Source organism: Arachis ipaensis, chromosome B10 (genome assembly GCF_059453495.1).
Source record: "Arachis ipaensis isolate K30076 ecotype BB chromosome B10, ASM5945349v1, whole genome shotgun sequence".
Classification (NCBI taxonomy): Eukaryota; Viridiplantae; Streptophyta; class Magnoliopsida; order Fabales; family Fabaceae; genus Arachis; species Arachis ipaensis.
The window spans coordinates 34,319,300-34,391,388 of NC_142435.1; the positions used below are offsets into that span (position 1 = coordinate 34,319,300).

General features: G+C 35.0%; 2 protein-coding genes, 1 long non-coding RNA gene, 1 other non-coding gene and 2 pseudogenes across 5 annotated transcripts; 2 read left to right on the forward strand and 4 right to left on the reverse strand.

The window, feature by feature from the left end:
• Positions 1 to 7,461: 7,461 nt before the first annotated feature.
• LOC148579654 (small nucleolar RNA R71) lies at positions 7,462 to 7,569 on the reverse strand. Its single transcript, XR_015899492.1, has one exon. It is a non-coding gene; the product is annotated as a small nucleolar RNA R71 (small nucleolar RNA).
• A 13,490-nt stretch (positions 7,570 to 21,059) lies between these two features.
• LOC110267630 (uncharacterized) lies at positions 21,060 to 26,450 on the reverse strand. Its single transcript, XR_002355463.2, has 2 exons — positions 25,168 to 26,450; positions 21,060 to 25,032 (listed from the first exon to the last, which is right to left on the reverse strand). It is a non-coding gene; the product is annotated as an uncharacterized LOC110267630 (long non-coding RNA).
• Positions 26,451 to 40,057: 13,607 nt separating this feature from the next.
• LOC107623420 (phosphoinositide phospholipase C 6) lies at positions 40,058 to 47,655 on the reverse strand. Its single transcript, XM_016325668.3, has 9 exons — positions 47,079 to 47,655; positions 44,895 to 45,091; positions 44,622 to 44,757; positions 44,185 to 44,409; positions 43,709 to 43,911; positions 42,894 to 43,011; positions 42,133 to 42,285; positions 41,942 to 42,028; positions 40,058 to 40,563 (listed from the first exon to the last, which is right to left on the reverse strand). Exons 1-9 carry the CDS (start codon positions 47,391 to 47,393, stop codon positions 40,270 to 40,272), a joined length of 1,728 nt encoding a protein of 575 aa, XP_016181154.1. The 5' UTR covers positions 47,394 to 47,655; the 3' UTR covers positions 40,058 to 40,269.
• A 1,466-nt stretch (positions 47,656 to 49,121) lies between these two features.
• On the reverse strand, positions 49,122 to 53,235 carry LOC107624328 (phosphoinositide phospholipase C 6). 2 transcript variants are annotated; one of them, XM_016326829.3, is made up of 9 exons: positions 52,708 to 53,235; positions 51,579 to 51,775; positions 51,344 to 51,479; positions 50,923 to 51,186; positions 50,619 to 50,830; positions 50,408 to 50,525; positions 49,927 to 50,079; positions 49,755 to 49,841; positions 49,122 to 49,553 (listed from the first exon to the last, which is right to left on the reverse strand). In XM_016326829.3, exons 1-9 carry the CDS (start codon positions 53,044 to 53,046, stop codon positions 49,257 to 49,259), a joined length of 1,803 nt encoding a protein of 600 aa, XP_016182315.1. In that variant the 5' UTR covers positions 53,047 to 53,235; the 3' UTR covers positions 49,122 to 49,256. The 2 variants fall into 2 exon arrangements, with proteins under 2 accessions (XP_016182315.1, XP_020969428.1); XM_021113769.2 differs by lacking the exon at positions 51,344 to 51,479 and having other exon boundaries at positions 50,923 to 51,049.
• Positions 53,236 to 58,235: 5,000 nt separating this feature from the next.
• LOC110267451 (uncharacterized) lies at positions 58,236 to 58,745 on the forward strand (annotated as a pseudogene).
• An 11,390-nt stretch (positions 58,746 to 70,135) lies between these two features.
• LOC110267442 (uncharacterized) lies at positions 70,136 to 70,645 on the forward strand (annotated as a pseudogene).
• Positions 70,646 to 72,089: the final 1,444 nt, after the last annotated feature.

Genomic DNA, 72,089 nt, shown 5'->3' on the forward strand with positions numbered 1-72,089 from the left:
TCATGTCACGCGTATGCGTCACCATGCGACTTTATATTCACGCGTGTGCGTCGTTCCACGCGTGCACGTCGATGAATGCACTCCAAATCCTTGATTTTCCATGATCTCTCCACTTTGCATGCTTTTCTCTTCATTCCTTTGATTCATTTCTAGCCTTTTCAACTTGAATTCACTAACAAACACATCAAGGCATCTAGTAGAATCAAAGGTGAATTAAAATTAGTAAATTAAGGCCTAAAAAGCATGTTTTCACTCTTAAGAACAAATTAGGAGAAATTCATGAAACCATGCTATTTTATGGAATAAATGTGAGAAAATGTGATAAAATCCCCTCAATTCATCATAAAATGCACCACGAAATAGTGGTGCATCAAATCTCCCCACACTTAAACTAAGCATGTCCTCATGCTAAACCAAGAAAGAGACAAAGGGGGTATCATCATTTATTAAAATGTAAACTAACTAAATGCAATCTACCTACATGCAACTATCTAAATGAATGCAATTACTTGGTCTAAATAAATCAACTTCCAAGAAAGCATATATGCACATGAGGGCTAAAGGTATTAACAACCAAGCCAAACTCACAATTGAATTGAGTTATTAAAAGATTTTACAAACTTGCAAGAAAAGAGATGATCATGGTGAAAACATATAATTGAGCAATCGAACCCTCACCGGATGTGTATCCGCTCTAATCACTCAAGTGTATAGGGTTGATTCACTCAATTCTCCCCTAATCATGCTTTTCAAGATTTATTTTTCATCTAACAATCAACAATTATTTCATGCATGCATACAAATATCATGAGGACTTATTCATAAGTTGTAATGGAGTTAGGGTCAAGGTAGGATTGTATATGGTTAAGTGGACTAGAAATTTGAATCTTTGATTAACTTAAACTTCCCACCTAACCTATATAGCAACCTATACAAATTCAAAGCTAACCTAACTACCCATTCTTCACTTTTTCACACACTCATGCATTCTCTTTGATCACAACTCATATGCATTGATTATTATTGAGCTTCACTTTGGGGCATTTTGTCCCCTTTTTATTGCTTTTCTTTTTCTTCCTTTTTCCAATTTTTTTCTTTTGATATATATATTTTTCCTTATTTTGTATATATATATATATTTTTTTTTTCTTTTTGCAATAAAGTATACAAAAGTATCAATGCATATGGTTTTACATTTAGTTAACACATGAATATGTACCCAATTCCCAATGTTTTCAACGAGACTACCAAATACACTTTTACCCCAACCAATGTCCCAAATTTTCCCACACTTGAATGATACACACTCACTAGCCTAAACTAATCAAAGATCCAAATAAAGGACATTTATTATTTTTTGCTTTAAGGCTTGTAATGTGCTAAGAACAAGTGGGTTTATCATAGGCTCAAAGTTGGCTAACAATGGAAGATAAAAGGTAAGGCTATTTGGGTAAGTGAGCTAATTGAACAATGACCTCAATCATATAAGTGCATGTATACACAAAATAATGGACATAAAGAATCAAACAAATCAAAAATCACAATCATAGAAAGAGAATAATACACACAAGAAGGAAGATAGTGGTTACAAGATGTAACTACACAATTAGGCTCAAATCTCACATGCTTGTGTTCTTAGCTCAAAAATATGATCCACAATATATAATTGAAGCAAGTCCAATGAAAAATTTTTTACTCAAATCAATTGGGGTGCCCTATAGATAAATTTCTTGAAAAAGTTCATTATTTTGACTAAGCTTATTATGTATATATATGCAAAACAAGAAAATTCAACTAAAAATTCTAGAAGACCTAAAAATGAAATACAAAAGTGTTAGGATTAGAAAGTTGTCACCTAAAAATGCCGACTGGTCGGACGACCTCCCTACACTTAAAAGTTTGCACCGTCCTCGGTGCATTCAAAAATGAGTAAGGGGGTATGGCGACTTGCCGAGTTGTCACCTTCAGCTGGTGGATCAACCAGTTACTGTATGTTCTTTCTTCCGCTTCCGTTTCAGCTTATGGTACGTCATTGATGAGTGATTTTATGCCGGTATAGAATTTATCAATAAATCCAATCGTAGTATAGTCTAAACCAACACGCAATTCCGCATCAAACAATCTAAAATCAATAACCGAGAGTATGAGTCCCGAGTCGTTCTCCCTAGGAGTACTCCAAAATGCACATTTTTGGTTAGAGAGTATATTGGTGTTTGAAGTTTCATATAAGAAAAGAACAAGCTAGTAATGTGAATGAAAATCAAATGATATAAAAGCCATGGCTAGAAGTGAGAATCGGACTTCCTATCATCATTGTTTCTATCAATTGTAATCACATCACAATTAGTTATTACTTCACTTAGTTAACCTATAGCGTAAAGGAAAGTCAAGTGAAAGTAATCAATTTAGATTCACAAGTCCTAGCCTAACCTTAGGGAAGTCTAGCTTTAGTGACTTGCAAATCAATTAGCAAGTTCCAATTGATGATCAACAAAAGACATTAATAATTCAAGTGTCTCCAATGTCTCAACCTCTAAGCCAAGTAAGAAAAGTCTACTCCATAGTTAAAGTTAGCATTTTCTCAAACACTTGGAGAGAAATGATGAGAGGGATTGTAAAATTAAAAGTAAAATTGAATTCAAAGATATCCACTACAAAAGATTAACAACAATCAAATAATTGAAGGCTAAGAACTTGAATTACCTCAATGTATCAATGGAAATAGAAGTAACAACATCCAAAAGCTAAGATCCACAAGTAACTTGAACAACAAGAACTAATTTGAGAGTATGAGAATCTAGATCTACAATTGAAAGTAAAGTAGAAGAGAATTGACAATAGATCTCACCAAATTCAACAAGAGAACTCCAAATTTGAGAAGTTAAACCCTAGAGAGAAGCTAGAGAGAAGTTAGAGTTTCTCTCTCTACAAAATGTAACTTCCAACTAAAAATATCTTAAAATGAGTTAATAGGTGTGGATCCCTTCAATCTTTGGTCTTCTTATGCCTTTTCCCGCTAGAATTCTGCTCCAAACAGGGTCTGTAACTGCCCTGAAATTGCTAATCACATTTTCTCTTTAAAAGTCACGTGCGGCATCGACACGTACGCGCACTGAACGCGTACGCATCCCTAGAGCTTTTACAATCCATGCGCACGCCTCACGCGTGCGTGCGCGTCCCTGGGGATCTGGCCTAGCCATGAAAATGCGCCAGCTCTGGCTTTGGCTTCCTCGCGCCGACCTTGGTGGCGCGCATCCACGCGTACGCACAAGGCACGTGATGAGCGGATAATTTATACGCTTTTTGGCATTGTTTTTAGTATGTTTTTAGTAGGATCTAGTTACTTTTAGGGATGTTTTTATTAGTTTTTATGTTAAATTCATATTTCTGGATTTTACTATGAGTTTGTGTGTTTTTCTGTGATTTCAGGTATTTTTTGGCTGAAATTGAGGGACTTGAGCAAAATCAGATTAAGAGGTTGAAGAAGGACTGCTGATGTTGTTGGATTCTGACCTCCCTGCACTCAAAGTGGATTTTCTGGAGCTACAGAACTTAAAATGGCGCGCTTCCAATTGCGTTGGAAAGTAGACATCCAGGGCTTTCCAGCAATATATAATAATCCATACTTTGTCCAAGTTTAAACGACGCAAAAGGGCGTTGAACGCCAATTCTACGCTGTAGTCTGAAGTTAAACGCCAGAAACACGTCATGAACCAGAGTTGAACGCCAGAAACACGTTACAAACTGGTGTTCAACTCCAAAAATGACCTTTCCACGTGTAAACTTCAAGCTCAGCCCAAGCACACACCAAGTGGGCTCCGGAAGTGGATTTCTACATCATTTACTTACTTCTGTAAACCCTAGTAACTAGTTTAGTATAAATAGGACTTTTTACTATCATCTTGGGAACATCTTTGATCAGTTTTATGCTATCTTAGACTTTCATGGGGGCTGGCCATTCAGCCATGCCTGGACCATTATCACTTATGAATTTTCAAACGGTAGAGTTTCTGCACTCCATAGATTAAGGTGTGGAGCTCTGCTGTTCCTCATGATTTAATGCAAAGTACCACTATTTTTCTATTCAATTCAACTTATTCCGCCTCTAAGATATCCATTCGTTCCCAAGAACATGATGAATGTGATGATTATGTGACGCTCATCATTATTCTCACTCATGAACGCGTGCCTGACAAACACTTCCGTTCTACATGCAAACAAGCTTGAATGAATATCTCTTAGATATATAATACAGGGGACCGAGTCCGAGTTATTAGTATCTTCGTGGTATAAGTTAGAACCCATGGATGGCCATTCCTGAGATCCGGAAAGTCTAAACCTTGTCTGTGGTATTCCGAGTAGGATCTGGGAAGGAATGGCTGTGACAAACTTCAAACTCGCGAGTGCTGGGCATAGTGACAGATGCAAAAGGATAGTAAATCCTATTCCAGTATGATCAAGAACCTCCAGATGATTAGCCATGCCGTGACAGAGCATTTGGACCATTTTTACAGAGAGGATGGGATGTAGCCATTGACAACGGTGATGCCCTTACAGAAAGCTTGCCATGGAGAGGAGTAAGACTGATTGGATGAAAACAGTAGGAAAGCAGAGATTTAGAGGAACGAAAGCATCTCTATACGCTTATCTGAAATTCTCACCAATGAATTACATAAGTATTTCTATCTTTATTTTCTGTTTATTTATTATTATTATTCGAAAATACTATAACCACTTGATATCCGCCTGACTGAGATTTACAAGGTGACCATAGCTTGCTTCATACCAACAATCTCCGTGGGATCGACCCTTACTCACGTAAGGTTTTGTTACTTGGACGACCCAGTGCACTTGCTGGTTAGTTGTGCGAAGTTGTGAAGTTATGTTTGGACCATGGTATTGTGCACCAGTTATTGGCGCCATTGCCAGGGAGAGAACGAACAACAAATTTTACAACCTCAGAGTAACAATTTCGCATACCAAGTTTTTGGCGCCGTTGCGGGGATTGTTCGAGTTTGGACAACTGACAGTTCATCGTGTTGCTCAGATTGAGTAATTTTCTTCTTATTTTATTTTCAAAAAGTTTTCAAAAAATTTTTCAAAAATCTTTTAAAAAATTTTCCCTTTGTTTTTGAAAATTATTTCATAATTTTTAAGAATGAATTCTAGTGTTTCATGAAGCATGTTGAAGCCTGGCTGGATGTAAAGCCATGTCTAAATTCTTTTGGACTGAGGCTTCCAAACCATCATCACAAGAGCAAGCTAGCTGTTCCTAATCCACCTGCTGTTGTATGACTGATTTGTATCTTCTAAAGCTTGGCTGGCTATTAAGCCATATCTAACCCTTGGATTGGAGCTTTAGGCTAACATTGAAAGATTCCTGGAATTCTTATTAAAAATTTTTGAATTTCTTATTTTCTTTTTCCTATATGTTTTTCGAAAAAAAAATATACAAAAATAAAAAAATTTTAATAAAATCATAAAATCAAAAATATTATGTGTTTCTTGTTTGAGTCTTGAGTCAATTTTAAGTTTGGTATCAATTGCATTTTTTTAAAAATTTTTTATGCATTTTTCGAAAATTCATGCATTCATAGTGTTCTTCATGATCTTCAAGTTGTTCTTGGCCAGTCTTCTTGTTTGATCTTCATATTTTCTTTTTTTGTGTCTTTTCTTGTTTTTCATATGCATTCTTGCATTCATAGTGTCTATACATGAAAAATTTCTAAGTTTGGTGTCTTGCATGTTTTCTTTTCTTGAAAATTTTTCAAAAAAATAAGTTCTTGATGTTCATCTTGACATTCAAAGTGTTCTTGGTGTTCATCTTGACATTCATGGTGTTCTTGCATGCATCACATGTTTAGATCCAAAATTTTCATGCATTGCATCATTTTCATGTTTTTCTCTTTCATCATTAAAAATTCAAAATTCAAAAAAATATCTTTCCCTTTTTCACTCATAAATTTCGAAAATTTGGATTGACTTTTTCAAAAAATTTTAAAATCTAGTTGTTTTTATGAGTCAAATCAAATTTTCAATTTAAAAATCATATCTTTTTCAAATTCTTTTTCAAAAATCAAATCTTTTTCATTTTTCTTATTTATTTTTGAAAATTTTAAAAATATTTTTCAAAAATATTTTTCTTAATTTTATCTCATAATTTTCGAAAATATTATCAATTAATGTTTTGATTCAAAAATTTCAAGTTTGTTACTTACTTGTTAAGAAAGATTCAAACTTTAAGTTCTAGAATCATATCTTGTGATTTCTTGTGAATCAAGTCATTAATTGTGAATTTAAAAATCAAATCTTTTTCAAAACTAATTTCAATCATATCTTTTCAAAAATATCTTTTTATCTTATCTTTTCCAAAATCATATCTTTCTATCATATCTTTTTAAATCATATCTTTTTCAAATATATATATATATATATATATATATATATATATATATTTTTTTTTTTTTCTAACTTCTTATCTTCTTATCTTTTCAAAATTGATTTTCAAATTTGTTTCAACTAACTAATTAACTTTTTGTTTGTTTCTTATCTCCTTCAAAACTACCTAACTAACTATCCCTCTCTAATTTTTGAAAATACCTCACTCTTTTTCAAAAATTCTTTTTAATTAATTAATTGTTTAAATTTTAATTTTAATTTAATTCTCCTTCAATTTTCGAAAATCACTAACTCTTTTTCAAAAAATTATTTTCGAAAACTTCTCTCTCTCATCTTCTTCTATTTATTTATTTACTTACTTACACTTCTCTTCATCCCATATCTCTGCTTTCCTCACCCTTGTGTTTGGATTCTCCTCCCTTCTCTTTCCTTACATTACATTCTTTTCTTCTTCTACTCACACAAAGGAATCTCTATACTGTGACATAGAGGATTCCATATTTTCTTTGTTATTCCCTTCTTTGTCATATGAGCAGGAGCAAGGACAAGAACATTCTTATTGAAGCAGACCCTGAACCTGAAAGGACTCTAAAAAGGAAACTAAGAGAAGCTAAAATACAACAATCTAGAGATAACCTTACAGGAATTTTCGAACAGGAAGAGGAGATGGCAGCCGAAAATAATAATAATGCAAGGAGGATGCTTGGTGACTTTACTGCACCTAATTCCAATTAACATGGAAGAAGCATCTCAATTCCTACCATTGGAGCAAACAATTTTGAGCTTAAACCTCAATTAGTTTCTCTGATGCAGCAGAACTGCAAGTTCCATGGACTTTCATCTGAAGATCCCTTTCAATTCTTAACTGAATTCTTGTAGATCTGTGACACTGTTAAGACTAATGGAGTAGATCCTGAAGTCTACAGGCTCATGCTTTTTCCATTTGCTGTAAGAGACAGAGCTAGAATATGGTTGGACTCTCAACCTAAGGATAGCCTGAACTCTTGGGATAAGCTGGTCAAGGCTTTCTTAGCCAAGTTCTTTCCTCCTCAAAAGCTGAGTAAGCTTAGAGTGGATGTTCAAACCTTCAGACAGAAAGAAGGTGAATCCCTCTATGAAGCTTGGGAGAGATACAAGGAACTGACTAAAAAGTGTCCTTCTGACATGCTTTCAGAATGGACCATTATGGATATATTCTATGATGGTCTGTCTGAATTAGCTAAGATGTCATTGGATACTTCTGCAGGTGGATCCATTCACCTAAAGAAAATGCCTGCAGAAGCTCAAGAACTTATTGACATGGTTGCTAACAACCAGTTTATGTACACTTCTGAGAGGAATCCTGTAAGTAATGGGACGCCTCAGAAGAAGGGAGTTCTTGAAATTGATACTCTGAATGCCATATTGGCTCAGAATAAAATATTGACTCCGCAAGTCAATATGATTTCTCAGAGTCTGAATCGAATGCAAGCTGCATCCAACAGTACTCAAGAGGCATCTTCTGAAGAAGAAGCTTGTGATCCTGAAAACCCTGCAATAGCAGAGGTGAATTACATGGGTGAACCATATGGAAACACCTATAATCCCTCATGGAGAAATCACCCAAATCTCTCATGGAAGGATCAACAAAAGCCTCAACAAGGCTTTAATAATGGTGGAAGAAACAGGTTTAGCAATAGCAAGCCGTTTCCATCATCCACTCAGCAACAGACAGAGAACTCTGAACAAAATACCTCTAATTTAGCAAACTTAGTCTCTGATCTATTTAAGGCCACTGTGAGTTTTATGAATGAAACAAGGTCCTTCATTAGAGATTTGGAGGCACAAGTGGGCCAGCTGAGTAAGAAGATCACTGAAACCCCTCCTAATGCTCTCCCAAGTAGTACAGAAGAAAATCCAAAAGGAGAGTGCAAGGCCATTGAATTGACCATCATGGCTGAATCCAAGGAGAAAGGGGAAGACGTGAATCCTAAGGAGGAAGACCTCCTGGGACGTCCAGTGATCAATAAGGAGTTTCCCTCTGAGGAACCAAAGGACTCTGAGGCTCATCTAGAGACCATAGAGATTCCATTAAACCTCCTTACGCCCTTCATGAGCTCTGATGAGTATTCCTCTTCAGAAGAGAATGAGGATGTCACTGAAGAGCAAGTCACCAAGTTCCTTGGTGCAATCATGAAGCTGAATGCCAATCTATTTGGTAATGAGACTTGGGGAGATGAACCTCCCCTGTTCACCAATGAACTAAATGCATTGGATCAACTGAGATTGCCTCAGAAGAAACAGGATCCTGGAAAGTTCCTAATACCTTGTACCATAGGCACCATGACCTTTGAGAAGGCTCTATGTGACCTTGGATCAGGAATAAACCTTCCACTCTCTGTAATGGAGAAACTGGGAATCTTTGAGGTACAAGCTGCTAAAATCTCATTAGAGATGGCAGACAATTCCAGAAAATAGGCTTATGGACAAGTAGAGGACATATTAGTAAAGGTTGAAGGCCTTTACATCCCTGCTGATTTCATAATCCTAGATACTGGGAAGGATGAGGATGAATCCATCATCCTTGGAAGACCCTTCCTAGCCACAGCAAGAGCTATGATTGATGTTGACAGAGGTGAACTAGTCCTTCAATTGAATGAGGACTCCCTTGTGTTTAAAACTCAAGGACATCCTTCTGTAAACATGGAAAAGAGGCACAGTAAGCTTCTCTCAGTACAGAGTCAACTAAAGCCCCCACAGTCAAACTCTAAGTTTGGTGTTGGGAGGCCTCAGCCAAACTCTAAGTTTGGTGTTGTACTCCCATATCCAAACTCTAAGTTTAGTGTTGGGAGTCTATAAATTGACCTGATCACCTGTGTGGCTCCATGAGAGCCCACTGTCAAGCTATTAACATTAAAGAAGCGCTTGTTGGGAGGCAACCCAATTTTTTATTTATCTAATTTTATTTTTATTTTATTGTTCTTTCATGTTTTATTAGGTTCATGATCATGTGGAGTCACAAAATAAATAGAAAAATTAAAAACAAAATAAAAAACAACAGAAAAAAATCACACCCTAGAGGAAGGACTTACTGGCGTTTAAACGCCAGTAAGGAGCATCTGGCTGGCGTTCAACGCCAGAATAGAGCATGGATCTGGTGTTGAATGCCCAAAACAAGCAGCATCCTGGTGTTCAGACGCCAGGAATGCACACTGAGGAAAGCTGGCGCTGAACGCCAGAAACAAGCATAGAACTGGCGTTCAACGCCAGAAACATGCTGCATCTGGGCACTGAACGCCCAGAACAAGCACCAATTCGGCGTTTAAACGCCAGAATTGCATGCAAAGGCATTTTACATGCCTAATTGGTGCAGGGATGCAAATCCTTGACACCTTGGGATCTGTGGACCCCATAGGATCATCTCAGCATCTGTGGACCCACAGGATCCCCACCTACCTCCACTCATACTCTTCCCTCTTCTTAATGTTCATCCTCTCCTCCCAATAAATACCTTTCCCCAAAACCCTTCACTAATCACATCAAGCTCTCTTCCCTACTACCCCTTCACCACTCACATCCATCCACTCTTCACCATAAACCTACCTCATAAACCCCACCTACCTTCAAAATTCAAAATCACTTTCCCACCCAAACCCTCCCCATATGGCCGAACCTTAACCCCCCTCCCTTCCCTATATAAAGCCCTCCATTCTTCTTCAATTTCACACAACACAACCCTCTCCTCCCCTTCTTGGCCGAAACACATCTCTCTCCCTCTCCTCTATTTCTTCTTCTTCTTCATCTATTCTTTCTTTTCTTGCTCGAGGGCGAGCAATATTCTAAGTTTGGTGTGATAAAAGCATAGCTTTTTGTTTTTCCATTACCATTGATGGCACCTAAGACCGGAGAATCCTCTAAAAAAGGGAAAGGGAAGACAAAAGCTTCCACCTCCGAGTCATGGGAGATGGAAAGATTCATCTCCAAAGCTCATCAAGACCACTTCTATGATGTTGTGGCCAAGAAGAAGGTGATCCCCGAGGTCCCTTTCAAACTCAAGAGAAATGAGTATCCGGAAATCCGACATGAAATCCAAAGAAGAGGTTGGAAAGTTCTAACAAAACCCATCCAACAAGTCAGAATTCTAATGGTTCAAGAGTTCTATGCTAATGCATGGATCACTAGGAACCATGATCAAAGTAAGAACCCGAACCCAAAGAATTATATTACAACGGTTCGGGGGAAATACTTAGATTTTAGTCCGGAGAATGTGAGGTTGGCGTTTGACTTGCCTATGATGCAAGGAGATGCACGCCCTTACACTAGAAGGGTCAACTTTGATCAAAGGTTGGACCAAGTCCTCATGGAAATATGTGTGGAAGGGCTCAATGGAAAATTGACTCAAAAGGCAAACTGGTTCAACTTAGAAGACTGGACCTCAAGCCTGTGGCTAGAGGATGGTTGGAGTTCATCCAACGCTCCATCATTCCCACTAGCAACCGATCTGAAGTTACTGCGGATCGAGCCATCATGATTCATAGCATCATGATTGGAGAGGAAGTAGAAGTTCATGAAGTCATCTCCCTTGAACTCTACAAAATAGCCGAAAAGCCTTCCCCCTTAGCAAGGCTAGCTTTCCCTCATCTTATTTACCATCTCTGTTACTCAGCTGGAGCTTTCATAGAAGGAGACATTCCCATTGAGGAAGAGAAGCCCATCACTAAGAAAAGGATGGAGCAAACAAGAGAGCCCACTCATGGAGCTCAAGAAACACGTGAGGAAGCTCATCATCAAGAAATTCCTGAGATACCTCAAGGGATGCACTTTCCTCCACAAAATTTTTGGGAGCAAATCAACACCTCCCTAGGAAAATTAAGTTCCAACATGGGAAAATTAAGGGTGGAACATCAAGAGCACTCCATCATCCTTCATGAAATTAGAGAAGATCAAAGAGCAATGAGGGAGGAGCAACAAAGACAAGGAAGAGACATAGAAGAGCTCAAGGACATCATTGGTTCCTCAAGAAGGAAACGCCACCATCACTAAGGTGGACTCATTCCTTATTCTTATATTCTCTATTTTTTGTTTTTTTTTTTATGTTAAGTGCTTATCTATGTTAGTGTCTTATTACATGATCATTAGTATTTAGTAACTTTGTCTTAAAGTTATGAATGTCCTATGAATCCATCACATCTCTTAAATAAATAAAAAATTGTTTTTAATTCAAAAGAACAAGAAGTACATGAGTTTCGAATTTATCCTTGAACTTAGTTTAATTATATTGATGTGGTGACAATACTTTTTGTTTTCTGAATGAATGCTTGAACAGTGCATATGTCTTTTGAAGTTGTTGTTTATGAATGTTAAATATGTTGGCTCTTGAAAGAATGATGAACAGGAGACATGTTATTTGATAATCTGAAAAATCAAAAAAATTATTCTTGAAGCAAGAAAAAGCAGTGAATACAAAAGCTTGCAGAAAAAAAAAAGAAAAAAAATGGCGAAAAAAAAAATAAAAAAAGAAAAAGCAAGTAGAAAAAGCCAAAAGCTCTTAAAACCAAAAGGCAAGAGCAAAAAGCCAATAACCCTTAAAACCAAAAGGCAAGAGTAAATAAAAAGGATCCCAAGGCTTTGAGTATCAGTGGATAGGAGGTCCTAAAGGAATAAAATCCCGGCCTAAGCGGCTAAACCAAGCTGTCCCTAACCATGTGCTTGTGGCTTGAAGGTGTCAAGTGAAAACTTGAGACTGAGCGGTTAAAGTCAAGGTCCAAAGCAAAAGAAGAGTGTGCTTAAGAACCCTGGACACCTCTAATTGGGGACTTTAGCAAAGCTGAGTCACAATCTGAAAAGGTTCACCCAATTATGTGTCTGTGGCATTTATGTATCCGGTGGTAATACTGGAAAACAAAGTGCTTAGGGCCACGGCCAAGACTCATAAAGTAGCTGTGTTCAAGAATCAACATACTGAACTAGGAGAATCAATAACACTATCTAAACTCTGAGTTCCTATAGATGCCAATCATTCTGAACCTCAATGGATAAAGTGAGATGCCAAAACTATTCAAGAGGCAAAAAGTTACAAGTTTCGCTCATCTGATTGGAGCTATGTTTCATTGATAGTTTGGAATTTATAGTATATTCTCTTCTTTTTATCCTATTTGATTTTCAGTTGCTTGGGGACAAGCAACAATTTAAGTTTGGTGTTGTGATGAGCGGATAATTTATACGCTTTTTGGCATTATTTTTAGTATGTTTTTAGTAGGATCTAGTTACTTTTAGGGATGTTTTTATTAGTTTTTATGTTAAATTCACATTTCTCGACTTTACTATTAGTTTGTGTGTTTTTCTATGATTTCAGGTATTTTCTGGCTGAAATTGAGGGACTTGAGCAAAAATCAGATTCAGAGGTTGAAGAAGGACTGCTGATGCTGTTGGATTCTGACCTCCCTGCACTCAAAGTGGATTTTCTGGAGCTACAAAATTCAAAATGGCGTGATTCCAATTGCGTTGGAAAGTAGACATCCAGGGCTTTCTAGCAATATATAATAGTCCATACTTTGCCCAAGTTTAGATGACACAAAAGGGCGTTGAACGCAAGTTCTACGCTGCAGTCTGGAGTTAAACGCCAGAAACACGTCACGAACCAGAGTTGAACGCCAGAAACACGTTACAAACTGGCGTTCAACTCCAAGAATTACCTCTCCACGTGTAAACTTCAAGCTCAGCCCAAGCACACACCAAGTGGGCCCCGGAAGTGGATTTCTACATCATTTACTTACTTCTGTAAATCCTAGTAACTAGTTTAGTATAAATAGGACTTTTTACTATCATCTTGGGAACATCTTTGATCAGTTTTATGCTATCTTAGACTTTCATGGGGGCTGGCCATTCGGCCATGCCTGGACCATTATCACTTTTGTATTTTCAAACGGTAGAGTTTCTGCACTCCATAGATTAAGGTGTGGAGCTCTGCTGTTCCTCATGATTTAATGCAAAGTACTACTATTTTTCTATTCAATTCAACTTATTCCGCCTCTAAGATATCCATTCGTTCCCAAGAAAATGATGAATGTGATGATTATATGACGCTCATCATCATTCTCACTCATGAACGCGTGCCTGACAAATACTTCCGTTCTACATGCAAACAAGCTTGAATGAATATCTCTTAGATATCTAATACAGGGGACCGAGTCCAAGTTATTAGTATCTTCATGGTATAAGTTAGAACCCATGGATGGCCATTCTTGAGATCCGGAAAGTCTAAACCTTGTCTGTGGTATTCCGAGTAGGATCTGGGAAGGAATGGCTGTGACGAACTTCAAACTCGCGAGTGCTGGACGTAGTGACAGATGCAAAAGGATAGTAAATCCTATTCCAGTATGATCGAGAACCTCCAGATGATTAGCCATGCCATGACAGAGCATTTTGACCATTTTCACAGAGAGGATGGGATGTAGCCATTGACAACGGTGATGCCCTTACAGAAAGCTTGCCATGGAGAGGAGTAAGACTGATTGGATGAAGACAGTGGGAAAGTAGAGATTTAGAGGAACGAAAGCATCTCTATACGCTTATCTGAAATTCTCACCAATGAATTACATAAGTATTTCTATCTTTATTTTTTGTTTATTTATTATTATTATTCGAAAATACTATAACCACTTGATATCCGCCTGACTGAGATTTACAAGGTGACCATAGCTTGCTTCATACCAACAATCTCCGTGGGATCAACCCTTACTCACGTAAGGTTTTATTACTTGGACGACCTAGTGCACTTGCTGGTTAGTTGTGTGAAGTTGTGAAGTTATGTTTGGAACATGGTATTGTGCACCAGTTATTGGCGCCATTGCCAGGGAGAGAACGAACAACAAATTTTACAACCTCAGAGTAACAATTTCGCATACCAGCACGCGTACGCGTCGTTGCCCAAAACTCCAAAGCTCCATTTTTTATGTTCCTTCCATTTATGCATGCTTCCTTTCTCCCTTCTAAGCCATCCTTACCCTATAACTTCTGAAATCACTCAACAGACAAATCACGGTATCGAATGGTAATAGAGGAGGATTCAAATATATCTAATTTAATGCAAAAGAGGCATGCTTTCATTTATGAAGCAAAGTTGGGAAAGGAACACAAAACCATGCATTTTTATATGAATAAGTGTGAAAGATCACTGATAAAACCCTCTAAATCCATACAAGATAAACCCTAAAAATGGGGTTTATCAGTCATTCATGAAAAATAGAAAATAACACCGTAAGATGCGAAAATGTAAAGCAAGGAAGCATACATTGTTGGAATAAGGTAAATCACAAGAATGGAGTGAGTGAATTAGTGTGACATTAATGAATTAAGTGTGTGAGTTCTAAGATGCATGCGGTCTAGAACACACACTAGCATAAAAGCTATGTCACAATTACACGAAAGTGAACATGCACTTCACTCATCCTAATGTGCTTGAGATACTTTAAACTTGTAGGTTAAGACAACTAAACAAGCAATAAAGAAGCATGAAAGCATTCATGCCAAAAACATACGGATGCATATGATCAAGAAACACAATGCATTAAGATAAATGCATAACATCCATCAAGAAATTACCTAACCAAAGAAAAGGGTTCAAATCACATGGTGGCCAAATCATGCAATTCAAAAAGATTTAACTTCGTTAAAGGCAATTCTCATGTACTTGGTATTCACAGTTGTTCAACAAAGAAACTCAAAACCAAGTATCAAAATATAACCTCAACAATAAAATCCAACAATGATAATTAACAACAATGATGTTAAATTAACATCGCATCAATAATCAGCAGCAAGAGATAGTAAACAAGATTAACAATCCAACACTTATGATAAAAAACAGAAAATTGATGAAAATTAAACTAACTAAACAACTAATTAACTAACTAAAAGAGATGGTGTTAGAAGGTGCTTGGTATTGTTGGATGCTGGGTGAAGAAGGAAAAGAAAAGAGAAGAAGAGAGAAGAAGGAAAAGAATGGAAAGAAGAGAAGAAAAGAAGAGTGGTGAAACAGGCAATCCACGCATACGTGTAGTGCGACGCGTGGGTGTGGAGTGGCAAAATGGGAGTGACGCGTACGCGTGGGTCACGCGTACGGGTGATGGGTTATTTAGAGAGGCGACGCGTACGTGTGAGGTGACGCGTACACGTGGGTGGATTTTGTGCCAAAGGCACAATTCCAGCCCAAAACTGGCACAACTCTCTGAAATTTGTATGGAGGTAGAAATTTTGAATCCATGCGTATGCGTAGGTTACGCGTGTGCGTGGATGGTGGAAAACTTAGGGTCACGCGTACGCGTGGGTTGGTGCTCTATTTTTCAAAATTTTTGCAAGTTCTTGCACCAAACCAAGCATTCCAAACCACCAAACAGCTACCAAAATACCATAAAACCTTATTTAACATAGTAGACTACCAACTAAACTCAACAATCCAATCAAAACATGAAATTAAACTAATTCTACCAAAATTTACAAAAGAGAAAAATGAAAGATGTTACCATGGTGGTGTGTCTCCCACCTAACACTTTTATTTATTGTCCTTAATTTGGACTTATGGGGAGCTCCTCATCAAGGTGGCTTGTGCTTGAATCATCCTTGAACATCCACCAATGCTTGAGTCTCCAATAAGCTCCATTCTTCAAATTTAATACCTTCAAGCCTTGATGGAGTTCTTCACAAACCATGAACTCCCAAAATTGATTCTCCTTGTGCGATCCGGGATCCCATCATCATTAGTCCATCCGGGTGGTAAGCAAGATAAATTCTCAATAAAGTGACCAAACATCCTTCTAGACCCACCTAATTGAGAACTAGTCCAACCTTTGTGTCTCATCTTTGATGTATCAACCAAAATGAGCCTTGATTTACAACGCCAACCACGGAGCATCCTTCTCTTACGCTTTATCCCACAAAATTCCCTAAGTTGACCATCCGTTTCAAGCAAGCCATATTCGAGTGGGACAATAAAGCTAATAGAAATGACTTTTACCCACTCAAATGTAGGAGTAGATGACAACCTAGGCAAAGAAGCTTCCAAGGATATTGACAAAGCGTATTCAACTCCCATTCTTTTTTTTCTAAGGACCTCCACCTCTTCACAAGATTTCTCAAATTCAATCCTTTGTTCATCAATTTCATCTAACTCTTCTCCATCATTCAAATCATAAATGGGAGGATGAGAGAAATCTACCCCCAGAACACTTTCAAATTCATCGGGAGAAGGTACTTCAAGTTCAAAGGATTCACCACTAAGATTTGATGCATGATTTTCATTACCATGGGAACTAAATTCTTGCTCTATCCCTTCCAATTCTTCATATGGAATATGCTTTGGAGGATGTGCACTTTCCTCCTCAACACCAACTTTAATCTTCTTGGAGGGATTTTTTATGACTTTAGATTCCCATGGAGGTTCCGCATCTCCTAAATATTCAACCACTTCTTCCTCTTCTTCAACAATCATAGGTTTCTCCAATTGTTCTAACACAAAGCAACATTCCTCATTTTCTACCAGAGTTCCCAATCTCTCCTTCATGCTATGCTCTTCAATTGATTCTCCACATGTGGCCATGGAAGTGCTTTGAGTGTTCAAGCATTGGAAGGCTAATCGATTTGCTACCTTGTCCAAGGCGACCGTGAATTCTAGTACCTCCCTTTTCATCTCTTCTTGCCCTTGAAGAATAAGACCAAGGGTTTCATCTATTGGAGATTGGGGTGGATAGGAGGATTCATTATTTTGGAGAAAGGGTTTATAATAGGAAGGTGGTTCTTCATGGTAAAAATATGGAGGTGGTGTGTATGAAATTTGTGGCCCTTGGGAGTATTGATGTTGGAATTGTGGTGGTTCTATGGGTTTTCTCTCATAATGGTTACAAGGATGAGGTAAGGGTGATTGGCTATATGATGGGTGAGGGTCATAGGAAGGTATTTGGTAAAAAGGGGCTTGTGAGTATGGTTGAGGACTATGTTGAGGATGAGGCTCATAGGCATGTGGTGGTGGTTGTTGACAAGAACAATGAAGATTACCACATCCATTAGATTGATATGCATAAGGAGTGGAATTATACCTATACGAAACCGGAGGAGGTTGTTGCCAAGAAGGTTGTCCGTAGGCTTGAGGCTCCTCCCACCTTTGATTCCGATATCCTTGATGCATACCCTCATTGAAGCTTCCATTTCCTAAAACATAATTTGAACCAAACTCATAGTCAAAAGGGTGAGAATTCATAGTAACAAGACAAAATAAAATCAAAAGCTAATAAGAAATAATGAAAGCAAACTACTACTAAAACTAGCAACAACTAACAAGTAACCCAAAAATCAAGCTATTCACAATATTAACATATATACAATAACCAATAACAAGGCACACATATGCAACTTCCCAGCAACGGCGCTATTTTGATGAACGAAAATTGTGTGTCGGTAAAGAATTTTTCAAATGAAATCTCATTGCGAGTATAGTTCTAAACCAACAAACAATTCCTCAATCAAAAACTTGTTTGTCACAAGTACAAACCCCAATAAAAATAAAAACCGAAGTATTTAAACCTTGGGTCGTCTCTCAAGGAATTGCAGGGAAGTATTCTTGTTATTGGTTATGGGATAGTATATTTTGGGATTTTGAATAAGGGACAAAAAATATAAATGACAAGAAAGTAAAAGAAACTCAAATGATAAAAGGTCTTGGCAAGGGTTGATGGTTAAGGATCTTTATCCTTGTTACTAACCACAACATGATAATTGCAAGGATCAATCCCATTAAGTCATCCTCTAACAAGTGAAGGAAAGTCAAATGAGCTACATCAATCCTAATCCATAAGTCCTAGCCACCTCACTAATTAACTTAGTGGAAGCTAGTGTCAACGGATACCAATTATCAAGCACTTGGACATTAGCAACTCAATTTCACCTAAGTTACCATCCCAAGCCAAGAACACAAAAATCTACTCTAACATCCTTCCAAGCATTTAATCAAACACTTGGAAGACACAAAAGGAAAGCAAAATAAGATTGCAAGAAATATAAATTTACAACTACCAATTGCAAGAAATTAACAACAACAACTCAAATCAACAATAAAGGAACATGAAACATAAATTGCATTAAAGGAAAATAAAAGGAACAAGAGTGCATCAACAACAAAGTAAGCAATTACAAGGATTAAAATACTAAACTAGGAAAGTAAAGGTAGAGGAACAAGAAATTATAAAAGAAAAGTAAATCAAGACATGAATTAAACCTAAATCTAAGAAATCCTAATCTACATCTAACCTAATTCTAGAGAGAAGAGAGAGCTTCTCTCTCTAGAAACTAACTAAAGCACGATGATAACTCTACTATGTGCTTCCCCATTGACTCTTCTTGAATTCTGCATGTAATAGGCTCATAAATGAGTTGGATTTGGGTCTGGGAAACTCAAAAATCGCCCCAGCGTTTTACCTTTAATGAGGTGACGTGCGAGCTGCGACGCGTACGCGTGGGTCACGCGTACGCATCGATTGACATTTTTACTTCCCACGCGTACGCGTCGTTCCACGCGTGCGTATCGATGAATGCACTCCAAATCCTTGATTTTCTATGATCTCTTCACTTTGCCTGCTTTTCTCTTCATTTCTTTGATCCATTTCTAGCCTTTTCAATTTGAATTCACTAACAAACACATCAAGGCATCTAGTAGAATCAAATGTGAATTAAAATTAGCAAATTAAGGTCTAAAAAGTATGTTTTCACTCTTAAGCACAAATTATGAGAAATTCATGAAACCATACTATTTCATGGAATAAATATAAAAAAAATGATAAAATCTCTTAATTCAGCATAAAATACACCACAAAATAGTGATGCATCTTATAACATAAATAAGAAGAAGATACAAACACTTTAATCAATTCAAATTTTTGACAAAAATTACAAATATCAAAAAACGAAGCTTGAAGGTAACGGTTCCATCAGGTTTCTAGGCTTCTCTCACTCACGGTCTCTTTCTCCCTTTTTCCTTATGGTTTCACGGGTTCAATGAAGAGAAAAGAATATTAGTTGTTAATGATGATGACGAGGTGGAAAGAGTGAGGTGTCAAGTTACGAGACTATTGAGTCAGCAATTCAAATTATAAATATTTTAAACAGATAATTATAAAAATTAAAACTATATATATATGATTAAATATATATGAGTTATTAATATAAATGATATTAGTAACTTAATGATAAAAGATATATGATGGAGCATTAGCAACTTTAAGCTTATCAAAAAATACTAATATTTACTTATATTAGCAGATATAGAATTCGATAAGAATAATAATAATATTATTATCTAAACTTTATTATAACTATGGCATATAAATAAATAAATAACATAATAATAAAGGTATATATTATTATTTATTTTATTTACACGACTTCGAAACGACTAAATAAAATTAATCACTGAAAAAATCAAAATCTCGTTTAGTAAAATATCACACTTTAACAATTATATTTGTGAATTAAATTTATTTATATACTATATCTATTATATTATTTTATGTAAAATTAAAATCTACTCTCTTAATTTAATATCATATATATATTTGCTCCCGACATTTCTAAAATTAAATTGAGATTATGTCTAAAGTCTTAAGTCTTAACACTGTAAACAGGATATAATTAATATATAATATTTTAACAACTAAATACCTAAAATAAGTTAATTAAATAACAATAATTAATACCTAAAATATTAAAAAAAATTTTTTAATAAATATGAGAAATAAAAATAAAAAAATTGATAAATAATAATAAATATTATTATTATATAAAAAATAATTTTATTTGAAAAAAAAATTCATAAAAAATTAACGCCTCATTTTATTAGTTGAAAAAAAAATTTAATTTTAATATATTAAATAAAAATAAATAATTGCTAAAACCACAACTTGCACATAACAGGCCCAAGATAAGCGACTATGGTTCCCGTAAGTAATATAAGCGGCTAATTGTTTGAACTTTGAACGTGCAAAGTCTATAATTTCTGAACCAGAAATTGGCGACCTATTCCCTCCACATAGAGAAGTTTGCACGTGTCAACACTGCATATAAATTGAGGGAATATCTGTATGCTTTTTGCTCTGTACACTATAATTCATCATATATAATATATGTAAAATAATTAGTAAAATAATTAATAATATTGTATCATATTTAAATTTTTATTTTAATTTGATTTAATTATTTTGCTGGTCCTTATAGTTTCGCAAAATTTTTAATTAGGTCTTTATATTTTTTTCTTTTTAATTGGGTCCTTGTACCAATTTTTCTTTTTCAATTAAGTCCCTCTTAACAGTAATTGGTTTAATTTGTATAGGAACCAATTAAAAAAAATTAGTGCAGGGATCCAAATAAAAAGAAAAAAAAATATAAAGACCTAATTAAAAATAAAATTTGGTACAAAGACTCAATTAAAAGGAAAAGAATATAGGGACCTAATTAAAAATTTTATGAAATTATAGAGACTAGCAGAGTAATTAGACCTTTTAATTTATGTTATGTATATAATGATAGTTATATATGAGAAAAATCTGTGTTCTGAAGCCATTTGGTGAGCTTAGCAATGAATCAAGTAAGAGATGACGAAGAACGTAACAGAGAAAAAGAGAGAAGAAAAAAAGAGCTTTCTGGAATAGTGATGACTCAATTAAAACTAATTATAATTGTAGTATCTATTAAGCTTATGTACAATTTTTGTCTAACTAACTAACTATTGCCAACTCAACTAATTGCCTACCTAACATAGCATATAAATAATACAGATTCTCCAACTTAGCAAATAAATACTATAAACATAGTCCCTCAAGTTGGTGATGATACACTCATGCCAACTTGCTATGGAACCAAAGCAACCCAATAAAATTCACCATCCAAAGTTCTTTCTTCCTAACCTCATTAATACACTACATTAGTCAAGGAAAGATTGACCAAAGTAATTTACTCATCAAACTCTATTGTATGGGTTTTAGGAAGTAAAGAACTTGGGATCTTCTTCCTCCCGATCCCCTTGATTGAAAATATTGAATTTGTGCAAAGAAAAAAAAAACTACTTTGATAAACTCAGTGTTCTTATCAATCTCTATTGTATGTGTTCAAAAGAAGAAGAAAGAAGGACTAAGAACATGGCCCCTGCATAAGGGACTTATTGTTGCAGATGTCTAGCAAACCTACTGGTTGAAACACTTGGAGAACAAAGTTGGAGAGAGGGATTTTGTAAGAAATTCAACATACTGCTCACCGGTAGAGACTTGTAGCAATTTCACCAAGCAAGATTGAACCCGTTCTCTTATTACATGACAATCAATTTCAATGTGTTTTGTTCTCGTAAAATACGGGGTTGGCAGTAATGTACATGGCAGAACGACTGTCACAATACAAAGGAAAGGGCTTGGAATGTGAAAAACCAAAATTCTTGAGAATGAAGGAAAACCATTGAGCTTCACAAACTGCTAGTGTAAGAGCCTGATATTCAGTCTCCGAAAAAGAACGAACAACGGTGGGTTGTTTCTTGCCCTTCCAGGAGACGAGTGAAGTGCCAAGATAAAAGCAATAACTAGAGATTGATCGGCGAGTATATATCTGGACATGAAGCCCAAGCAGCGTCCGAGTAGCCAAATAATGACAAATCAAAAGTGGCTGAAAAGAACAAACCTGTGGCAGGTGAGAATTTGAGGTATTTAAACATCCTCATGCCAGTTTGATGATGTGCTAGTGTTGGGCAATATAATCCAAGTACTGACTGAGTTTTTCAATGGTAAAGAAAATGTTCGGTCTAGTACTAGTGAGATAGACCAATCTATCAATGAGTCTGTGATAAGCTGAGAGATCCTTATAAGCTAGACCCGAGTCTTTTCCAAGCTTGATCGAATAGTCCATGGGAGTGGTAACTGACTTGGCATTAAGATCTAAGACATATTTTCTCTGATTAACAGCAATGCCCTTGTGGCTTTGAGCAATTTCAAAACCTAAGAAGTACTTAAGTTCCCCTATATCTTTGATCTTGAAGGCATCATCCAGTTGTTGCTTGAAAGAATCGATTTTTCGTATACAATTTTTTGTCAAAATCAAATCATCAATGTAGACTAGAACCATAGTAACTTCAGCCCTGTAGAACTTAGTGAAGAGTGAGTAATCATACTTGGATTGAGTGTAACCAAGCTGAATGAGCACAACTGTGAGTCGGGCATTCCATTGTTTGCTCGCTTGCTTGAGACCATAAAGTGACTTTTGCAATTTACAGATCAGACCAGCAGTGGAAACATCTAAACCTGGTGGCAGCTACATGTAAACACCCTCATCAAGCTCACCGTGAAGGAAAGGCGGTGTAAACGTCCAATTGGTGGAGGTACCATCGCTAGGTTGCAGCCAAACACAAAAGAATACGCAGTGTCACCATATTTGCCACAAGTCTCTATATATCAAAGAAATCAAATCCTGAAATCTGGGTATAACCCTTAGCAACGAGTTTGGATTTATGTCACTCAATACTCCCATCCGAGTTGTATTTAATTTTGAATACCCACTTACACCCAATAGCCTTCTTGCCAGCGGGTATAATAGTGAGTTTCCAAGTCTTATTCACATCCAAGGCATGCAATTCGGTAGAGATGGCATCTCTCTAGCAAGCATGTGCAATTGCCTCATCATAGTGTGTCAGTTCAGTCATTGATGATACAACTAATGCAAATTCTTGATATGCATAAGACAAGTTGTCATATGAGATATAATGTGATATTGGATACCTTAAAGAAGAGTTAGAAGTAGCAGAAACATGAGAAGATTGCATACAATAGTAATCTCGTAAATGTGGCAGTCGCCTCCGAAGTCTTTTAGATCTTTGAAAGGGTGTGCTGAGTGTTTATGTGAGAAAAGGTGTGATTCAAAGGAGATAAGTAATTTTCTGGTATAATACTAGAAGATTGTGCCTGAGATTATGATGAATTTAGTGACGTTCCAAGAGTAGATGTATGAGAAAAATACAGCTCATCATATTTGCAAGTGTTGTAATGAGGATGAAATGAAGTAAGGATTTGTGAAGGTGCAACAAGCTGAAAATTAGTGTCTTTTGAGAAAGGAAAAATATTTTCATAGAAAATAGCATTTCTAGATACACTCAACTGCTTGCTCTGTAAATCCAAAACAACAAAACCTTTTGTTCCTGGTATATAACCTCGGAAAACTCCTTTCTTAGCGCATTTATCAAGCTTTTTTTGATGCGCAATTAAAGTGGAAATATAGACCAAACAATCAAAGACTATAATGTTTTGAAAATGTGGTAGAGAATTATGCAATTTTTCAAATGAACTTTTGTTGTGTAAAGCGGGTGTGGGCAGCCTATTGATAATGTAGACTGCATAGGATGCTGCAAAATTCCAATAACACAATGGAATTGAGGAATGAAAGAGTATAGCCTGAGTCACTTCTAAAAGATGTTGGCGCTTCCTTTCTACAATTCCATTTTGTTGTGGAGTTTCTACGCATGAAGTTTGATGCAATATGCCTTTAGAAGTATAAAATTGAGTTAGTTGGAACTCTTTTCTGTTGTTGGATCTAATGCACTTAACTGTTTTATTAAACTGAGTTTAAACCAATTGTATGAAGTTTTATATAAGTGCACTAGAGTCTGACTTTGCTTTCATGCAAAAAATCCAAGTGAATTGACTATAGTCATCCACAATAGTGAGAAAATACTTATAGCCACTAACTGAGGGAACAACAATCGGTCCCCTAATATCCATATGCAACAAATCAAAATATGCATGTGTATGTGAAGTGTTGTTTGGAATCATTGTTGTTTAGCATAATGACATGAATCACAAGTTTCTTTAACTCGAACTTTATTCAAATCTTGAAAATCTGTGTACAATTGTTGCATGCTTTCTAGCTTATCATAAGGAACATGACCTAATCTATAATGTCATAACTTGGCTGAGGTATCCCCTATCACAGTTCTATGCATACTACATGAGTTTATATCTAAATCATGACTAGAGTCTACATTTAGAGCTATATTATTCATGCCTAAAGTGCGTATGTAGGGAAGCTGTTTAGATTCCATTGTATATAATCCGAGATTCTTACTAGCTGCTCCAATTATCTTCAAAGTAGTCGGATCCTATATCTTGCAACCAAGTTTATTAAAAATAAATTTACAATCTAGAGAATCAATAAGTTGTGACACAGACATGAGATTATACAGAAAATCTGGTATGTACAAGACATTAATAATATGTAATGTTGAAGAAAAAATGACTATTCCCGAGATGTATGATATGGCAACTTGTTTATTTGGGAGTTTAACTCTTACTGATTTTATATTTTTATAGCATTGAAATGCATTGATGCAATATGTGACATGAGTCGTAGCCCCTGAATTGATAATCTATTGAGTACCACCTTTCGAGGAAATCATGCATGCTCTTTTACCTTGATCTGTAACCGCTTAGTTCACACTATGAATTGGTTGAATTTTTGCTTCATGTTGCTGCAACAGAGCCAGCAGTGCCTCCTTTTGCTCAGGAGTGAAGTTTGTACTTGGTCCCTCAGCATTTTCTTTGTACAAGCTAACAGTACTGCTGTCTTCATCATTCTCAACAGCTGCAGTGACATTGTTGATAATATTAAAATTAAATTGCTACTTCATATGTGATGGATAACCATGCTTATAACAAACATCCACTAAGTGGCCAGTTTTGCCACAATAAGAACAGAGCTTGGATGAATTTTCTCTACCTCTTCTGCCATTGCCTCTGCCTATATTGCCTCTGCCTCGACCCCTTCCTCTTTGAGCTTGGCCATCGGCAAAATTGGCACGGTTCAGTCGGTTCTCTCGTTGATCAAATGCACTAAACAGTGCTTTGGAGTCCACAATATCCATGTTAAGTAGTTGTCTCTCTTGCTGTTATAATTTAGCAAACAGATCTTCAATATTAGGCAAGGGATCCATAAGCATTATCTATGAGACTATGACTTGACGATGCTATATTGATCATTCAGTCTTCTGAAAAATCTTACAACATACGTATTATGCCTATAGTCTCTGATTATTCTCAAACAAGAGCATTCGATAGCACACTAACAATTTGGAATAGGTCGAAAATTCTCCATTTCCTCCCAAACCGCCTTCAATTTCGTAAAATAAGAGATGACGTTGAGCTCTCCTTGCTTCATAGAAAAGAGTTCTTCATCTAATTCTGTAATTCGATATTTATCTCCTTGATGAAACCTAATCTTCAAATCTTGCCACAAATTAGATACAACACTAATCCACATGACACTTTGAGCAATTTCAGCATTCAATGACAAATTCAACCAAGAAAGCACAAAGGTACTTATCCCATGCATTAAAGTTAGGATCCCTTTGGTTTAAGAAGTGAACCATCAATAAAACTGATTTTGTTCTTTCCTTTAATAGCTCTCAATATTGCTCTAGACCATGAATCATAGTTGTGATGATCTAACAAACTAGTAATTAGAGGAGTACATGAACTCTCTCCTGGATGATGGTAGAACTCACTTGAAGGATCTAGATTCGGATTCACAGGAACCTTCAATGCAGAGGCTTGAATCACGTTGATTTGAGCTATCAATTGAGCCAATGTTTGAAGATCTAATTCTTCAACTATTGCATTTGAACTCGCTCCACTTGATTTGCCATCAATTTTAGCAAGAATAAAATATTACGTCGATTCATTGAGCGAGAAATGAAAAACCTAGCGAATGAAGCTCGATCTCTACACCATGACTCCACGCTCACCACACCATTAGAAAAACCTGTGTTCCGAATTCATTTGGTGAGCTTAACAATGAATCAAGTAAGAGATGGTGAAGAACGTAACAGAAAGGGTGAGAGAAAGTGAAAAGAGAAAAAGAGCTTTCTGAAATAGTAATGGCTCAATTAAAACTAAGTAACTAACTACAATTACATCATCTACTAAGCTTATGTACAATTCTTGTCTAACCAATTATCTACTACAAACTCAGCTAATTTCCTAACAAACATAGCATATAAATAATACAGTTTCTCTAACTTAGCAAATGAATACTATTTGGTTTGAAGAAATAATAACAATTAATTGATGATGACCAAACATTAACTATTAGGTTAAAAGCTCAAGTGTGTAGGATTAATTTGTTAATTATGGAGCTTTGTTACAGATCAATGAACAAGAAAGAAACTTATAGCCAAAGCACAAATAAATGGTTTAGATCCTTGAAAATATTTGAAAAAGGATGAAAGAGAAGATAACAGGTATGGATGCATGTATGGTTTAATCACTGTTGTTACTCTATCTCTCTTCTGTGCCACTGCTGTTGAATTGGGGAAGAAGAATTTAAAATTGCTGAAACTAAATTTCAAACTTTAGAAGTTTTACTCCTTTATTAAAGGGTTAAACGGCCTGAGATTGATTCAAGGAGTGAGAGAACAAAGTTAGGGTTTCCATAGCTTACAAAGCTATTCCTTCTTCTCCTTCATGGTTCTCTATTCAATATTCTGCTTTCTCAATTTTATCTTTTTTGTTTTAATGAAAAAAGGCATTAATTTGAGGAATTAAGAAAAAGCCATTGAAAAAAAAAAAGACAAAAAGAATTAGACTTGGAGAAAAGCCAAATAATTATTTCAGAAATTCTTTATATGTTTTTCTGTTTTGTTTTCATTATCCTGAAGGGATTCCCTTGCTAAGTTGGGTAGGCACTTAGTGTTTGAAAATCTAGGGAGTGAACCTAGTCAAATCTAGTTTGGGTAGAAGTTGGGTTTGTCCCAGATAGGATTGGGTTGAATCCTAAGAAAATTGGTGTTTGTAATCTTTGAAAGATAGTGAAAATTTTACCACTGTTGTGGGGGAGACTAGATGTAGGTTACATTGCACGTGGTGGTTGAACTAGGATATATAACTATGTCACTTTTCTTTCTCTATGTTGATTCTGATTTTATTTTCTAAGAGAAAAAATAAAATTGTCTCCTACTCATTCTAACCAGCAAAACGTCACAACAACTTTGCTCTCATACAATTTTGTTTTGACTCCTCTATCGACAAGAGACAAAATAAAATTGTCTCCTATTTATTCTAACCGGCAAGACGTTACAACAACTTTGCTCTCATAAAATTTTGTTTTGGCTCCTCTATCGACAAGAGAGAAAATAAAAGTGTCTCCTGAGCTTTCAACAAAAGCAGACTTAGCAGATTCTCTAAAGTTTCATCTAGTCTGAAGTAAAAACAAGAAAAAGTAAAAAAGAGGCCTAGATTCAACCTCCCCTCCTCTAAGCCACTGATATCCATCAAATACTATCAACAATATAAATTTTAAAATTTAGTTTTATTTGTTGAATTTTAATAATTATACGAACGGAACGGATACCCGCAGAGACGAGAATGAGTTAGAGTTCAACTTTTCACTACTTACGAATAAGAGCGAGACAGATTTTATGCAAATTATAGTAAAAGATATGAGGAGTGTCATTGGTACGTGCTAAAAATATAGTAGAAGAGACCCAAAATGTTTTTGTTATTTCTGATTAGTATTTGGTTATAGATAGAATTTAGAAATTGTTCCTATCTCGTGTTCGGTGAGAATGAACAAAATACATAGACATATGAAAATGACAAAAGAAAAAAAATAAAAAATGAAGAGTAAAGACTCAACCTTGTATATCCATTTTTACGAAGGATAAGACGTCCCTTGTCCCAAAAAAAAGGAACTCTTCGATCTTCAATCTTTTTATTTTAGAACAATACGAATTCTCTGTTAAAAAATATGTTAAATAGTAACGAAAATTAGATTTATGGGAGTTTTATTGTAATTTGTGCAGGTTTTAAACCCTCACAAAGTTCTTTTCAACAATATAACCAACTATGACCATTACAATCACTACCTTCTTCATCCTTGTTGAGTTTGAAAAACTGAAATGATGATCAAACATTATTAAAATATAAATTAGAAATTATTAAAATTATTATTAAGTGTTCATTTGATTATTTACAATAGGTTGTTTGATGATTTTAGTTAAGTGTGCAGGGAAGCAACTTAGTTTTCAATAATGGGCCAAAAGCTAAACAAGCCGAATTTGATCAATGAACAAAATCAGCCTTGTACCAAATTAATTCAAAAATAGTGGCTGAACATTAAAAGGAAGAAAATCAAATTGGCCCAAAGCTTCCTAAAGCCCATATGGTGATCTCAAAATCAATGGGTCTCACTTTGTAAAGTCTTCACTCTTCGGTTACCTAATCCCCTAGTTAAAGTGACACATTTTTCAAGTACCAACTCACATTGCAAAGTCTTCATTTCTTGGTTACTGGGACTTGGAATTCAATTGAGTTTAATTTCCCTGATAGCTTTCACCGAAAGCTTTCTCTCTTCTCTTTCTCCTCTCTCTTGCTTCGGTCAAATCCTAAAACTCATCCAAGAAAAAGAAAGAAAGAAATGGAAACTTCAGAGGTTAAATTTGAAGAAAGGCAAAAGGATTTTTGCCAAATCAAAGTAAAGAAAATGCTATGGTCTAGTTACTAAACTGCCTTGGTCAAAGCTCAACAAAAGTTTGTTTATTCATTTATGCATTACTGAGGATCAAGAAGAAAAGCTCCAAGCTCTCATACATAGAAAAGGAAAACATGGAAAACGTGAAGCCACATTGGATCAGATGCTCATCAATGCTCAGAATCAATTCTTGGGGCCAAAGTCAAGATCAATGGCCAAGATTGAAGAAAATGAATGAAAAAGATTGAGAGAGGTACATGCAAACAAATTCGGTTTCTCTTTCTCTCTCTTCTCTGTTCGAACCGCTGCTACTCTAAGGTTGGAGAAGAAGTTGTTGGGTTGGTTAAACCGGTTTCAACCTTGGAAGCTTCCCCTTTTATGTTAAGGGTGAATGGCCAAGGGTTGAGATCAACGAGAGTAAGTGAAAAAGCACAGAGTTCTCATAGCTACCCAAAAGCTGCCTGAGTTCTTCTCATTCAATGATGTTCATTTAGTTTTTTTTTTCTTAGTTTTGTCTGTCCAAGTCTCATGGTAAAAGGAAAATATGGTGAGGTTTGTAAGAAAAAGCCATTGAGAGGAAAAAAGCAGTGAGCAAAATTAGAGAAAAAGCCATAGATGTCTCAAAGTTTCTTTGTACATCTTTCTGTTGTGAGTCATGATCCTGTGAGAATTTTCTTGCAAGTTGGGTTAGCACTTTGCAATTGAAAGCTTGGTTTGAGTCCAAGTCAAATTCAGATTAGGGTTAGAATCTGGATTTGTCCCAAATAGGATTGGGTAGATCTTAGGGAAGAATTGGCGTTTGTAATATTGAAAAAGATAGTGAAATTCCATCATTGTTGTGATAAAGACTGGATGTAGGCTACATTGCACCTAATAGCTAAACCAGAATATATCTGGTGCCATTTCTTCTTCTCTGCCTCGTTTCTATTTCTGTTACTCAGGAGACAAAATAAAAAATGTCTCTCAACTTGTTACGAGACAAAAGTGAAAATATCTCCTGAAGTTTGTTGAAAAGGTAAAAGTAATATTCTATAAAAAAGGAAGCTAAGATTCAACCCCCATTCTCTTAGCCACTGATTACCATCAATTGGTATCAGAGCTTGGTCTCAAAGAGATCAAGCTTTGCAGCTTGGAGAAAAGATCCTGATGGAGAAAAGATCCTGATGGAGAATAACAGTGGTTCTAATGTGGTAGCCTATACTCTAACAGAAGGACAATCAAGCAAAAGACCTCCGTTCTTCAATGGAAAGAACTATAGCTACTGGAAGGAGAGAATGAAGATTTTTGTTCAATCTGTGGATTACAGAGTCTGGAAGATAATTTTGGAAGGCCCACAAGTCCTAACCACAACAGGAGCTGATGGTGTGATTGTTTCTAAGGCTGAGGCTGATTGGAATGATGATGACAGGAAGAAAATAGAGCTCAACGCCAAAGCTGTCAACCTGCTTAATTGTGCTATCAGCTTCGAGGAATACTGACGGGTATCAAGATGCACAACAGCAAAGAAAATCTGGGACGAGTTTTAAGTTACTCATGAAGGCACAACCAAGTCAAAAGAACCAGAATAGACATGCTAAACAGAGAGTATGAATTGTTCTCAATGAAGAAAGGAAAAACAATTGATGAAATGTTTGAAAGATTCAACGTTATCATCACTGGCTTAGATGCTATGGGAACCAAACATTCAGAATCTGTGCTTGTGAGAAAAATATTGAGATGTCTCACTAAAGAGTGAAAAACCAAGGCTATAGTAATAGCTGAGAGTAGTGGCATTGATGAAATGACCTATGATGATCTGAGAGAAAATTTACTTGCTTTTGAAAATACTTATTTAAAAAGGGATACAAAAAAGAAAGGAGTTGCTCTCAAATTTGTCACTGAACCTTTGGATGATGAATCCAGTGATAATTTATCTGACAATAATTTTGTTTTGCTTGCTAAGAAATTCAGGAGAATGATGAAGTAAAAGGAACGAAACAAAGGAGGTAATTCAAGGAAACAAAAAAAGGATTTAAGCAAGGTCATTTGCCACAACTGCAGAGAAGTTGGGCACTACAAGTTTGACTGTCCAAAACTGAAGAAAGAGGACAAGCCAAAAAGGAAAAAAAAAGAAAAGACTCATGGCATCTTGGGAAGACTTGGAGAATGACTCTGAAGATGAGGATGAATCTAAGACTAAACCCCAAACCTGCCTCATGGCCGATCAAACTGAAGAGGTACGTTTCATTGAACCTACTACTGAAAACCTTCATCTTAAATAAAAAATATGAACTTGAATCTCAAAATACCATTCTAAAGGTAGAAAATAGTTTTCTCAAAGATAAATTAAGGGAAACTGAAATCGCTGTTGATCTTGTTGAAGAAAACAGGCAGTTAAAGGCTGAAATTAAAGGCTGTGAGAAACAACATTCTGGGATTACATATCTAAATTGTTTTAAGGAAAATGAAAGGTTGCATAAAGAGCTAAAAAGCCTAAACGAGGACCTAGCTAACTTTGCTCAAAGTTTTAAAAATTTGAATCAACTTTTGGCTAGTCAAAAACCTCTCTGTGATAAAGCTAGTTTGGATTTTCACAAGAAATCTGACAAGTTTATTGAAAAATCCCCTTTTTCCAATATGGCTTCTACCTCGAATGACATACGATTTCAAAATCCAACAAGTTTAAAAAATCAGCAACCTAAAAGATTTTGTAGACTATGCAATCAGAATGGGCATTTTTCAATTCAATGTTTCATGAGTGAGAGAATGATTTGAGACAAAGTGTACAAGGTAGTAGGCAACTACAATGGTCTTGACCAAAGAAGATGGTTTAACATTAAAGAATCCAAAAAGATTTGGATACCTAAGGTCACTTGAGTATTTTTTGTAGGTTTGCCTAGCATCCAAGAGTAGAAAAGACAACATGTGGTATATGGATAGCAGATGCTCTAGGCATATGACCGGAAAGGCTACATTCTTCATCAAGCTTGATGAGTATGATGGAGGATTTATAACTTTCGGTGATAACAGTAAAGAAAAAATAGTGGCCATAGGTAAAGTTGGTAAGAACTTCTCTTCCTTCATAAATGATGTTTTACTTGTTAATGGATTGAAACACAACCTACTGAGCATTAGCCAATTGTGTGATCTTGGATATTTGGTTATTTTTAGAAAATTGGATTGCTTGGTTGTTTGTGAAAAATCGGGTGATATTTTATTTGAGGTAAAAAGATGCAACAATGTGTATGGACTTACTCTAGAGGACTTAAAAGATCAAAAAATAACATGTTTTACCTTTATTGAATAAAAAAATAGCTTTGGCATAAGAAATTGGGACATGCTAGCATGTACCAAATTTCTAAGCTTGTTAAGAAAAATCTGGTTAGAGGAATTCTAAATATTAAATTTGACAAAAATATTACTTGTGAAGCTTGTCAATTAGGCAAACAAGTAAAATCTTTTTTAAAACCAAAGATGGAATTTCTACTAAAAGACCATTAGAAATGTTGCATATTGATCTTTTTGGTCCCACTAGAACTCAAAGTTTGGGAGAAAAATACTATGGTTTGGTAGTGGTTGATGATTATTCAAGATATGGATGGGTTCTTTTCTTGACTCATAAAAATGATGCTTTCTATGCCTTTTTTTCTCTTTGTAAAAAGATTCAAAATGAAAAGAATTTAAAAATTGCCCACATAAGAAGCGATCATGAAAATGAATTTGAAAATCAAGATTTTGAAAGATTTTGTGATGAATTTAGAATTGCTCACAACCTTTTATGTCCTAGAACACCTCAACAAAATGGGGTTGTTGAAAGAAGAAATAGAAGTCTTCAAGAAATGACTAAGGTAATACCTTGTGAAAATGATGTTCCAAAATTTTTGTGGGTTGAAGCTGTAAATACAGCTTGTTAAATTCTAAATAAAACCATAATTAGAAAGGTTTAAAGAAAACCTCCTATGAGCTATGGAAAGGAACTCCCCCTAATCTTAAGTACTTTCATATTTTTGGATGCAAATATTTTGTGCTTCACAACAAAGAAAACCTTGGAAAATTTGATCCAAAATCATATGAAAGTATGTTTGTTGGGTATTCAACCACTAGCAAAACTTATAGAGTTTACCTTAAAGAACATAGAACTATTGAATAGTCCATACATGTATCTTTTTGTGATGCTAACTCCATACTCAGTGCAATTTTAGATGATGATGCAGGAAGTGAAGCAGAAGCAAGTCCTCAAGTAAATCAAGCAAATCCCAAATCTGTTCCAACTGTGAAAAATGACAGTCCATAAATGGCTCGTCAAATTGGAGGAGACATTTTTATTTTGTCTCCTGACTGAGTAGGAGAATCTAGAACAGTGAACTCATCAGAAACTACTCAAGACAAAGTCTCTTCTCAAAAGCCACGTGAATGAAAGTTTTTGAAGGATTACCCTCATAAATTCATCATTGGTGATCCTTCACAAGGAATAACCACTAGATCCTCAAGCAAGAAGCAAGTGGAAACAGGCAACGTAGCCTTCTTGTCCCATTGGAACCTCTCAATGTAAAGCAAGCTCTTAAAGATCCCTCATGGGTAAAAGCCATGGAAGAAGAGCTAATCCAATTTGAGAAAAATGAGGTTTGGACACTTGTACCATACACAAATGATAAAAAGATAACCGGTACTAAGTGAATTTTTAAAAATAAATTGGGTGAGGATGGGTGTGTTGTTCGTAACAAGGCTAGACTAGTGGCTCAAGGTTAAGATCAAGAGGAAGGCAATGACTTTGATGAGTCATTTGCCCCGTTAGCAAGAATGGAAGCAATCTGTTTGCTTCTTGCCTATGCTGCCCAAAAGGGCTTTAAAATATTCCAAATTGATGTTAAATGTGCCTTTCTAAATGGTTTCATTGATAGAGAAGTATTTGTAGCCCAACCCCCTAGTTTTGAAAACAAAAATTTTTCAAATCATGTCTTTAAACTTTCAAAGGCCCTTTATGGCCTTAGACAAGCTCCAAGAGCTTGGTATGAAAGGTTTAGTGCCTTCTTATTAGAAAATGAATTTCAAAGGGTTACTACCAATACTACTTTATTCATAAAAGCATCTAATGATGATATTTTACTTGTTCAAGTTTATGTGGATGTCATAGTATTTGGTTCGGCAAATGAATCATTGTGTGAAGAGTTTGGAAAACTAATGACTAGTGAGTTTGAAACGAGTTTAATGGGAGAATTAACTTTCTTTCTTAGTCTTAAAATCAAATAAACTCCTTGTGGTATTTTTATTCACCAAGGGAAATATACCAAAGAATTAATCAAGAAATTTGGTTTAGAAAATTCCAAACCAATAGGAACTCCCATGCATCCAAACACTAAACTTGACAAGAATGAAAATGACAAAGATGTTGATGAAACAAGGTATAGAGGAATGATAGGATCTCTCATATATCTTACATCCTCCACGCCGGACATTATTCAAAGTGTGGGTGTATGTTCTAGATTTCAATCTCACCCAAAAGAGTCTCATCTTTCGGCCGTTAAAAGAATCATTAGATATATAAAAGGCACATGTGATCTTGGCTTATGGTATCCTAAATCTAATGAGTTTTGTGTAGTAGGGTATTGTGATGCAGATTATGCGGGAGATCGAGTGGATAGAAGAAGCACTTCGGGAATGTGTTGCTTTCTTGGAAATTCCCTAAACATGTGGTCAAGCAAAAAACAAGCCATTGTTGCTTTATCCACGGCTGAAGCTGAATATATCTCCGTATCTGCTTGTTGCTCACAATTAATTTGGTTAAAAACTCAATTAGAGGATTACAAACTGAAAATTGATAGTATTCTCCTGTTTTGTGACAATATGAGTGCAATAAACATTTCAAAAAATTCTGTGTTGCACTCTAGAACTAAGCACATTGAAGTAAGATATCATTTTATTAGAAAACATGTGCAAAAGGGTACTATTAATACTCAATTTGTAAAATCTGAAGAGTAACTGGCTGATATCTTCACTAAACCATTATATGAAGATAGATTTTGTATGCTGAGAACAAATCTGGGAATGAGGGATTTTAATTCTGTTGAATAAATGGTAATTTTCTAGTTTCTGTGTGTTTTTGTCTCGTAGACAGCAGGAAAATAAAACTGGACAAGTGAGGAACTCTTAAAAAGGAGGAAGGCCTAATCAAGTCCAAGAAATCTGGTACTCTAAGCCTAAGTCTGTTACAGTATTCTTTGGGCTTGTGTAAGACAAATTTTGTTATATGGGCTCATTATTTTAAAAATCATAATTTACTTATTTGATTTAAAATTTTTTTTTTCACGAATTTTCACATCATTCTTCTTTAAGATCTTATCAAGGTCAACTTTTCATGGCAAGTCTTTTCAGTTACCATAATTTAATTTTAAAATTCTATTTGTTTTGAAACTGTTTTATTAATTGTTTTTGCTTTAAAAGAGAAACCCCCTCTATACATTAATGGCGGTTGGCACCTCATCTCTCTCTACCATCCTTCCTCTTCGCCACTTTCTATCTTCTTTTTCTCTATTTCTTCTCCTTCAAAATGAGAAAGAATTTACCCACAAAAAGGAGTAACCAAATTTAAATCCCCTCCAAAAATACTTCTTCATCCAAACAACCCCAGACACACACTCACATTCATATCCATTCAGACTCCTCTTCTTCTCGTTTATCTCATTCTTCTGAATCAATGGTGCGTAAGGTCATTCACCAAAAGGGTTCATCTGCACGCAAGGAAGCAGTTTCCTCCCAAGGAAAAGGAACGAAAGGTAAAGGGCCCATGCATGAAGAGGATAAGCCTCCATCTCCTCATCCACAACGTTCCTCACCACCTCGTCTCTCTACTCCACACCCATCTGGACGTTCTGCCCCTTCTCAACGTTCTTCTCGAGGAACTAGATGTTCTATTCTTCAGAATACCCGAGAGCCCCCCAACCTAGACTCACTGGATTTCAAAAACAAATATGGTAAATCTCACTCTTTCTATGATCCCTATCGCTTCGTATCCTGTGCAGCCTATATATGAGTTTCACACTCAAGTTTTGGCAAACCGAAAACTGTGTGCTTCATTTGTTGTTGATCTTGAAGCCATTTCTGTTAAAGGAATTGATTTCAATCCAACTTTCATGATTTAAAATGGTCCCCCATTTTTAAAATTAGAAAACTGGTTTATCCATATTTAGTTCGTGAATTCTATGCCAACCTGATTCTTCACGAAGGTGAACTTCATTCGTTTGTCAAAAACACTCATTTCACCTTGAGCAATGAAACCATAAGTGCTGCCCTGGAGTATGAGGACATAGGGGTCAGGGTATTCATGTATGAAAAGTGGGACAACCATGTTGGAATCACCCATTAGGATGTCCTGGCTCGAGTTTGTGAAAATTTTTCTTCAATGGACGGAATCACTCTCACACACAAAGTCCTTGGACCTGTTAGGGGTCTATTACACCGTATTATTACTCACATTATCATGCCACAGAGTGGATCTTATCAGAGGGTGATTGTCTATGACACCCTAGTGCTCTATGCCATCCTGAACTCTGATCCAATCTCTTTTGCTGATTTGATGATTCGACATATGTGGGATTGTGTAAAAGGTGATAAAAAGAGTAACTTGCCCTATGATGTGTTTCTGACTTGTGTGTTTGAGTACTTCGATGTTGATTTAAGTAATGAGCCTGTTGAGAATCGAGTATCTACTATCAAAGGAGGTGGAGTACCGAAAAATGTTAAAGGCAAAAAGGTAAAAGGCACTAAGGCCTCTGTTTTACCTGAAAGTGAAGATGAAAGCCTTCTCTCTGCTGCTGGAACCTCTGACTCTAACAAATATCTTTTCTCTGGAATGATCAAAGAGGTTCTTTTAGAATTTGCAACCATGTCCAAACAAATGGTGAAATCTAGCAAAGAAGCTAGAAAACTTGCTTTGCAAAATGAGAAAGCTTGGCTGAAATCCCATGAAAGGGTGAGTTTGTTCATCAAACATCTGGATTCAACTGATGAGGACATGGATCATTCCTAGAAAGAAGAGGATATTCTGGAATCTGATGTCGAATCTTCTGATGCCTAAGTTTGTCCCCTGTTGCCGCTACAGATGAATGCACTTCTATTTTGCTCTCTTTGAATTTGACTTAGTTGAACTATTTTTCATTTGACTTGGATGCCTGTACTAAAATTTGATACTATTTTTTTATGCATGAACTATTATGGATTGCATTGTTTGCTCTCCTATGATTACAAGTAACCCTCCTTGATGACAAAATGGGAAGAAAAAGAAAAAAGAAGGGCTGAATTAAAACTGTGTTGTTTCATTCTATTTCATTTGATTGGCTGTCCTATTTTAGTACCCTGTTACAGTGTTCTATTTTATGTTTTGATTTGGCCCTGTTTTAAGCACCCTGTGTTGGTTGTTTTGAAAAATTTATGCTCTGTTTTATTGGTTACATCTATCCCTTGTTCTTAAGGTGTTTGATAAGTAATCCCCTATATAAATCAGGCTCGGTTTTAAAGGTTTCAATCCTTGAAATTTTTATCCTTTAGGAACCCCTTGGAGCTTGTACAGAGTTTTTGCTTTCTTGAATATTTTGTTAATCGAGCAGACATTAAGGGGAGCACATTGAACGAAAGAAAGGGGAAGAAATTTACAAAATCTTCAAAGGGAAGTTCTCTAACCTAACTCCTTCAATTCAGTTTTAATAATGTTTGTCACCAAGGAGGAGATTGTTGAGTTTGGAAAACTGAAATGATGATCAAATATTATTAAAATATAAATTAAAAAATTATTAAAATTATTATTAAGTATTCATTTAATTATTTCCAATAGGTTGTTTGATGATTTTGGTTAAGTGTGCAGGGAAGCAACTTAATTTTCAATAATGGGCTAAAAGCTAAATAAGCCCAATTTAATTAATGAACAAAATCAGCCCTATACCAAATTAATTTAAAAATAGTGGCTGAATATTAAAAGAAAGAAAATCAAATTAGCCCAAACCTTCCTAAAGTCCATACGGTGATCTCAAAATCAATGGGTCTCACTTTGCAAAGTCTTCACTCTTCAATTACCTAATCCCCTAGTTAAAGTGACACATTTCCCAAGTACCAATTCACATTGCAAAGTCTTCATTTCTTGTTTATTGGGACTTGGAATTCAATTGAGTTTAATTTCCCTCATAGCTTTCACCAAAAGCTTTCTCTCTTCTTTCTCTCTTCTCTTTTGCTTCAGTCAAATTATGAAACTCATCCAAGAAAAAGAAAGAAAGAAATGGAAATTTCAGAGGTTAGATTTGAAAAAAGACAAAAGGATTTTTGCCAAATCAAAGCAAGAAAAAAGGCTATAGTCTAGTTGCTAAGCTCCCTTGGTCAAAGCTCAACAAAAGTTTGTTTCTTCATTTGTGCATCATCGAGGATCAAGAAGAAAGGCTCCAAGCTCTCATACATGGAAAAGGAAACCATGGAGAACGTGAAGCCACCTTGGATCAGATGCTCATCAATGGTCAGAATCAATTCTTGGGGCCAAAGTCAAGATCAATGACCAAGATTGAAGAAAATGAATGAAAAAGGTTGAGAGAGGTACATGCAAACAGATTTGGTTTCTCTCTCTCTCTCTCTTCTCTGTTCGAACCACTGCTACTCTAAGGTTGGAGAAGAAGTTGCTGGGTTGGTTAAACCGGTTTCAAACTTAGAAGCTTTTCCTTCTATATTAAGGGTGAACGGCCAAGGGTTGAGATCAACGAGAGTAAGTGAAAAAGCACAGAGTTCTGATAGGCGTCATAGCTACCCAAAAGCTGCCTGAGTTCTTCTCCTTCAATGATGTTCATTTAGTTTTCTTTTTCTTAGTTTTGTCTGTCTGAGTCTCATGGTAAAAGGAAAACATGGTGAGGTTTGTAAGAAAAAGCCATTGAGAGGAAAAAGACAGTGAACAAAATTAGAGAAAAAGCTATAGATGTCTCAGAATTTCTTTGTACATCTTTCTTTTGTGAGTCATGATCTTGTGGGGATTCCCTTACAAGTTGGGTTAGCACTTTGCAGTTGAAAGCTTGGTTTGAGTCCAAGTCAAATTCAGATTGGGGTTAGAATCTGGATTTGTCCCAGATAGGATGGGTAGATCCTAGGGAAGAATTGACGTTTGTAATATTGAAAAAGACAGTGAAATTCTATCATTATTGTGATGGAGACTGGATGTAGGCTACATTGCACCTAGTAGCTAAATCAGGATATATTTGGTATCATTTCTTCTTCTCTACCTCGTTTCTGTTTCTGTTACTCATGAGATAAAATGAAAAATGTCTCTCAATTTGTTACGAGACAAAAGTGAAAATATCTCCTCAAGTTTGTTGAAAAGGTAAAAGTAATATTCTGCGAAAAAGGAAGTTAAGATTCAACCCCCCTTCCCCCCTTCTCTTAGCCACTTATTACCATCAATCCTCATCATTATCACTTCTGCTTCTACTATGTAACCATATTTTATTATTATCGTTATCCCCTCTACTGTCATCATCACTAATACAAATATATGCTATCTTATTTTGTTTTTTATTCCATGTTATTTTTTCTCTTTAAAAGATTTTCGTACTGCAATTACTTTTTTTTACGACATCATTCTCAACAATAGTTTTTATCAACTTAATCACCGCCGATGAAAGAATTTTTCAAAAATAATCTTATTAATAGTTTGTGAGAGTTTAAAACCTCCATAAATTACAAATAAAATCTCCATAAAATTAATTTTTGTTATTATTTAACAAATTTTTTGACAAAAAATCATATTATCCTAAAATAAAAAAATTAAAGACCAAAATATCTTTTTTTTTAAACAATAAATATTTTATTTTTCATAAAAATAGACAAAAATTAAGTTAAGTTTTACTCAAAAATAAAATATTCCTCCAACACCATCTTTCTTTCTCTCTTTGAGAATCATCAACTCCATCTTCTCTCCTCCATCCCCATAAAACCACAACCATCCACGTCTTATCCCACTCAAAACTCCGATACTCCTCTGCTACCGGACCTCCATATTACTACAACTAGCTAACATTTAATTTGACTAAAATTCCAAACTACCACCATATCAACTTGCTTTTTTAACCATCTATATAATTCTATAATCTTATTTTATTCGGAAAAAATATGAATTTTACTCTTCACGATCCCAACTAAATTCCACGTAACATTTCAAAATAATTCAATTATCTGTCAATCAAATATATGCCTAAAAAGGTCAAGTTCACACTAATTAAAAACCAATCCATCTGCCTAATGCCCTGAATATATATCTATTATATATGTAAAATGATCAGAAGGATAAACAATCATGAATAACATATCCGATATCTATCACTATATGGTCATTATTATATATTATATAATAATTCATTTGAATTGAAACCGCATTAAAAGCTTGACAGATTTATATTTCTCGCCCTTTTCATCATAGAGAGGGACTGAACGAAATCCAGACTTGAGCTCTGTGACTGGCAAACATGTCTGGCCAGCAAAATCATCCTTCTCAGTTCTATTTTCTTCTTTAACTTGTATACGTAGCAAAGCCAGATCTGGGACACTTAATGGGAATTCAAACTCTTCTTCCCACACGGGAAACCAGTTATTTTTAATTGTCTTTGTTTTCTTCTTCGCTCTATCAGCAGGTACTCCAGCAATATCAATCTGTTACAAATTGGTTAAAAAGATGTTAAATGTAATATGTATTATGTATTACTTATTCAGAAACCTAGCCATGATGACCTAAAATTTTGCAACGTGTACACTAAACACCAGCCATTTGAAATACAAAGTGGTTAATTTGGTGACTGACTTTTGAGTTTTGATGCACAAATAGCATTTTTGAAGATTTTGTACTCAAAATTATATGTCTAGAACTAGAAGTGTTTCGTAATAAAGAATACAAAGACGTAGAAAATGGAAATGAAAAAAAGGAAGATAAGTTGTGTCTTTGTTGCCTCTGTTGGCAAAGTACCACCTATGCTTGGTTACAGCTGAGTACGGTTTCTTTTTTCAAATTAGCTCAAAATTACTACATTTTGGATAAATTTTTATTTATCTTTTAATTTCTTTTGTTCCAAAATTATCTAGATTTATATTCTAAGATGTCAAATTGACTATTAGACTATTTAAGTATTTATTTTTTCATTCAACACCAATTATTTAAATTACTTTAATGTGATTGATGAGGTAAATAAGTTGTATCACATACTATGCAAATATAGTATGAGATATCATGGTGAGTCACAGTCTATTCACGGATAGATGAGATGTGGACTCAATCTAAATTGAGTCTACGCCTCATTCAACGGGAGTTCGAGTGCGACTTGGCACGGTAGGGTTAATAGTTAAATTAGTTATAAGACATTTTTTAAATTTGTTTCTAAAAATTTTTTCAATCAAATTGATCTTTTAAAAATTAGGAATTAATCATATCTGTCTTTCAGTTATTCTGTTCACAATTTTTGTCAACGATTGATGATATAAGATGTTAACTGAGAGTATACATGAACATGACACATAACATGTTCAATTGGACGTTAACTAAATATGTTTAAAAAAATCTATCAATTTAGTCACTAGGTCATATTGGGAATAGGATTTTTGTAATTAAAGAAAATGACTAAATTAATAATTTTTTATAAATATATTTAGTCAATATCTAATTAGATATATTAGGTGTTATATATATTATCAATTAACGTTTTATAGCATCAATCTTTAAAAAAAAATTGTTAATGAAATAATTAGAGGACAAATATGATTAATTCATAATATTTGAAGGACCAATTTAATTAAAAAAATCTTTCAAAAATGAATATAAACAATATCTCATCTTCTAGAGACTAATTTGACTATTGGTACGATATCTATAGAAAAGATACACATAACATTTTTCATTTATCAATGTTGAAGTATATGGACTACGGTGTCAGACGATCTTTTCACAGAAAGTCAAGAAACAAATGTTCAACTATCTCAACTGTGGCTGGTTGATTAGTGTTCCAAAATTTGGAGTATAGTCAAATTAGCAAACTCATACCTTCACATAGAAGTCTGGTGGTGAATGGGAATCGAAGTCCGTTAGGCTGAAATCTGAGCTCCAACCTGTCCCCAAGTAGACTTTTACCTAAAGGGTGAATGAAGACTTTCAGAAGATAGTAGTAAAGTAATTTTTCAGATGATAGTTGTCACCAAGTATTAGAAACAAAGGAATTAATTGATTTCCATCACCTTTAATGTCTTGTTCACCGGCAATGTTCTTTTAGGATCGAAAACCTCGTTATTCGGACCTTTTTCGACAAGAAAATCAGGTTTTTTCACATAGCCACACCCTCCATTTGCTTTGAACATCCCTTGCATGAACCAAAGTGATTTGCCATGCCCCTAATGAAGAAGGAAGCTACAGATGTCAGCACTCAGCGTTACTGTTGAAAATTGAGTGACTTGTGAAGAATCTTACAAGTTACAATATCACATAATTTACAAAAGGGTGTGCTAAAAAACATAAAAGAATTTGATAATTTTGTCGAACTAATGGATATCAAGTTAGTGTACATCTTTATAACTAGAATTTTCAGCAATCAAATCTTTCTTGGTCCATTTGTAGCTTATTCAATGTAAAATATGAAAGTAGAATCTTGGAGCAACTGTTGAGTTGTCTCGGTGTGACTTCAAGATCACGGTTCAAACCATAGAGACAACAACTGATGTAATTGTCAGCTTAGGCTGCGTACATTAGACCCTTTGAATGTGGCTCTTCCCCAGATTTTGTGTTAACAAGAGATGCTTGTGTACCAGGCTTTTTTTTTTTTTTATCTGGCTAGCGCACACGAGTAAGGAAATCAATATAGATTACCGGTAATTATCATTACTGGTAATCGTAATCACAATTATCAAATGCATGATAGAAATAAATGTACGTACACACGTAATAAATGCTAAGCCCAAACCGGTTCACTAGAGTGGAAAATAGATACTGTATAAGTCCAAACCTGCATGTTAAATGCAACCATCTGAGCTCCATGCGTCCATGCTATGTGTGGCTTGTAATTAGAGGAGGTTATGCGTGTTCCCTTTGGATACACTCTGAGAATATTCTTCTGGGTGAACCTAGAAAGAATTTAATAAAAAGAAAAAAAAAAGAAACACGTCTCATTTTTGGTTGGTCTAAACCATAAAGAAAAAGCAACTATAAGCTTTGGGGTTACAAACAGTTATATTATTGAAAAATTTTCAAGTATTCCAGGAATACTAGTGTTCAAGTAGTTTCAGGCTTTTAGCTATTGATATCAATCATGTATATATTTTATTATAGAGATTAATGGTTAAAGCCACTAGAATACCAATATTTCTTGAATATTTGAAACACTTCCTATATTATTAAATAAAACTCAACCTCAAAAGTTAACTCAGGTGACGAAAAGAATATTCTCTAACATGTTTCAACATTAATGAGATCATATCTTTGAGCAATATGAGGCTTTTAATAAGCCCTCCTCACACTAAAGATTGGATATTTGAATCGTGAAGTTTACATGACTAGACATGTATGTATGATCCAACTGACAAACACAGGATAGGCTTAGATACCATGCAGAAACGGTATCAAGTGGTGGTGAAGCACAAAGAATCACCACCCTTGTGAATGTACAAGAGGTATCATTATATACAAGTTATGCTAATTGAGCTAATGCCTAAGCTAAAGCTACTCTAACTGTATTAACTACCATAGCTAACATAAATATCATAAACTTATCTAACTTGAAATAACTGAATTTACATTGAGCACAACATTTTCGAAAATTACCTTACAATGTCAGGTGCAAAAGATTCAGAAGCCTTTTCAAGTTTACTTTCACTTAAGCTCAAACGCTTAACTTTACCAGCAACCTTCAAGTCTTCCTGAAAATCACCCTTTGATTTGCCAGCATGGATTGTAATCAGACGTTTATACTTAGGTGCACTCTCCTTGTATGATTTTTCATCACTTTCATTCAAATCTTCCACATCCTGACAAAATGAATCACAGGAAATGTCATTTCCGGTCCCTGGCCTAAAGGACAAAGTGCCCCCTCCATAATTTGAAAATTCCTAATCGGTCCCCAACTATCCAAATAACTGGTCTAAGCGGTTCTTGACAAATGGTCAAGGATCGAAAAGAACATTTACTCAATAAATAAACTACCACTTCAGTAGCTGGGGCATTTAGGCAGTTCAAATTCATAATAAAAGCTCCCTTGATCTACCAAAGAGAAAAACCAAAGTCTTCATCTCTATACTCACTTTGTCATCACTTTCCACTTTATTAGTAACATCTGGTGATTGTGATCCTTTGTCAGCTGATTTCGTTTTTTTGTCTTCGTCGTCACAAGATTTGGAATCAAGATATTCTATTGGTGGTTTAGTTGATATGAGAATTCGACCTTTCAACGATTCTGGGGAGGGGAATTCAGACAGCAAATCTGTCTCAGGATAATAAAGCAGTTCCCCAAATATTTCAGTCACCATCTGCACATATGAAGATCGAAATTCACATTCAGTTCGTAACAAAATAGGGACATGAACTTCATCCTTGAGTAGGAAGCACAAGTGGAGAAGTAGTACTATTTTAACATAGCTCATTGTACTCTATGCCAAAACATAATCCACCCAACCAATACACAAGCCCGAATTATGACGATGACTATGTTCAAGAAGTATTTCTCAAAATGGATACCTACCTCTGCAACTACAGCCTGAAGATCAGGAGTAAGGTGGTCTTCAAAAGTTATAATGACAGGATACTTAGATGTAACAAAAGCATGCTCTCTTATGGACCACAAACATTGCCTTAGTGAGACGGGAGTGGTAAGAGTTCTGCAGAAACACAGTAAAATTTGATGAAGTAATTTGATTCAGTTGCAATCATGTATCTCACAAAACGGCAAGATAAAAATATAAGAAGGAAATAGTCTTCCAACTTTTACAATATTGAAGTGAGGATCAGCTTGCACCTTCCATGAAAAACCTCAACATCATCTTTAGTTGAATTCGGCCATAAATCAAGTTCAATCACTCGCACACCTCGTACCAAAGCATCTATGATTGGCACATCACTGCAATCACTGGTTAGTTGGTTCCCAATCAGATAGGAATTGTGCCCGGTAAATATGAAATAATGTGACAATGGAGCATTCATATCATGATGTACCTGGAATATCACATCATTCCATCTGTCAATAAGAGACAAAGGGTGTGTTTGCGAGTTCTGATTTGGAGGGAAAGGGAAGGAAGGGGAGAGTCTAAAACGTAAAGCTTATCTATTTTTTATACTTTAAACCCTTCTCTTCTCTTCGCTTCCTTTATTTCTAAAATCAAAACTCACAAACATACCTTTAAACACTTAAACGACCTTCTCTTTTATAGTTATAGACCAGTTTTCCTTAGTTTACAATTTTTTTTTTCTGTTTGCCTTCTTATATAAATTTAACCTTAACAAAGATAAGGACAATGAACCAGTAATTTTAAACAATTATACAAGCTCAGAAGTCAGAAGTAACAACATTGCAGTCTAATTCCAAACCTCATTCTTTCCAGGATAATATGGATTTTGAACTAATAATATAGAGATATAAGCAAGAAAACACTGCAGATGCATATTTATTGTCTATAAGCAATAATCTTTTCACCTCTTAAGGGTGCTATTAATTTCTCATTTCTCTAACTATTCCTTATTGGAATTACTCAAAAGAAAAACTATTATGTCATCCCCAACATTAGAAAAAAAAAGAGGGGGGAGGGGGGGGGGGCATGAAAACCAAGCATTATGGGGGGATGAAAACCAAGCATTATAATTGTTAAAATTACTTTTACTGTTTAGCAAGTAATTTTGTCTAAATTCAGTCTGACAAGCTAAGTACAATCAAAAGATATGGACCATACATGGTGTACTGTTCACAAGTCACAAATTCATGAATGTTAGTAAGATATTTGATAACTTGCAATGTCAATTTTGTCACTGATGAGGATAAGGATAAGGAAAAAGAAGTGGCCAGTGGGCCAAGCAACAAAGAAATTAAGGAAATGAAACCAAAAGTAAAGGCTAGGAAGGAAGCTAAAATCATTTTCATAAGAAATGTATTATTTGCACTACTTTTATATATATATCAAAATGTTATACCTTCTTTTAATAATAAAAAGTTAAAAACTTGTTTTCTTAATATTACAAACTTTTTTAAACTTCTATTACAAAAAGAAGATATACTCCCAAGTGTAGTAAGGGTGGCACATTTATTATTTTTCTTTTCAAAGTGGTTTACATGGGCCCCAGTTTTCTGTAGTCCTTTAATATTTCACCAATCTTTGTCTCATTTGTTTTCTCTGCTTCTTTTGTATAGGGAACAGGAGGCATTGAATGAAAATTCGGATAATTGAAAACCAGGGAAAAAAAATATGTATTCATCCGAATGAGGAAAACAAAGCAGGGAAAAAAGAAAAATCCTCATGTGAGACAATTTCTGATTGAATTAAAGTTAAACAAGAAACTTCAGTGACAGACACTCTGATCTGAACTCTGAAGCCATTGGTACGTAACATGGGGCAGTTAATTAGTTAAGCACCACAGCGTAAATAACAACCAATCACTCCAGACAACAGAAACAGTATCCTACTATCCTATATGATCCAGAAAACTTAGCTTGCTTCACCAAATTCTGTTTTATTGATCAACAATAACACAAGTAAAAATACGGATTAGTCTTCAATGCACTATGCAAGCACATCCAAGTATGTCCCTCCAGAAAAGGAAGAAAAAAAAAGTTTGACTGTATCTTATCTTGTACTAAAATATTTACATTATTATTCTATTAAATTTAACTCATTTAATAATGCAAGTTTTCTGATATCCTAAAGGAAGCGGAAAATTTTCATGCTAGTTACAAATTAGCTATCGCATAAAATACATATTTAATATTCATAAAAATATTTAATTATTTCGTCAAAAATAAGTTTTTTGGTAGAGCGTCAAAAATAAGTTTGATTATATTCTAACGAAAAAATTACTAATTATTTTATTATAAAATGTTATGTTAGTAACAGAGTATTTTGTTAAAAAATTGTGTAAGGAAAAAAAAATATTTCCTAACAATTTTTTTTTTTCTTTTCTTTGGGAAAGAAAGAGGTGGAGAGAAAGAAGTGACCTCCGATTTGAAGGGAGCATTGAGATCGTCGCGTAGGAGGAAGTGGAAGAAGTCGTCGAGGGTGAGTCCGTCGTCGGTTTTGTGATCTCCTTTGAGCGATTGAATGATGCGAAGGGAGTCGTCGGAGGTGCATTGGGGTTCGCGCTGGTGATCGGTGAGAAAGGCGAGGAGGTTGTCGGCGGACATGGAAGTGGCGCCGGCGGAGGAGAAGGAGTGGAAGGCGTGGAGGACGTCAGAGGGAGGTCCGGGCTCGGTGTTGGTGAAGGTCTTGTTGAAGCAGCTGAATTGCTTGTAGGTGTATGTGTGGGTGGCCATCGCGATGAAACGCTGTCGTTCTATCAAAGCTGTTGTTTATTGTTGCTGCTGCTGCCGCAGTGAATATGGTGGTTATATTATATGGATGTGTTTTTGTGAGAGAGAGAGAGAGACAGAGAGAAAGAGAGACTATAAATGGAAGCCGGTTGAAGCGCGATGCTGTTTCCATTTTGCGTGTTTTTCTTTGACATGCGTGTTTCTGTCTGGGTTATGCGTGTGTGTGTAATTGTCTACTCTTAACAAAAATATTATAGGTTAAGTTGTTATATATTTGACTATTTGTATATATTTATGTGTTATTTAATTAATTTTAATATATATTTTATAAAAATAATTGATTTTTTTTATAAATGTAGTATGGTTAATTATTTTATTTTATATCTAATTAGGTTATATATGGTTATACTAAAGTTTAATTTATTTTTTTTCTTTTATGTCTATGTAACAACTTTAATGAAAGTGTTCTAGAAAGATTGTTCTCATCATAGCTAATTTTTACAAATAGATAGTTGAATTGGGGGTAGATTTGTGAAAATTGATTAAGTAAAGAAAGATTAATACGAGAGATTAAAGGTTGTGGGTTCGACTTTCTTATCTTTGGTTAAAAAAAAAAACAAAAAATAAAAAATCAACGTAATTAATTTAAAATTTTTAAAGGACCAATTTGATTTAAAAAAAAATTTGGAAATCAATTTAAAAAACGAGTGAAAGACGATTTTGACTATCTACGAGTCAAAATAACACTGGTTTAATTAAGTTCATATGAGTTTTACACTTGTTATTAAATTTAAATGCCTTTTATAACACATAATATTAATATACAGAATTTGTTTATTCAATTTGGAAACTCAAATTATGATTTAGATAAATCATGAGACATTCTTCTATCAAAATTTTCAATCTAGTGTTCGCAACTTTTATCCTACTAAAATTAATCTGACCTAATTTATATCTACTTCTAATAGATAATTTAGTACAATTAAGTCAGATCTAATAAAATTCGACTTTAATCAATTTAAATATTGGTTTTGGAATTTTGAAATCCGAACTATAACTCAATTACTCGAATAGGATAATATTAGTTTTAAAAATAAAATATCATTATATATATACAATTTTGTTAAACTTCAAAATTTAGATAGTGTCAAATTATAATATTTATTTAAATATAAATTTGATGATGTATTACTCTTTATTTATCTTTTTTATTATTACATATTATTTATAGAATTTTTTTTTATTTTTTTATCTTTTATTTTTAATTAAGTATTTGATTATCTAAAACTGATTCAATTCGAGTTTAATCAGTTCAAATTGGTTCATGTCCACTCAAATTCACTCATTTTCCTCCGATCCAATCGGTGAACAACCCTTCATTTTCTTTTGTTTTATATGAGAAATCATTGAAGCCATTAAGATTGATTTAATGGTGAAACGTTTGAAAAATATACGTGAGATCCTAAATAAAATTCTATTATGGTTCTGGTAACCAAGAAAAAAATATGAAAAATCTGCCATGCTATATAGGTCAGGTGGGCTAGCTTGAATACTTCTTTACCATAAATGGCGAAAAAGCTGTTTCATATTTTTTGTTGTGTGACAATAAATGTTAGAAAGCTACACAGTTAAAGAAAAAAAGTAAAAACCTTCAGTTATACATCGATTATCCATTATTTGACAAATGACAAGTACACAAATAAACAGCAATCATGTGTGACAAAATCTTAATGAACAAGAACATCCAAATTCAATATATTAGTATATTACCATATTGTTTTCATTGTTAAATATCAACATTCTTTTCAATCATCCTAACCTAAGACTACATAGTACATTTAGATAAACTATGTGCCTACAATTCATTCAAAATATTTCAAGCTGAAACCTCATTAGAAGCTTCACAGATTTAAATTTCTTTCCCTTCCTGTCATGCAGGGCGACCGACCGGAATCCGAGTCGTAGTTCGGATACTGGTAAACAAGTCTGCCCTGCAAAATCATCCTTCCCCTTGTCTTTATCCTTTACTTCGATCCGCAGCAAAGCAAGCTCAGGAACTGTTAAAGGAAATTCAAACTCTTCATCCCAAACAGGAAGCCAATTGTCCTTGATTACCCTTGTTCTTTTCTTTACACAATCAGTTGGCACCCCAACAAGACATACCTGTCACAAAATTTTGATTACTTCTAATCATAAATAAGTATCTAATGGTTTATAGTCCAAAGTAAAAGATGAAATAATCAAAGAAAAAACTTTGTTGTTAGTAACAACAATATTCATGATCAATGATGAAACATAGCATTAAATTTTAATGGTGAAATATCAGTTATGCTACTAAGAGACATTGAGAATTATGAAACTGACCTTGGTGTAAAAATCTGGAGGAGAAAATAGATCAAAGTGTGTTGCACCGAAATCGGATCTCCAGCCAACACCTAGGTAAACATTTACCTGTTTTGAACAAGAAAATGTTAAGATTTCATGAAATAACCAAATTTTATTGTTTTATAGAAGGAATCATAAACTTAACACTCACCCTTAATATCTGCTTCACTGGCAATGTTCTTCTAGGATCAAACTCGTCTTCATGTGAATTTTTTCGGGTCAGAAATTCGGGCTTTTTAACATAACCACATCCTCCATTTGCTCTAAACATTCCTTGCATCAGCCATAGCGATTTGCCATGCCCCTATCGAAAAACAAACATTGAATGACTGAAAAGGCTTACATTCCAGTAGTTTTCATAGTATGAAAATTGGTGATGTGAATTCTGATATTTGTTGGACCAAACTCTTGGAACTTTATCCCTAAGAAGTTATGCTTTTGACAATACACTCCTTGACACCATTTTGGACAGATTCATATCATAATATGACTGATCATAAATCAAACCCAGAAATCATACTAATTCATAAGTAATGCATGAAAATAGACAAAATGCCGAAAGAAGAAACTTATGCTTCATAAGGTTCTCTACTAGCTTCTCATGCATTTTGGATTGGACATAACTTTCTAACCTGCATATTGAATGCCACCATTTGAGCTCCATACATCCACCCTAAATGCGGCCGAAAGTTTGTGGATTTGATGCGTTCTCCTTTAGGATAGACTCTCAGTATATTTTTCTGTGTGAACCTGCAAAGCATAACAATGAGTATCAAGTAGTCAGTTACAGAAATAAGAATAATCTTCAGCTACAAGTAATCTTGAATTAAGTTTGATAGATACCTAATAATGTCTTTTCCATGAGATTCAGAAGCACTTTTGAGTTTCTTCTCACTCAAACTTAGCCGTTTAACTACTTCGCTATCGGCTTTCAGTCGATCCTTCACAGAACCTTTTGATTTCCCACCATGGATTGCAATCAAGTGTTTGTATTCAGGTGCATTTTGCTGGTTTGGTTTGAAATCACATATATTTGTGTCTTCATCACTTACATTCTGCTATGCATTAAAGACAAACATAAATGAAACAAACTAGCAAATCGATTTTCTTTTTCTTAAAAAAAAATGAATATATATGGTTCTCTCACATTCTCCTCAGTTGTCAATTGAGCCATGGAATCTGGCAATTCCACGTTCCATAATTCTTCTTCTTCTCCGGAGGACGGTTCGCTTTCATTTTGCATATGGTTATTATTGCTGCCCTTGTCCATAACACTATTAGAATGAGCATATTCTTTAGGAGGTTTGGTGGATATAACAACTAGATTTTTCAATGATTCTGGTGAAGGGAATTCTGTCAAGTAATCTGTCTTGGGATAATAAAGCATGTCTCCAAATATTTGAGTTGCTTTCTTCATAGACATAAAGAACAAAGATTAAATCCATGATGAAAAATCAATAGCTAAGAATTGCTCCCTATTTAACTAGATGATTAGATGAATTCTCTTTCTCTTTATTTTTCTTCTCTCTTCTTTGTTTAGGTGGGAATGAATCAAAAAGAATACCTACTTCTGTGAATTTGGCCTGAAGTTTTGATGTTAAGTGGTCTTCCAAAGTTAGTATCACTGGAAAATCAGATTTGACAAAAGCATATTTCTTTATGGATTCCAGACATTTGGTTAGTAAAACTGGAGTGGTAAGAGTCCTGCTCAGTTATGACAAGAAATTCATCAAACAAAAATATAAGAACTTTTGTTCTTCCTTTACTACATTAATAACTCCACAAGATCAGTTTTTATGGTACCTTCCGTGAACTACTTTAATACCATCTTCATTTGAAGATGGCCACAGATCGAGTTCAATCACTCGAACTCCTTGTTGCAAAGCCTCAATAATCGGCTTGTCACTGCAATCACTTGTGAGTTGATTCCCAGTCAGATAGGAATTGTGTCCAGTGTACATAAAGTAATGTGACAAGGGAGCACTCATATCATGGTGAACCTGAAATGTCATATGATTTATACATTATCAGAAAGAAGTTAAACCATTTACCTTAAATACCATGCCTCAGAGCAAATCCATTATGAAAGGCTATAGAAAACAGTAAAACACAATAATACTAATAATAAGCAAAGTAGTAAATTATGTAAGCTAAGCATGTAAGTTTTGTTCTATCATTGATTTTTGTTTTTATGTAACTCTTAGAAATTTTAGAGCTCATTTGTTTCTGCATTCACACCAACATTATTTGTTTTTGTTGCAAGTTAGGTTGCAACATTTTGTCCTACAATAAATAAATCATTCCATTCTCTGAAAGTTGTGATATTGCACTTCTCTCAACAAGTGGAAAACATAGCATGGTACATTGAAAACATGGTTAAGTTAAAAAGTATTAAAACTAAGAATTTAATTTTTACATATACTATCAATGTATAAAAAGAACAAAAAAGTACGTAGATATCCAATTATATACCGTCACACCAGCAAAAATGTTTCCCCAACCATTCACTAGTTTTGGAGTCTTACAAATACAAGTATATAATCGGATAACAATGTAGTATTCTTATGTTACTTAAACGCTTCCTATTAAGTCAAGAGTGATATACGCCTTACTACTTAGGCATATCTTGATCATATATCTACTATGTTTTTTTATAGATGATTTAGATTTATAAGAGTAATTTCTTATTCTAATTGACCAAATTTTTTATAATATAAAATTTGTAATAAATAAAAATTTAAATATTTAGTTTAGCATATAAATATATAATACAAGGAGCATCGGCATTCTTTGATTCTTACTATAGTGTACAACAATTAAAATAGCAAACTAATGCAGATGAATAACAGGCTTGCAAAATTTTTCTAATTCACTCATCTATCTGATCCATCAAAATTCAAACATATACATAGAAAGATAAAAGATCATATACCTCAGTTTTCAATGGACCATTGAAATCATCAAGAAGCAGAAAATTGATGAACTCCATGAGGCTGAGCCCTTGTTCCCTACTTGTAGTGTTGGAATTCCCAGCAATTTGCAACAAAACCACCTCCAAATCCATTAAGGTGCAGTTCTTATCACCTTGATGCTCCAACATGAACCCTAGAAGCTGATCATTTGACATGTATTCCCCACCTTTTGCAAACATGTGAAATGCTTCCTTAATGTCCAAAGATGGTTCTTGCTTTTTCAATTCAAATTTTCTGGTCAAGAAATTCAACACCTTGTACTTGTAGATCTCCTTTTTCATCTCCTTTTTCTTAACCATTTTGCCCTGCTAATAATCAATATCACCCTCTCTCAAATGATTTGGAAGTGAAACAGAGGATACAGAAGATAAAGTGAAGAAGCTTTATAAGACTTAAAGAGTAATTAGAAGTGAGTCAACTTTGGAAACACAGCCCTCCTTTTTTTCTTTCTCTGTTTTGATTGGCAACAAAACGGTCAAAACCTTAAACCTCTTTTGTCTTCTTATAAAATATATTTTATTGGTACTACCTTGCCATTTTCCTTTGATCTGTGATTGGATAATGGATACTCGGACATGTTCATGCGCAAATTGCAGTCAAAAGAAATTTAAAAAAAAAAAGGTTATTCAATCTTTTTTCAAAAATAAGTTATTTTTCAATTTTTAAAATTATTAAAATGTGGAGGTTAGTATACGAATACAACACATATTGTTTTAAATTAAGTTTTTTTCCCTTTATTTTAGCATTTATCAAGTATAATGTTAGATAATTTTGTAATTCTATTCTAATGAACATTTATTGTATTTCTTAGCTAGTTCTCTTTTTACTGTCAATACTATTTCATATTAATTTCTATTCTCTCTTCTTTAACTAATAAATACAACAACAATAATAATAAGTATATGGTTAAATTATTTTTTCAATTTTTATAATTTTATCAAATTTTTTATTAAGTCTTTATATTTTTTTTAATTGAGTTGTAACATTTTGAATTTTTTAAAATTAAATAATTAGTTATTTATGAATTATTATATTTGTTGAAATTTTATTTTTAAAAAAACTTTTTTAACAAAAATAATTAAATTGAATTTTATGATTATTGAAGTTTAATTTAATTATAACTTATTCTATTAGTTTGAATTATTTATTAAAAAATATTTTGATAGGCAAAATTAAGTTAATCTTTTATTATTATTATTATTATTATTATTATTATTATTATTATTATAAATGAGTTCATTATGTATATATAATAAAAAAAATTATTAACAAAGCTATTAAAAATATATATATATATATATATATATATATATATATATATATATATATAAATAAAACTTGGCTTTTATATATATATGATCGTATATCCTTGAACCTTTATTTAATGGAATTATGATACTTGATTAGTATTATTGAAGGATTACCATGTGTTCATAACACTCAGCGGAAGAAAAGAAGGTAATCCTAAAGATTTATTTTTGTGTTTAAATTTTATTCCAATAATATACAATATATAGATCAGATCTAAATACCTTTAGACGCTTTAGTAAAAATCACTTTCTCCTTCGATGGTACGAAGGCGCTATGCGTATCCACACCGAGAACAACCTTTGCTGTCAACTCCTTGACCAATGGATATCTGATCTAAATTGAGAAACCTCTTGCAACTCTTTGCACGCCATAAAATTCTCCCAGAATCAGGTTCACATACATTTATGTGTGTAGAGATAAAGGAATAAAACCCTTGTGTTTTATTCTCTATACTTTCTTCTACTCTTGGCATACATATATATAGTATGAGATTTGTTACTGATTTTAAATTTGATTCTCAATTCAAATTTAAATCATATCTTGAAATTCTAAATCTGAATCCTTCAAATTTATGAATCATATCATAACTCAATTTGAAACAGAATCATCCAAATTTAGAATTCAAGTTTACAAATAGAATAACTAATTATTCTCAAATCTCATTTACTATTATCAATTATCATACTATTATTATATTCTTGGTGCTAGCAAAGAATATAATAATATTCCATTTGAATCAATATAATTATTTATTTGATCAAATCAAAATAATAATTAAATAATTCTATAGCAAAGATTAGAACACTCGTTAGTGTGGTACCCCATAGGTTCAATACTAAGCGAGTAGTAAATTAGTCATACTAAATTTACTAATCAAGGTTGGCATCTAGCAACACTCCTCAACGACCCAATAGTATGAAGTAATATATTTTTACTAAGAACCTCAGAAGAACAAAGTATAATTCCTTCCATCTTTCCAGTTCTTGGTTAACCCTTAGAGTATGGTTTAATTGTCAAACTCTAACTTGTTACCATTATTATAATGAACTGTGAATGACCTAAGAAACTCATTTTTTCATTCATTCAATCCCGTTGGCTAAGGTTTTATTCATCTCAGTTATTATAATTATAGAGCTCAAACTCTTTACCGAGAGTTGACGGATTCCTTATTGACTAATCGTTAATTTTACAAGTATTTAAATCATACCCAATATCCATTCAACTAGCACCCTAGGGTATTAGGTGTCCAGAATCAAAGTATAATAAATACATTGTTAATTACTATGACAGTCGCAGGTCAAAGGAAACTCTATTCCTATATTCATCTTGAGAATATCCTATTGACAAATATGCGGTAATTATAACTATTAGGAATTCTCAGAGTGAGTAAGTTTAATGGTCATATCTCTATATGCACCATCTGTATATATAATTTAATAAATGAGATCTATTAATCTTCATCCAATGAAGACCATTATATATATATATTGATCTTTCCGGATTATTAATGTCATTTTTAATAATTCTATGACCAAGAACAATTTAGATTAAATTATAAAAGATTTATCTCTCAATATTATGATCATTATCACAATGATAAATATCTAAATTTAATCAAGAACCTTATTATATTAACATTTTAATATAATAATAATAATAAATTATTTGACACATAATTGATTGAATTGTGGTCATACTTCTTATTCTCAATAATTATTATTTAATATTAATTTCCTTTATTCCTTTCTTTTGGCTTAAGCCATTAAAGAAATAAGAAAAAAAAAAAAACAAGGAAAAGCTAAACTGGCTTATTTATATATAAGCATATATATACATAATTGACACATGTTTTTTTTATTATAACATTAATCATCCATTATCATTCTTCATTTCTTTCTTATTACCACCGAACAAGAAGAAAGAAAATAAGGGAGAGAGAGTCCGAAGCTTGCATAGAAGAAAACCATAACTCCTACTGAAATTCTGGCTTCAATTTCTTGAGATCCGTAATTTCAATAAAAATTTAATCTGATAAAAGTGTTCATATCTTCCTCTTTTATACGTTAACATTATTTTTATTAAGTGAAAGCTGACAGTGATGTAACACCCTTTTTTTTTGAATTCGGTCAATTGGAGTTCTAGGAGGCACAAACGATTTTTGACGTTTTTTTCTTAAGTAGCTCAGTCAAAAAGCTCCTCCGAAAATTCTGTTGTTGTGATTTATACTCGAAAGTAGGGTTTCAGTAAATTCTTAATGAATAAATGTGTATTGAATAAGTGAATTGATCTTGTGATTGATTTTTGATTGAATTTGACTTAATTTATGTTGAATTTTTGTGATATATTGATATTTGTGATTAGTTTGGGTTCAGTCAGTTTAAGTACAGTCAAGAACTGAATTATTTTGATGAATTCGAGACTGGAATGTTGTTGGTGATCAAGTGGAATTTGTGAGATTTGATGATGACATTGAGATTTAGTAAGAAATAAATTGATGAATTGATGACTTGATTTGAGATATAAAAATAGTTTGATTTTGGAAGCGGTTGAATTTTTAATTGGTTTGATTTTATAAATGTTTTGATATTAGAAATGATTTTGATTTATTGTATTATTTGAAAGAGTTTGATAAATCGTTTGGATAGGACCCGAGAAGGGTGGCAAAGTTCGAGTTTTAGGGGAGATGTTACAGAAATTTTGTTATAAAATTTAAGACTTTGTTTGAAATGTTATATAAAAAAAGATTGGATTTGAGAAATTGTATTATTTGATTTTTGATTTATTCAGAGAATAGTTATTTTATGATTTTAAATTATTTAAAAAAAGTATTATATTTTAAGGCTGATTTAAAATATGAAAAGGGCTTATGTTTTGAATTTGACTTAAGAATTTCATTCAGAGGAGTTTAAGTGAACTTTAAAAGTAATTGAATTTTGATTGAATGATTTCATTTTGCGACGTCTTGGAAAAAGTTAAAGAATTAGTTTTACGGATGAAACTGGGGTTGGTTTTTGTTTTGAAATTAGTTCGGAACTCTTGATTTGTATGATTTAGTTTTGATTTGATTTAGAAACTTTATTTAATTAATTCAATTTAAGAAAACAATGATTATTAAGGATTTCTAACGAACTTAAGAAAATGAGATTGGTTGTTACTCCCCTAAAGTCTAGAAGCCTTGCTGAGGGGTTAAACTAATAAATGATTTTTCTTTGTCTTTTGAAAGAAGAATTAGTTTAAGTGAAATTGTTTTAAAGGTTTTGGTGAATATCACAAAGAGGTGGTTTTGGTTTTAAAAGAAACAGAGAAGATAAATCAGCACGTGTGATTATGGAAAGTTCACGAGAGGGTGACGATAGTATGGTTAAGGTGTCGAAGAATAAATGTTAATAAGTCGTGGGCTTTGTTTGTGATTGTGCGGGGATGCTCGTAAATATAGAATGGCTTTCAAGAGAAGGGGTCACATGCTTTAACTGGAGAATCAGCACCTACAAGTACTTGCAGAGGTCATGTTCCACATACTTCAGCTGGAGAATCAGTGCCTGCAAGAACTAGAAACTTGTAGAAGTTATGTCGCTGGAATGCCTTATCCGACTTGCGAGATGGATTGCGTTGGGTGCGGGTCGAAACCGAAAAATGAGCTCATTACCTGCGATAGGACTAGACATGCATCATGCTTGTTTGCGCATATCTCTGTGATTGTGTGTATGTGCTGCATGACTGATTGACTTCTATGTTCTTTTATTATTTATACTTATAAGTGTTCTCACTACTAGAAAACTATTTATTACAAATGGATATTTCCGACGGATTTTATCCCACGGAAATACAGACGGAATTTCAGAGGGATTTTTTGTCGGAAAATAAAAAAAAATGAATTAGCATAAATTACAGACGGAAAAAAGAATCCGTCGATAATTCTGTCGGAAAAATTAATTTTTTTTTGTGGAAAATAGTTACAGACAGAAATTCCGTCTGTAATAAAATAGACAAAAATACTACATTACAGACAGAAAATTCGTCTGTAATTTAAATTTTTCCGTCGGAAATAATAAACTAAACCTACCATTGCCCCGAGCCCCATTTCCAGCACACAAATCAAAAGAAATAAACACTGAACTTCTAACATGTGTCTGATAACAAACCCTAATTTCGATCCCAAATAGATCGATCAAATTCCATGGCAAACCCTTCCTCATCTTTCTCCTCCTCGTCTCAATTCACCTACTCCTCTGATCCCTCTTACTTCCCCACTCCCTTCCACCTTCAACAACCGCCTTACGTCCCACCCCTTCGTCCCCCTCCTCCCACCGTCGCCGCTGCCCCCGCTGCTGCCGCATACAGCTATCCTCCTCCACCGTCACACCACCACCAATTCCAGCGTGACGCTCAGTAACTCTTCCAGCGCGACGCCCAGACCATCACCTCGGAGGCTCTCGAGAGCGTGAAGGCTGCCATAGCCAGCAGCGACGTCGACCACAAGACCGATGCGAAGTGAAAGGCAGTTCCCCGATGTGCCGCCGGGCAGACATGGGAGGATCCCTCGCTGGCTGAGTGGCCGGAGAACGACCATCGCTTGTTCTGTGGCGACCTAGGGAACGAGGTGAACGACGACGTTTTGTCGAAGGCCTTCACAAGATTCCCTTCGTTTAACATGGCGAGAGTTGTGAGGGACAAGCGATCTGGTTAGATTTGTTTTCTGATTAGTGGATTTTTAGGTTGTTAAAATAGGATTAGATTAGGTTTTGAAAATTGATTAGGCCTCAATCTGGCTTTGATTTTGCTTCTTTTGTGGTGTTTAGGCATTAGTAACTAGCTTCTGCTCGTAGTAATTATACTAGTATCTTCAATTGAGTCTCCATTTTTTAATTCAGATTCAGTCTCTGTTTTCTTCACTGCTGTGCTTTTCTTTTATGCGTACATAAGTAGTAATATGTATCTTTATTCTTGCTATTTCACTCTTAATTAATTATTTTCATGTTGCAAGTTCTGTCAAGGGGAGGGGAGGCTGTACAGATGACTACTGACCATGAACCTAATACTGAGCGGGGCATCATTGAGAACAGAGGTGGCTTTGTCTCAAACATGCCAGTTGATAAACCACCATTTTATGGTTTATCTTGTGCTCAATTGAGTGGTTTTTATCTACTCTTTACCCACTTATTCATACTATTTGCATGGTTTTACATTTGCCTTCCTAATTATGTACTTTGATTGAAAACATACTTCATTGGCTTTAAATTACCAAATAATAATCCTCCCTTATTATCATTAGATGCCTTGATATGTGTGTTAAGTGATTTCAGAAATTACAGGGCAGGAATGACTTGGAGGATGGAAAGGAAGCATGCAAAAGTGGAAGGAATACAAGAAGATGAAGAAGTTGCTAAGCTGTCCAGCCTGACCTCTTCGCACTCAAACGGCTATAACTTTAGCTACAGAGGTCCAAACGATGCGGTTCCAGTTGCATTGGAAAGCTAACGTCCGGGGCTTCGAATTGATATATAAAATACCATAGTTGCTCTGACGCTTGGCGACGCGACCGCGTGATCCATGCGGCCGCGTCGCAGTGACGAAAATTAGCGTGGCAACGGCGCTATTTTGATGAGAGAACTTTTGCGTGGTCTAGAAACATGCGGATGGATCCTTGTTGCAAGTATAGTTTCTAAACCTTCAAAAGTCCTTTCATACAAATGTTTTGGTTGTCACAAGTAACAAACCCCTTTGAAATTGATAACCGAGTATTCAAACCTCGGGTCGTCTTCTCAAGGAATTGCAGGGAAGTATGTTCTTATTATTGGTTATGAAGATTGTAAATTGGGGGTTTTGGAAGTTTGGGCAATGCGCACAGGTATATTTTCGAGCAATAAAAATAAATAAATAACTGTAAAATAAACTCTTGGCAAGGTATGAGAACCGAAAATCCTGTCCTTGTTATCCTTATCAGATGTGATGAGAATTGGATTTTAATCCCACTTAGTTAAGTCAAGTGGACTAATTAGCTTGATTCTCAAGTCCTAGTCAACTCCTGTGGAGAGACTATTGTTAGAGCAATCCTAGCTAAAGCAAAATCTGCCAATTTCAATCACTTGCTGAGTTTGATAACTCAAGTACTACTAATCACTTGACCAAAGCCAAAAGGGAGAAAAATATCTAAATTAAATTAAAAGCATCAATATAAGCAAAGCAATCTTAAATCTGAAAATACCTCGAATTGCATTAACAAAAGAAATTAAATCTGGCATAGATGTTCATAAATTAAATTGAAAAAATAAATAAAAATAAAGAACCTGGGATTGAGAGTCACTCCTAAAACTAAAAGAAATCCTAAATCCTAATCCTAAGAGAGAGGAGAGAACCTCTCTCTCTAAAAACTACATCTACTCCTAAAATTGTGAATTATGGAAGCTTCCTCATGAATGGATGTATTTTTCCACTTTATAGCCTCTAATCTGTGTTTTCTGGGCCGCAAACTGGGTCAAAAACAGTCCAGAATTCGCTGGTTTTGAATTTTGCCACGCTGGATTTCCGTCACTGCGACGCTGCCGCATGGATCACGCGGTCGCGCCGCTTAGAGTCAGGGGAACTATAGCATATTATACATCAAATTGAAGCCCCGGACGTTAGCTTTTCAACGCAACTAAAACCGCGTCGTTTGGACTTCTGTAGCTAAAGTTATAACCGTTTGAGTGCGAAGAGGTCAGGCTGGACAGCTTAGCAATTTCTCCAACTTCTTGTATTCCTTCCACTTTTACATGCTTCCTTTCCATCCTCCAAGTCATTCCTGCCCTGTAATCTCTGAAATCACTTAACACACATATCAAGACATCTAATGGTAATAAGGGAGGATTATTATTTGGTAATTTAAAGCCAAAGAAGCATGTTTTCAATCAAAGCACATAATTAGGAAGGCAAATGTAAAACCATGCAATTAGTATGAATAAGTGGGTAAAGAGTAGATAAAAACCACTCAATTGAGCACAAGATAAACCATAAAATAGTGGTTTATCAACCTCCCCACACTTAAACAATAGCATGTTCTCATGCTAAGTTCAAGAGAAGCTATAAAGATGAAGAGGGATGGTAGAATGTATGAAATGTAACCTATGAATGTAACTACATGCAAAATGTTTCTACCTACTTAGTTAAAAGTAAACAAATCTTTCAAGAGAAAATATGAACTGGATTTCACTAATTCAAATCATGAAAATGAAGTACAAATAGACTTGCAAGAAGAAAATAGCTCATGAAAGCAGGGAACAAGGAATTGAGCATCGAACCCTCACTAGTAGTGTATACACTCTAATTACTCAAGTGTTTTTAGGTTCGATTCTCTCAATTCTCTTCTAACCTTGCTTTCTAAGGCTTGCTCTTCATCTAACAATCAATACAAATTTAATGCACAGATACACATATCAAGAGGTATTTTAAGGGTTGTAATGGTGTTAGGGTCAAGGTAGGATTGTATTTGGCCAAGTGGACTAAAATCTGAATCCTTAATTAACTTAAACTTTCCACCTAACTTAAACAATCCATGTAATCATAATACAGAAACCCAACTGTCCATTAACCATGTATTCATGCATTCTAATTCTAAGTACCGTACATATGCATTGCTTTCACCACTTACCTTGGGGCATTTTGTCCCCTTTCTCTTATTTGCACTTTTTCTTTTCTTTTTCTCTCTCTCTCTTTTATATATATATATATATTTTTATTTATTTATTTATTTTTTTTCTCAATGCATATGATTAATTTATTGAATGTATGAACATGTCCTAAATATTTCTTTCACATTTTTAGAAAATTCTAACATACTCAATTCTCAAACCAAATATTTCCAAACCCAATTTCCCATACTTAAATCATAAGCACTCTCACTAGTCTAAGCTAACTAAGGATTCAAATTAAGGACATTATTGTTTTCTGCTTAGAGTTAATGATGTGCTAAAGTAAAGAACAAAGGGGTAAAATAGGCTCAAATTGGTTTGCAAAGGATAATGAAATGTAAGGCCATATGGGTATGTAAGCTCAGTGAAACAAAGGCCTCAATCATGTAAGTGTATGCATACATTAAATTATGGAAATATAGAATTAAGCAAGACAAAGATCACAATTTTAGAGAGAAAAATACACACTAAAAATAAAATATTGGTTGATAAAATGCAACCAATTCAAATAGGCTCAAAATCTCATAGGTTTTGTATGTTCAAGCTCTAAACCATGTTCTAGTATAATATCTCTTCAAACAAGTGTAACATTAAATTTTATTCAAATTAGTGAAATTTTCTAAAAATTTTCTTGAAAAAGAAAATATTACTTCAACCAAGTGGTAAAATATGAAAAAATCAAACAAACATGCAAATGTAACAACTAGTCTACAAAGAAAATTTAAATATTGGTGTTTGAGACAAGAAAGTACTAACCCATAGAGATCGGTATCGACCTCCCCACACTTAAAGATTGCACCGTCCTCAGTGCATGCTAAGATGTGCAAGTGGATGGGGGTTGTGGTTTCTCAGCTGGGCTCTTTTTTGTTCCTTTCCTTACCGGCGGTTTGGGAGTAGCTTTCTCCTTTCCTTCCTTGGTGGCCATCCTGAAGAAGGGAAGAGAAAGTAAATTAAATTCAAATAGATATATAGCAAGGAAGAGAATGGAAGAGTGGTGATGGATGCACATTAGGATGTAATTGACATTAACACATGCTCTCGAGTACATGTGAAAAACCAGCAATGAAAAATAGCCAGTGCATCGAAAGATAAGTGGATGCAGGGTGTTTATTGGCAAGCCGGAAAAGGGCATGAGTAGCATAGACCAAGCATTACTTGTAAGAAATTACCATGTTTGTATTGACAATTATATTCAATTAAAATAGTAAAGGGAGTTTATGAAAAGCAAGCATTAAGTAGTATAAAGTATAATAGAGAAGTGCATAATGCCATATGGGCTTTTTCACAAACACATAGCATGTATGGTAAATAAGCTATTTGAAAGTATTAAATTGAACATGCAAGCATCCTTTAAAAAAAATAATATATAATTGTCAAATAATTATGAAATAATCCACAATGACCCAAAATAAAATTCCAACACCAGTGAAAATAATGCAATGAATGAAATATGCAAATAAATGAAGTAAAATAAAATGAAAGATAAGAAGAATGAGAAGGGAAAGAAAGAGAGGAGAAGTAAGTAAGAAATAAGGAGGGAAAAGAGAAAATAGGATTTGGGGAAGAGAAAAATAAGATATTTTGGCATATGAGGTTAAGGTGTGCGACGCTGGCGACGCGATCGCGTGGGTGATGCGGCCGCGTGGTGCGCAATAAGGTCAGGCGACGCGGACGCGTGGGGCACGCGATCGCGTGACTTGATTTGTGCTAGTGGCACGAGTGCAGCCTCGCGGTCGCACAACTCTCTGTTCAAAACTTAGTATTGCCAAAATCCTGGGTGACGCGGTCGCGTGGTTGACGCGATCGCGTGAGTGGCCATCATGGGGATATGACGCGGACGCGTGGGGCACACGTTCGCGTGGTGAGGCTTGGGCTTCCAGCACGATTCCAGCCCAACTCCAGGTCAACTTTCTGCCATACACCCTTTTTTATGCCGATTTTAGGTCACGCGGCCGTGTGAGTGACGCGGTCGCGTGGGAGGCCATTATTCCCATATGACGCGGTCGCGTGGGGTGATTTGTGCCATTGGCATGCCTCCAGCGCTACTCCTGCGAAACTCTCTGTTCATATTAATATTGTCTCCCATCTCCTTGCGACGCGGACGCGTCGCGTGCTCGCTCTTTTTTTTTTTTTAAATCTGAAAAATGAAGAATGCAGTGTTAATATGAATGTGATGCAAAACTCCAGGTTTAATATAACAAAATAAAATAAAATTCGAAAACAAATAAAACTAAATAAAAATGAAAAATGAACGATCATACCATGGTGGGTTGTCTCCCACCTAGCACTTTTAGTTAAAGTCCTTAAGTTGGACATTTGGTGAGCTTTCTGCTATGGTGGCTTGTGTTTGAACTCATCCAGGAATCTCCACCAATGTTTGTGATTCCAGTAACCTCCGGGGTCCCAAACTAGGCGCAGAAAACCTTCAAGTAAGTTAAAGCAAGTGACCAGGCCCCAAGAGTGGTGATTGATAGAATGGATTCCGGGGTCCCAGACCTTGCCTTTGCACCTGTCTTTTGGTTGAGCAATATTGTTCCCTCCGGGTGGCAAGCAGTCTGAATTCTCACGTAAGCGGCCAAACAACTTCCTAGACCCATTCAGTTGAGCTTTATACCAACCTTTGCGTTTAAACTTAAATCTTCCAACCATAATGAACCTTGCAGGACAATTCTTACCATTGGCCATCTTCCTCTTACTCTTAATGCCACAAAGAGCTCTAAGTTGACCATCCGTCTCCAGTAGCCCATATTCAAGTGGAATTAGAAAGCTATGGGATATGAATTTTACCCACTTGAACGTTGTGAAGGATGATGGCAACTTAGGGGGAGGTATTTTTAATGAAATTGCAAGCTCCACTCCCTTGTGCTATTCTCTGACATCTTCTACCTCTTGATCAACCTCTACAAAATCTTCAACCATGATCTGTCTTGGAGGTTGTACGCTCTTCTCAACATCAACATCAAACACCGTGGAAGGAGGCTCTGTGACTGGACTTTCCAATGGAGGTACAGCATCTCTTAAGTCTGCAACCACTTTTTCCTTTTTAATAATTGCTGCTTTGTCCAGTTGTTTAAGTATAAAATTGTACTCATCCTCGATGTTTTTCTTTCTATGACAACTCCTTTCAACTATTCTTTCATCTTCAAGGGTCTCTCCTACCCTTACCCGTAGGGCCTCCTCTAGCTCTTTATGAAGTATGGATTCGCGAAGATGATTCTTTCTTTCCTGTTCCATATCAATAGCATAATTGGGATCATCTTGCTCTTAGATTGATGGATGTGGGTGCTCTTCCATGGATGGTGGTGATGAGGTGGAGAGATTATTCTGTGGTTGACAAGGAAGTGCACTAGAGCTTGAGGGTTAATTGTTGAAGGTATTTGGTGGTCTGATTTGGGTGAAGTGAGCTTGTATAGTAGAGTTTAGATCGGCAAGTGCTTTCTCTATGGAGGTTTGGGGTGGATCTATGTATGGTTCATTTGGTTCATAAGGTGGTTGGTATGGTGGATGTGGGTTAGGGTCATATGGAGGTGAATGGTGGAAAGGGGCTTGTGAGTATGGTGGTCCAAAGTCATGTTGAGGACAGGGTTCATAGGCATATGGTGGTGGTTGTTGATAGTTCACTGGAGGTGGTTGCTGCCATGAGGGTTGATCAAATCTTTGTGGCTCCTCCCATCTTTGATTGTTCCAACCTTGATGCCTGTTCTCATTGTAATTTCTTCTTCCTGCAACATTATTGTAACCAGACTAATAGCCAAAGGGGTGAGAGTTCATAGTAGTAAATAAAAATTAAAAACAAAAATAAAAACAAATTTAAATTAAAAGGTTATTTAAATTTTGAATTTGAAAATTAAATTTTGAAATTTGAAATTTGAAATTTGATTTTTTTGAAATAAGATAAGATAAGATAAAAATTTTAAAAATAAAAATCTGATTTTTTTTTTCGAAAAAGTTAATTAAAAATAATTTTGAATTTAATGAAGAAAGAGAAAAACAATAAAATGACACCAAATTTCAAATTTTTAGATCAAAACAAAGAAAACAACTAAGAACAGCTTGAAGGTCAAGATGAACGTGAAGAACAACTTGAAGATCAAGATGAACACTAAGAACAAATTTTTGAAAATTTTTTTTTATAACTAAATAAAAATAAATAACCTCTTAATTTATGGAAAAGCAAAAATAAAAATAAATAAACAAGCAAAAATCAAAAAAATATTTACAATAACTAATAATAAGGCACACGTTTGCAATTCCCCGGCAACGGCGCCAAAAACTGATGAGACGCAGAAGCTGGTGAATTAAAAATTATTAAAATGGTTACGTTGCAAGTATAGTTCTTAACTCACCGAAAATCTGCCTATCAATTTAGAAGTATGTCACAGAGAGTTTGAATTAAAAATTACTGGAAGTTTTAAGTCCCAGGTCGTCTCCCAATGAGTTGCAGAAAAGTGTGCTATCTTATTAATCAGATGTTCCAAGAAGTTGAGCTAAGTAAATTGGAATGTAGATTGAGGAAATTTAAATAATATGAATAAAAGCCTTGACTGGGAGTTGATTGGTTGGAATTTCTACTATTGATGGAGTGATTGTAAGATTAATTTATAATTAATGGTTGTTCTGTTTGGTTATCCTTTACTAGGTAAGGGAAAGTCAAACAAGTTGGAATGCCAGATCTGTTCACAAGTTGCAACCCACTTAGTTCAAAGGGATTGGCGTTGGTGACAGGATAGCAATCTAACATTTAACCCAATTACAAATTTTTCCTTCAATCCTTCCAACTCAAGAGTTCCTTTTAATCAACTCCCCATCAAGTAAAGAAACTACTCACACATTGTAAATAATAAATCCATAGCACATGAAAGGGAATTAAAAGAAGACATGATTATTGGAATTGAAATTGAATTAAAAAGAAATAATCCTTGCATTAATTAATCATAAAAGTATTCAAATAACAAAATTGAATAAAACAAAGAACATGGAAGAATAAAACCAAGTTGAGAAAATGAACTAGAATGACGAAGTCTTGATGAGGAAATAACTCTTCTCAATGTTCCAATGCTAAGACCAATTGAAAATTAAAATTCTAAAACCTAGAGAGAAAAACCTAAGAGAGTAAAACTAGATCTAAAACTGTCTCTGAATGAATGTTTTATTTGTTTCTGCATATTTTCTGACTCTAGTTTGCTGTTTCGGGCCGAGAACTGGGTCGAAATAGGGTCCAAAATCGCCCCCAGTAAATTCTGCAGATTATGCAGATCGCACATGTCACGCGATCGCGTCATCCATGCGGATGCGTCATTCGCGCTTTTCCTTGCCACGCGTTCGCGTCGTCCACGCTACCGTGTCGCCAGAGCTTTTCCAATCCGCGCGGCCGCGTGAGCCATGTGGCCGTGTCACTGCGATTTGCTCTCCTTCGCGCGGTCGCGTGAGCCATGCGACCGCGTCACTTCTCGCTGGTTATCTCCTCAAATTCTTGTGTTCCTTCCATTTTTGCTAGCTTCCTTTCCAATCTCCAACTCATTTATGCCCTGTAAAGTCTGAAACACTCAACACATAGATCACGGCATCGAATGGAATAAAGGAGAATTAAAAATAAATAATTAAAGTCTCTAGGAAGCATTTTTCAAACATGTAATAAATTCTGGAAGGAAATCTAAATGCATGCTAATTTAATGAATAAGTGGGTAAGGATCATGATAAAACCACACAATTAAATACAATATAAATCATAAAATAGTGGTTTATCAACCTCCCCACACTTAAACATCAGCATGTCCTCATGCTTAATTGAAGGAGATAAGGAAATAAGCATGAACATGTAGAAACTCATGAAATGCAATGCAAGCCTATATGTATATAAATAAATGCAACTATATGATTCTTGTCCACTTGATCAAAAGTAAATAAGCTCTTTAAAATAATTACAAATCAAATTCCACTAATTTTATCATTACACAATAAAACAGATAAAAGTGCAAGAAGATAGCTCGTGAAAGCAGGGAACATGAAAATTCAAGCATTGAACCCTCACTGATAATGTATGTACGCTCTAATCTCTAGTGTATAGGGTGATCACTCTATCCTTCTCTAATCATGCTTTCTAACTTTTGTTCTTCTCCTAACCAATCAACAACAGTTAATATACCAATGCAAACATCATGAGGTCTTTTCAAGGTTGTAATGGGGCTAAGGTAAAGGTAAGGATGTATATATATAAGGCTAAGTGAGCTAACAAAGTGAATCTTTGATTAGTCTAAGATCTCACCTAACATATACATACTCTATACAAGTTTAAAATCATACCTAGCTACCCATAATTCCCACTTTTGTATGATTCCCATACTCATGTACCAAAATTTTTTTCTTTTTGATTTATCACATGTGCATTGATTAACATTAACATTGGGATAATTTTTGTCCCCTTATTTATTTTATATAATTTTTATTATTTATTTATTTATTTATTTTTTAAAAGCAAACATAACATATCAATGCACATAGATTCTTCATCATTTTCTAATTTGGTTTTTTTCTTTTCATGAGTAGGTTCCCAAATTCCCAATATTCAAATAAATTAAATACATTTCCTTATTACCCAATGTTCCCACACTTTAGTTGATACACAATTTCTATCTTAAGCTAACCAAAGATTCACTTGGGATTTTTAATTTATTTTTCTACTTAAGGCTAGTAATGTGGTTATAGAACAAGAGGGGATTAAAAGCTCAAGGGGCTAACAAAGGTGATGTAAAAGTTAGGCTTATTTGGGATAAGTGAGTTAATAACAAATAATGGCCTCAATCATGTGCAAGCATGTGAATATAATAAATATTGGACATATAAGATAAAACAAAATATAGATTACAATCATAGAGAAGTAAACACGCAAGAATGAAATAATTATGGTTAAATAATGTAACCATTCATGAAGGCTCAAATCTTTCACAGGTTGTGTGTTCTTTAACTCAAATATCATGTTCCAAATACAACTCAAGCAAATTTATCATAAGAATTTTGAAAAATTAGTGAAATTTTGTTCCGAAGATAGATTTTAAAAGAAACTTATTGTCTTTTTAGTCAAGTAGAACATGCATGCAACTATCCTAACCTATGTAATTTATTCTATTCTATAAAGGAAAGAAAATCTAACTAAAATATCCTGATTATTGGTGCTAGCGAAGAGAAATTACCTCCGGAAGTCAGGTATTGACCGACCGTTTTGATGAGAGAACTTTTGCGTGGTCTAGAAAATTGCGGATGGATCCTCGTTGCAAGTATAGTTTCTAAACCTTCAAAAGTCCTTTCATACAAACGTTTTGGTTGTCACAAGTAACAAACCCCTTTGAAATTGATAACCGAGTATTCAAACCTCGAGTCGTCTTCTCAAGGAATTGCAGGGAAGTATGTTCTTATTATTGGTTATAAAGATTGTAAATTGTGGGTTTTGGAAGTTTGGGCAATGCGCAGAGGTATATTTTCGAGCAATAAAAATAAATAAATAACTGTAAAATAAACTCTTGGCAAGGTATGAGAACCGGAAATCCTGTCCTTGTTATCCTTATCAGATGTGATGAGAATTGGATTTTAATCCCACTTAGTTAAGTCAAGTGGACTAATTAGCTTGATTCTCAAGTCCTAGTCAACTCCTATGGAGAGACTAGTGTTAGAGCAATCCTAGCTAAAGCAAAATCTGCCAATTTCAATCACTTGCTGAGTTTGATAACTCAAGTACTACCAATCACTTGACCAAAGCCAAAAGGGAGAAAAATATCTAAATTAAATTAAAAGCATCAATATAAGCAAAGCAATCTTAAATCTGAAAATACCTCGAATTGCATTAACAAAAGAAATTAAATCTGGCATAGATGTTCATAAATTAAATTGAGAAAATAAATAAAAATAAAGAACCTGGGATTGAGAGTCACTCCTAAAACTAAGAGAAATCCTAAATCCTAATCCTAAGAGAGAGGAGAGAACCTCTCTCTCTAAAAACTACATCTACTCCTAAAATTGTGAATTATGGAAGCTTGTTTTTGAATGGATGCATTCCCCCACTTTATAGCCTCTAATCTGTGTTTTCTGGGCCGCAAACTGGGTCGGAAACAGCCCAGAAATCACTGGTTGCAAAATCTGCCATGCTGATTTTCGTCACTGCGACGCGGCCGCATGGGTCACGCTGTCGCGTCGCCTAGCGTCAGAGCAACTATGGCATATTATAGACAAAAATACTACATTACAGACAGAAAATCCATCTGTAATTTAAATTTTTTCATCGGAAATAATAAACTAAACCTACCATTGCCCCGAGCCCCATTTCCAGCACACAAATCAAAAGAAATAAACACTGAACTTCTAACATGTGTCTGATAACAAACCCTAATTTCGATCCCAAATAGATCGATCAAATTCCATGGCAAACCCTTCCTCATCTTTCTCCTCCTCGTCTCAAATCACCTACTCCTCTGATCCCTCTTACTTCCCCACCCCCTTCCACCTTCAACAACCGCCTTACGTCCCACCCCTTCGTCCCCCTCCTCCCACCGTCGCCGCTGCCCCCGCTGCTGCCGCATACAGCTATCCTCCTCCACCGTCACACCACCACCAATTCCAGCGTGACGCTCAGTAACTCTTCCAGCGCGACACCCAGACCATCACCCCGGAGGCTCTCGAGAGCATGAAGGCTGCCATAGCCAGCAGCGACGTCGACCACAAGACCGATGCGAAGTGAAAGGCAGTTCCCCGCCGTGCCGCCGGGCAGACATGGGAGGATCCCTCGCTGGCCGAGTGGCCGGAGAACGACCATCGCTTGTTCTGCGGCAACCTAGGGAACGAGGTGAACGACGACGTTTTATCGAAGGCCTTCACAAGATTCCCTTCGTTTAACATGGCGAGAGTTATGAGGGACAAGCGATTTGGTTAGATTTGTTTTCTGATTAGTGGATTTTTAGGTTGTTAAAATAGGATTAGATTAGGTTTTGAAAATTGATTAGGCCTCAATCTGGCTTTGATTTTGATTCTTTTGTGGTGTTTAGGCATTAGTGACTAGCTTCTGCTCGTAGTAATTATACTAGTATCTTCAATTGAGTCTCCATTTTTTAATTCAGATTCAGTCTCTGTTTTCTTCACTGCTGTGCTTTTCTTTTATGCGTACATAAGTAGTAATATGTATCTTTATTCTTGCTATTTCACTCTTAATTAATTATTTTCATGTTGCAAGTTCTGTCAAGGGGAGGGGAGGCTGTACAGATGACTACTGATCATGAACCTAATACTGAGCGGGGCAGCATTGAGAACAGAGGTGGCTTTGTCTCAAACATGCCAATTGATAAACCACTATTTTATGGTTTATCTTGTGCTCAATTGAGTGGTTTTTATCTACTCTTTACCCACTTATTCATACTATTTGCATGGTTTTACATTTGCCTTCCTAATTATGTGCTTTGATTGAAAATATGCTTCTTTGGCTTTAAATTACCAAATAATAATCCTCCCTTATTACCATTAGATGCCTTGATATGTGTGTTAAGTGATTTCAAAGATTACAGGACAGGAATGACTTGGAGGATGGAAAGGAAGCATGTAAAAGTGGAAGGAATACAAGAAGATGAAGAAGTTGCTAAGCTGTCCAGCCTGACCTCTTCGCACTCAAACGGCTATAACTTTAGTTACAGAGATCCAAACGACGCGGTTCTAGTTGCGTTGGAAAGCTAACGTCCGGGGCTTCGATTTGATATATAATATGTCATAGTTTCTCTGACGCTAGGTGACGCGACCGCGTGACTCATGCGGCCGCGTCGCAGTGACGAAAATCAGCGTGGCAAATTTCGCAACCAGCGATTTCTGGGCTGTTTCCGACCCAGTTTGCGGCCCAGAAAACACAGATTAGAGGCTATAAAGTGGAGGAATGCATCCATTCAAAAACAAGCTTCCATAATTCACAATTTTAGGAGTAGATGTAGTTTTTAGAGAGAGGGGTTCTCTCCTCTCTCTTAGGATTATGATTTAGGATTTCTCTTAGTTTTAGGAGTGACTCTCAATCCCAGGTTCTTTATTTTTATTTATTTTCTCAATTTAATTTATGAACATCTATGCCAGATTTAATTTCTTTTGTTAATGCAATTCGAGGTATTTTCAGATTTAAGATTGCTTTGCTTATATTGATGCTTTTAATTTAATTTAGATATTTTTCTCCCTTTTGGCTTTGGTCAAGTGATTGGTAGTACTTGAGTTATCAAACTCAGCAAGTGATTGAAATTGGCAGATTTTGCTTTAGCTAGAATTGCTCTAACACTAGTCTCTCCACAGGAGTTGACTAGGACTTGAGAATCAAGCTAATTAGTCCACTTGACTTAACTAAGTGGGAT

What these genes read in the sequence shown, in the direction of transcription:
- LOC107623420 (XM_016325668.3), bottom strand. Translation starts at nt 47,393, where the DNA reads ATGGCCACCCACACATACACCTACAAGCAATTCAGCTGCTTCAACAAG. An exon ending in ATGCTCCCTTCAAATCGGAG is followed by an intron (nt 45,092 to 47,078) that starts GTCACTTCTTTC and finishes GTGATATTCCAG; the next exon opens with GTACATCATGATATGAATGC. An exon ending in TTTGCACCTGACATTGTAAG is followed by an intron (nt 43,012 to 43,708) that starts GTAATTTTCGAA and finishes AATTCTTTCTAG; the next exon opens with GTTCACCCAGAAGAATATTC.
- LOC107624328 (XM_016326829.3), bottom strand. Translation starts at nt 53,046, where the DNA reads ATGGTTAAGAAAAAGGAGATGAAAAAGGAGATCTACAAGTACAAGGTG. An exon ending in ATGGTCCATTGAAAACTGAG is followed by an intron (nt 51,776 to 52,707) that starts GTATATGATCTT and finishes ATGACATTTCAG; the next exon opens with GTTCACCATGATATGAGTGC. An exon ending in TGGTGGCATTCAATATGCAG is followed by an intron (nt 50,080 to 50,407) that starts GTTAGAAAGTTA and finishes GTTTTTCGATAG; the next exon opens with GGGCATGGCAAATCGCTATG.